Genomic DNA, 70760 nt, shown 5'->3' with positions numbered 1-70760 from the left:
TTTGTAAAATAAAAAGAATGTTTAGTAGACCCTGATTAGCCACACCCCAGAATGGTATTCCATACTGGATATGAGACTCAAACAAACTAAAATAGACCGTCTTTGCCACTTGTGAACCCAGTTCTCTTCCGTAATTGCCCTAACAGCAAAGCATCCAGAAGACAACTTGCCACTTAAGGCCAGAATATGGTCTTCAAATCGCAGATTTCCATCAATAATAATTCCTAGGAATCTAGTCGCAGGAATTCCTGTAACACTCTTTAATGAAGGATAAGTCCTTGCTTATGATTCCCTTAAGATGCTCAATGTCCTTGGCCTGCCATAATATGAAGTGTCATCTGCAAAGAGTGTGAAATGTCCAGAGATGTGCAGTTCTGTCAAATCGTTAATATACAATAAGAATAAAATAGGCACCAAAACAAAATTATCAAAAATACGAGATATTATACCGAGTATTATACGGTATTTTTAAATGTAAAAGGAGATAGGTATTTTGTGGCACCTCCAGGGGCTCGGTACTGGGGCCAACTCTGTGGAATGTCCTATACGACAGTGGAGCTTCCTGTACCAGGTCACCAGGTGGGTAAGAGTTGATCTCTTACGCAGATATAAAATGTAGAATATATGGGAGGGGGTTAATCCCCGCGACCTTATAGATCAGTTGTGTCCCCCTGTCGGGGCTTTGACAAAAGCCAGTATCTGAGACGGTTTTACAGAGGTTAGTTCTCCATCTCCGATATCAGTCGTACCCAACCTCATAGCACAAATGGTTGTCGTCTTGGTGCACTCAGTGATGAGGTGTTCTAGTGTTTCCCCATATTCCCTACAGAATCTGCCTCTTAGCTTCAATCCACAGAGGTGTTAAATATTAAAACGTTTTTCCTCGTTCTTCGAGTGACTTAGGCCGTTGGAAAATTTGCATTCAAGGTTACGGATGGAGTCTTCCAGGTTCTTGAGTTCCGCTTTAAGTTGGTTTCCACATGGAAAGCAGAACGGTTCTGGTCCAGTTTGTAGAGTGTTTTTCTAGCTCCTTTGCTTTCTCATTGCCTTGTATCGCTTTGTGGGCTGGTACCCAAAGTAGTAAGACTTTGTTATCTTTGCCTAACTTGTTCAACTTCTTGAGGCATCCGTTGATCAACTTCGAATTGATGGTTACTGAGCTGATCGCTATTAGCCGTTAATGCTGTGACAAACCAAACCTAACCAAATCATAAAAACTTATACGAGTACGTTTTTAGAACAAATAGGACCTTAAATAGATTACCTAATGACACCGTGCTCTGTATTCCTTTGCAATGTTGCCATTTAAATGATGGAAATGTCCGTCCGAAATTTGTTATTACCTTTAAAGCAGTCATTTCGAATTTTGATTATATAAATTCTAATAGAAACAACATCCTCATGTAAAACTAGACTGATTTTCAAAGTAAACGATACAAACTTCTTCAAAGGCCACTGTGACGCCGTTTCTTATTCAACCGTATGGACTTTTATGTTAACGTTGTAGTTTAAAGATATTTTGAAAGTACTTTTTAAAAAAGTTTTATTTGAAAACAAAATTGTATATTTCTTTTAAACTTTCATACATAGAACTTCATTGACGAACACTCAATTATTGTTTTTTGACCATTTAATGCAGTTTTATATTTTTTAGTAAAATTATTTTTTATTCGGTGATTATTTCGAACTGGAAACACAGAGATTTCGAACTGGAAACACAAGTTTTTATTGTTTATTTGGCATTCTATTTTTCCTGAAACATTGTTATTGGAATTATAGTGATTAAAAATAACATATATACGGTTTGGAAAAAATTAAACATCAGAGTAAAATACATACTGTAAATTGGATTTTAACAAAATACAATAAGGCCTTTCGTTTTTGTAAATGCGGTAAAAAGTGTGCTTTTATATAATTTATTATATCCTATCTATGTTTGTGTTAATTTTAAAGTAGAAAATATGAATTTTTATATTTTATTAACAGCACTCACAGTTTATCTGCAGGTAAATTATTATTAGAATGATTTAAAATTGATTGAAAATTATTATTAATAAAACGTGTTGAACGGCACAATAAATACATGGAATTATTCAACTATATTTAAACTTCGCATTTTATCTAAATAAACCGTATTTTATTTAATAAAATTTAGTTGATTCGTTAAGGGTGGTATAATAAGCAAAATTATCTAAAAAATATTGAACATATTCTTAAAAAAGCGCCTCATTTAGAATATGCTTCCATAAATTAACTTACATACAGGGTGAGTCTTAAATAAGTGCAAATATTTTCAGGGCTGGTAGATCTCGATAAAAGAAACATATTTTCTCTTTACCGTTTTTCAAATAAATCTAAAATAACCGAGATATTTTACTTTGAAAATTTCCGAAAAAAAAATGATTTTTTGCTAAAATTTGAGAACCACTGTATCTTTTCTGGATTGTCTTTCTTGTAAATTTAATCTACTACTTATGTCGCCGTATTAATAACAAATTATATTTTTTAATTAAAAACTAAAAAAAAATCCAAAAATTTTTGAATTCTTTGGCGAAAAAAACTTCATAGTTGTGTTTCCGGGGTCGAAATATACTACCCCTAAAAATATTTGCACTTATTTAAGACTCACCCTGTATATAAACATATTATAATCTTTAATAATAATTTATTGCAATGCATTTTGGCCACTCTCTCCTTTGCACATACAAAAAAAACATTGATATCTATGAACAATTTACGTATTTTAAAAAACTTCCTAGATCCAGGGGTGGATGGGCCATATGGGAAAACGGGAAAATTCCCGGTGGGCCGGTGGGAAGATGAGCTGGTAGGCCGGTCCCGATCAGATCGCAAAGATTTTTAATTTCTTTTTACATTGGCTTAGCAAAAATTAAATGGTTACTCTTCTAACTAAAGTTACGTTAGATTCTTAGTGACATCGAGATCGTTTTGCATCAATATAATGGTCAGTTGCTTTTAAACATAAACACCAATTTGTAAAATAACTATTGTTATAAGTCTTTGAGACACTTATAATTTTAATAAACATCTGTTGTTTGTTGTTCCGTTTGAAATGTTTTATTATACAAGATGAGTCTATAAGTACACCTTAATTGTGCTGCTTTGTGAAAATATTTCCAGTGCTGGTATTCTCTTTACCGTGGGTAATATATTCTCTTTATCGTGTTTCAAATAAGTCCAAAATAAAACAAAGTTTGAATTTTTTTTAAAAAATTGATTTATTTTTAAAAAAATTTGAAAGCTACCGAAATTTTTCTGTATTTGCATCTCTTTTAGTCTCCTAATATCAAAGATTAAGACCGAAGATTAAGAAACTATACCGTGAAAAAAATTGCGATGATCAGGAACTTCTAAAAAGTTTTCTAAAATATACCGGAAAATTTAAAAAAAAATGCACGATTTTCAACATTTTTTTTGCCAAAAAACATCATAAACGTAAAAATTATCAATAATAAACGTATTCCTGGGGTCGAAATATAAGACTCCTAAAAATATTTGCACTTTTTTAAGACTCACCCTGTATAGTTTTACTTTACCACTATTCTTTTATTAATAACTAATAAAGACTCCGGCGGGCGTACAACAGAAAAAAGAATGAATATCATTAGGTAAACCTAAATAATCTCGATGTAAGTGTATACCCAGAATCCAGAATACGGTAGCGTAACAACTGGGGGCCTCGGTGCAATACTTTTCGAGTTCATCTGAGTAAAAAGGTAGGCAAATTTCTCTGCGATTGACAGAGAAAACATAAAGATATCTCTATGCTTGCTTAGAACTGGGGACGGACTTAAAGTCAAGTCAGAAATAAAAGTCAAGTCTAAATTGTTGTTTTACATGTCGCTAAAATAAATTTACTAAAAATTAAAAAAACCGACATCTATGAAAATATGAACCCTTCCTGGACACAAACGGTACATTGTGAGACAGGAAATTGTAGAGAGAAACAAGCCCTATAACATAGGATACAACATTTTAATGAACAGTGCTTTCCATAAAATCAATAAAATGAAAAATATACGAAATAATAATAATAATAATAATAATATGTCTTTATTTTAATAATCCTCGGCGAATTTCAGTAAATAACTGCTTAGTTAACCGAGTACCATTACAGTATAACCTAACAAATAATATCAATATCCACTACCTTATCTTAAATTAATATATCAAATGTATAAATATAATAACAAAAAAAATAATGAAAAATACAAAAAAATATAAAAAATATAAAGCATTAACAAAACTATTAGTGTAACACATAGAGCACACATAGAGAACAATTAATACCTATAAGTACATTATGCAATAACATAAGGCAACAGGCATGTATTGGTGTTGATGAAGAGAGAGCCAAGGAGAGGCATAGTTGGCTGGCTTCAAAAAGTATACTCAACTCACATTATGGAATAATAAATCTCTGAATAATATACATATTCTGATTTCTTTCGAAAATCGACATCTATGAAACTATGAACCCTTCCTGGACACAAACGGTACATTGTGAGACAGGAAATTGTAGAGAGAAACAAGCCCTATAACATAGGATACAACATTTTAATGAACAGTGCTTTCCATAAAATCAATAAAATGAAAAATATACGAAATAATATACATATTCTGATTTCTTTCGAAAATCGACATCTATGAAACTATGAACCCTTCCTGGACACAAACGGTACATTGTGAGACAGGAAATTGTAGAGAGAAACAAGCCCTATAACATAGGATACAACATTTTAATGAACAGTGCTTTCCATAAAATCAATAAAATGAAAAATATACGAAATAATATACATATTCTGATTTCTTTCGAAAATCGACATCTATGAAACTATGAACTCTTCCTGGACACAAACGGTACATTGTGCGACAGGAAATTGTAGAGAGAAACAAGCCCTATCACAAAGGATACAACATTTTAATGAACAGTGCTTTCCATAAAATCAATAAAATGAAAAATATACGAAATAAAATAAATGTACCGATTTCTTCAATAAAGTATTAATATGTCTCGAAAATACAAGTATTCTTATTAGGGACCGTACATAACATCTATCTCAGAACACATTATTTTTTATATCCACTGCCTAGGTATTGCCTAGGTTTTCTTAGTTTGAGTCATGGTATTATCATACAAGATGCCAAATGTAGAAACGATAAATATTGATCTTTATAAAATTTTGATGAAGGCAGTTTCAATTTAAAAAAAACCAGAGGCAAAAGTTTTTTTCACCCAAGCAAAAATCACCCCTTACTTATATATTAATAAATAAAATATGTTTCTTCGTTATGGTCATTTTGTTTTTGTGGATTTGGGCCGGTTGACTGTTATTCCCGGGCCGGTTTCCACTTCCCCATCCACCCCTGCCTAGATCTACAATTTACTGGAATATTGAAACTTCGAAATAACGTTACATTTAGTACACTAGTGAAGGAAACGATAACGTTGTATTAAAAAATAAGTGTTATAACTCCGCTGTGTATTACGAGGGTTAAAGTCAATAAGCAAATACGATCTTGTATCCCCGGATAAGCTATATAAAGAAAAATTAAATGTCTGAACCAATTTATACAATGAATGTTTGTTAATACTAAGAAGCTACATTTTTATTATCTATGACCAAAAATGGCCATTTTTTCTACATTTTTCACACATTCTATTAAAACCGATTTTGTTAAAACTGCAATTTTTGTTATATACTGCGTAGAATAAGAAAATATAAGCTCAGAAAGTTACAAGCATTGTAAATTGATAAAGCTGAGCCTTATCCAGGGTCAGAACTTCAATGTAAGGACATCGAGTTCGCGAGTCATCAACTCGAGGGAGGAGGGTCATGGTCAGGTCCTCACAATAGGAATTAACCTCAATCCAAAGAGGCAATAGAGAAAGAGGGGCATATCCTCTATTATAGATACGGGACAACACCGGTATCAGGTCTAAGGAGAAACCAAGTTAAAGAGATGGAGAAAATGGAGACAGATCCTCCAGCCTCCACCTCACGGGTTCCTCAACCGGAGGCAAACTCCTCGACTGTGAAGGGCGGCACGGAGAGCCAAAGTCCAACCGTGGAAGGGTGTGTACCCTCGGAGGAAGAACTGTTGTCAGAGGAGGACGGGAAATACCCTGTCCCTTCTAGAACAGGGGTATGATGGGTTTGGTTTGGTTATAGACTGTGTGATGACTCAAGGAAGGGGGGCACAATAGATCTTTTAGGTCGCAGTGATTAACCCCCCTCTTACTCATTCTACATCTACAAATTGATAAAAAAGTATCTTGAGAACACAACCTTTCTGAATACATTATTTATAGAATTTTCATTAATTTTTCACCTAAACGCTACAAAAAAATCTAATTGAAATATATTTATTTTTGTAATATAAGTAAATATAGAAATATTTAACAAAAAAACTACTTAAAACCCTGGAAAAATATTTATTAGTTTTGAAAAGTACCGCAAGTAAAGAAATCTCTGGTAAATAAGACTTTTTTCCAATTCGTTCGCTTGTCTAATTATCATTCAGCGAATGTTTTTCGAAATCCTGTTCCAATTAAGATTTTGCACGGAGTGCGTTAAGATTAAGAACTTCCAAACTTAATTCAGAAAAGAACCTACAGTTAGATACCACCATCGAGTTAGGATTGGCTAGAGAAAAAAAAAATATATATATATAAGTTACTTAATACTTTTTCTTTGTTTTAAAGAAAAAAAAACAATCTCGATTTGAAAAATAACAATTCTTTTAGCGTTGAAAATTAAATAAATTAATAATAAATTTCTCTAACATTATTATTAACTAAATCAAGATTATAGATGATAGTATCTTGAGTTAATCGTGTTTGACGACAATGACAAACCCCGTATTGTATTTCTGCCCGTGGCGCAAAATTCGCCAACTGCTGCTAATAAACTGTTTCCTGTTTATTCTTTGTCATACAGAAGGGCTGTAACTCCCTGCGGTATTAAGCGAAGTACCTGAATACAGCGACACAAGACAGAACTTCATTACTAAAAGCTGATTGTGAATGATATACACACACAACATTGTTCAGTAATCCTATTTTGAATTGCATGCATAAATATTTTTCAATATTCCTGACGTTTCCAAAATGAATTATTATTATGAAATTATAGTTTTTAAAATTAATAAAATAAAATAAAAATGTTCTAAATATCTGCAAACTAAATCTTCTAAATATGTAGCTAATGTGTGGCACAAAAAAAAGGAATTTGTTGATTTTTTTAAGACCCAAATAGCCATAAATAATAGCCACAAATATTAGCCATAAAAAAAACCACTTTAAAAAGCATCCGAGCTAGGCGTCGTGTTGTGTTGTGACAATTTTGTTAATAAAATTGCCAAAAAAATGTTAATATGTAAAGAATAACGTAATTAGGGCGTTGTTGGGTGCAATAACATTCAATAACTCAACTTTCCTGGATATTCAACTCTCCCGGAACAACATTTTATATAAAGAATTAAATAGACATTAAAGGATAAAATTATAAAATATAATTTGCAATATTAATAGTATACTTTTTGTAATCAACTAGTGATTAAATGTTTTATGAACATCTTCTAAAATTATAATATGTACCTTAAAAAAATTGCGTTATAGCCGAAATAGCTCCAATTATGACCCCACTAACAAAACCCGTGATTAAAACTATGCTCATTACCGTAGTTGAACCCATCTAAATTTTTTTTAGCTGGAATAATAAATTATAATACAAGGTAGACCTTGTGACGATATTAAAATATTTACTTTTTTATTCTTATTTTTAGAATTTTCACAAATTATACTTCCTAACACTTTTAGAACAATGATATAATAAATTTTTCGTATACTCACTATTTAAACCCGTATATTTGTAAATACCAATTGTTTACGGTATTCTCCGATGGTGGCAGCACCGGGGGAGAATGCACCAAGTATAAATGTTTATAATCACACAGAATCCATTTTTTATTCTAATATCCTAGTTTAAAACTGAACAAAGCACGAAAATTATAAGCATGCTCTTATATTTTTTGTTTTATGCCAGTAGGTATACCCTGCTGGCAAGCAAAACCTTGGATCGGCGTTTACATGTATAGAAGCCAGAAGTGAATCGCTATGGCAATCTAGTAAGTCGGAGAGAGCAAAAATGCGAAGTATGTATTACATAATCACCTAATCTGACGCTAGATTCCATGCGCCTGGGAAAATACTTACCTTCTATCTTTATTCAGTACATCTTATTTTACTAAGCGTGTTGACCGTACTCTTCGTACACACGAAAATCGGCACCTAAGACCAGAAATTCCGACCCTAGTATACCTAGTTATCATAAAACAACTATTATAAATTACACAGAAAGAAGAATACAGAAAATAATATTTATGGTATAAATACGATATACGATTGATTTATTAATTAACCAGGAAGTCCCTGTTTAGGAAATTTCTATGACTTTTGTTTATTATTTGTTTTCTTTTAAGAATACACCACGTGAGTGAGCACGAGACTTATCGAGAAGAATAATTAAATTCGAAAAAGTTAAAACGTATTTCCTCCAACAATAATTAAAAATATACAATCGGAATTAGAAAAGGGAACTTTAACAGCTTCGAAGTATACGTCGAATATTGTAACAGATTGTTTTAATTTTCGAAGGGATATAAATTCGGATTAAATTGAGGTTTCTTTAATTTCAAGTTCAAGACGTAATTCAACCTCCGACTTCTTTTACACTTGCAGGCCCCATTTGCTTAATTTTTCAAATAAAATTAACTTTAATTAAATCTGCTATGATTTTAAGTGTTTCTGTATAATTATGTCAATAGGTAGTAGCCTATAAATAATGTCTACCGAGTGGTGCGAAGGTTCCATCGTCGTTGGAAAGATAGGAAATGGCATACAAATTTTGAACTGTCCAGATATTGGCTCCCCTGTTAACTTTACAGCGAAGTTGCCAAAAGAGTTTTTATAGGTCTACGTATGCTGAATACATATGCCAAATTTGAATAATTTTGGTAAAGCCGATTTTAAATAATTTTATTTAAGAAAAATTGCATCTATTTTTAAATTAAAACTAAACAGGCGACAAGACAAAAATGCCAACGTACCTTAAATTGTCATCCTCTAACCTACTCTGTGCCCTGTGTCCCATGAATGCTGACAAATCTTAGATCTACGGAAATCGCCCTTTTTTAAATAATCTTTATGTTTTTTAACAACATTTAAAACGTTTAACGGTCTAGATGGGGGATTCACCAATATAAAATTTACATGAAAAATAAGAGGTTTTTTTAATACAGGTTTAAAAATTAAATATTCAATAAAATTTAAAAATAAACAAAAAATAATCATATACAGAAAGTTTGAAGCTTTTGGGTTTCACCTCGTTGAGTAATTATTGTTCTCAGATAGTAATTTTTTTATTGTTCTCAGGCAGGAAATTTTTTTTATAAATTGGTCTATGTCGTTTACGTTCATTTTTTTTTCCTCTTAATTGTTACGTGTCTTTTACGACATCAAACTAGCTATGTAATTTTTGAAGCGTTCAAATTAGAGACATCAATGCCCTGGGTTTTAAGATCATAAAACATAAACAAAACTTAAAAGAATACATAGTTGATTCCCAGTACATTTAGTAAAACCCTGGCATTCTAAATTCGCAAACATCCCGAATAAACGGCTGAAATTTACCCCAGGTGTTTGCTAGGAATGCTGAAAACGTTTAAATTACTTTAATTAATTACGACAGCATATACAAAATAATGAATGAGGCTTTATACACATTCAGTATGAACTCATCTATAAGAAATAGACACAGTCGCCTAGAATAAGTCTACATACCTAAGTTGCCTTCTGTGAATATGGTCTTAACAATCTTGAACACATTCAAAAGAAATAATTTGTTTGAAAAGTTACAAACGCTTTTCCCTTTACTGAGAATTGAGAATCTCATTACAGTACCCGTTTCATGATTATCATTATCATTTATTTGATTTATTATAGATTTGGTGCATTCTCCGCCGGTGCTGCCACCATCGGAGAATACCATAAACAGCCGACTAAACAAATACACGGGTTTAAATGGCGAGTACATGAAAACTGTAACTGGCACTAGTAAAAATTAAAATACTTAAATATATGACAAAGCCACGATTTTAATATTATTGCAATGCAATCAACATAAATGGTAACTGGACTGCGTGAAATACTGTAGTCGGGCACTTCCAATTTCTGCCGTATCGAGCGCTGCTTAATATATTTGTTGAATTAACTGTTGGCTTTTGATTTTCGTTCTATTTGATTTTAGTTAGGCCAAGTAGTTTCAACTACAATTCTGAACTGTAATTTTTTGGTGTAAATTTCCAATTTGCCTATGTATCGCATTTACGGAATTAATAAAAAATAAATAAATATACGATATAAAAATATAAAGTAGTTTATAAACCAAAACATTTTGAACACCTTGTACAGAATCGTACTTCTTTAGAAAGCACCAATTTTTTATCTAGAACATCTGTAAATAAATAAAAAAATATTTATATTTTTTTACCGTGAAATTCTGGACCGCGCTTTAAACTACAGTTTTTGTGGGCAATAACGTTATTTATTATTTTAACTTGCGCTTGGGCGTTTGACATTTTGCTATCCAGTTTACAACCAGTGAAGTCAGTTTTAATTGAGTTGAATGCCTATGGTTGACGGTATACAGCCAGATCTATATACTGAACTAGACCCTGTGTGTACAGCATATCCATGAATCCAAACAAGAATCTAGAAGTTGAAAGTATAGATATTAAAATTGAAGACTTGGAGACTGAAATAAACAGCAACGAACATGATAGTTTTTCAGAAGAAACTGTTATATCACCAGTCACTACCAAGGGAGCAAATATAACGTCTGTAACAAAGTTAGATAATAAAAACTAAAAGAGTTTCGGACATTTTTTTGGTTTGGTTTGGTTGGAATTTTTGATAGTTCACACTACTTGATAACGGTCAGTGATACTTCTGACCGAAACATTGTATAAGCAAAATAAATAAAACCAATGGAAGTCCGAAACTCTTTTAGTTTTAATACTGAACCATTGTCTACCACATTCAAAGTAGAGTTAGATAATTTTATAAATATCTCTTCAAGGAATTCCAGTAACTTGGAAGGAATTTCGCAGAATTTGAATTATATCGATAAAAGTATTATTACTTTAAAAGAATTAAGACAAAAAATCGTAAATTCTTACTACTGTGGTGAAAATAGTCAAAATGGACGAAAGAATAAAAGAAATATGGAGAATACATTTTCAAAGAAAGACAAACCAAATAATAAAACTTCATTGACAACTCATATACACGAAAATTGCTTCGAATCACTTAAATATGAACAACTTACTATAAAACCCATTTTAAATTTTCCTAGTTTTAATGAAAAAGTTTTAATTATTCAGGTAGAGCATTTATTATAAATCATTATTACATTATAAATTATTAATTGTTGCTTTATATAGAGGGTGGTCCGAACTGTATTCCGGAAACTTCGGCAACATGTATGTCTTAAAATGCTTACTTTCAGAGATACAGGGTGTAGAAGTTTCATTTTTATTTCAATTTTTTCTAAATAATTTCTGAAGTAACGTCAATATTTGGATGAAAATTGGTGTCTGGGAGTTTTTTGATATGAGAAAGTTGATATTGGTGTCAATATGACTCATACTAGTAGAGGGCGCCACCTACATGTGTTTTAACTGTTTTAAAGCGTAATAACTTTTTGTCCGTACCTGTATAAAAATACCGAGGGAAAAAATATACATCTCTGTGACTTTTTACGTAAAAAATATCGCTTTGTAAAAATCGCTACGAGCAACCGTTCTTAAGATATTTAGAATGGAAATAGAGAATACATGTTATTATTATTGACGAAAAATAAACACGTTGAATAGATAGTTATTTCTTTTATTTTTAACTCTATGGTTATTTCACTGAAATAATAAATTTAGGAAATTTTAATTTTTTTAAATTAATCATAAATTTTTCTGCAAAAAATGATGATAAAACAGTTTCTGTTGAACTTTTGACACAACAACATTTCAAATTTATTATTTCAGTCTAATAATTATTTAGTCAACATGTTAATTTATGTCAATGATGACCGGAATTGATAATTTCGATTCCAAATATCTCAAAAACCATTACCCGTAGCGATTTTTACCAACAGACCTTTTTCACGTAAAAAACGTCTTAAATGTATATTTTTTACTCAGTAGTTTTATACAAGTACGGACGAAAAGTTATTATTCTTCAAACCAGTCAAAAAATATGTAGGTGGCGCCCTCTACTAGTAGGAGTCATATTGACATCAAAATCAAATTTTTCATGTCAAAAAACTCCCAGACACCAATTTTCATCCAAATATTGACGTTACTTCAGAAATTATTTGGAAAAAATCGAAATAAAAATGATGAAATCTCGGAAACTTAGCATTTTAGGACATACATTTATACGAACTTTTTTAATTATTTTTATCTGCAGAATATGCTGCCGAAGTTTCCGGAATACAGTTCGGACCACCCTGTATATATATATGTAAATATTTTTTTCTTATTATTTTTTTTATTTTTGAAGTGAAACTTCTTTACGCGCGCTGTAATGAAAAATTCAAGGCCATGACACACGAGCTAGAGAGACGGCCGTGACACGCGAGAACAAATGGTAACGAAAAGTGGTGAGAACGCGCGCTTGGAGTAAAACACAGCCGTACATTAACGCGTATAAAGCAGACATTTTACTCGTATAAAACTCTTTGTTACACGTAAGAACGTTTAATACGCATATAAAACTATCTGTTATTTTTTACCTGTAAAAAACTATTTGTTACATGTAAAGGACTATATGTTACAGGTACATTTTAGCATAAAAAATATTTTTTTTTTCATTTATTACTTTTTCAACATTTCAAACTACACTTTCAATCATGTACCTACTTCAAATCTTTCAATTTAATAGCTGTTAGTAAGAAGTTACACTTCAAATATGCGCACATAGTGCACACACAAGTTTGTTTTATTTATTTATTTTTTTTAATTTGTTGGAATTCTAATTATCCATATGTTTTCAGCGAGTAAAAAACGAATTGGTACTGGGTACGGACTGTGGAAATATTTACTATATATGCTCGGCCACTGGACAAGTAATTTACAAATTAGCCATAACAACGGTACCATTAACTAGTTTGCTGTTTGATAAAGGATTTAACGAGTTCATATATATGTGTATAGGAAGTTTAGACAAAGTATTCAAAATATACGACTATAATAGAAGAAAATTAGTAAAAGCGTTACCTCTGGATGACCAAGTAAACTGTATGTGCGCTATGTGGGGTTATATTTTTATAGGTTGCAAGAATGGAACCCTAGTTAGATATTCTATAGAAGTAAACATTTTTTTTTGTCATTAGCACACTTCATACAGGGTGAGTCTTAAATAAGTGCAAATATTTTTAGGGTTAGTATATCATGAGGTTTTTTTCACATATTTTTTTAAAATTTGGAATTTTTGAAAAAATAATTTGATTTTTTTTTAGTTTTACTTAAAAAACATAAATTCTTGATAATATGGCAACATAGGTACCTCGTAGATTAAATTTGGAAGAAAGAAAACCCAAAAAAGATTTAGTGGTTCTAAAAATTTTATCAAGTCATTTTTTTGAAAATTTCCAAAGTAAAATAACTCGGTTATTTTGGATTTATTCGAAAAACGGTAAAAAGAAAATATGTTTCTTTTATCGAGATCTACCAGCCCGAAAAGCCAAAAAATTATTTGTACTTATTTAAGACCCACCCTGTATAGTTTTCTAGTGAAACTAAATATCAAAATAAACTATTTACATAAACCGTCATTAATTAATTCTAAAGTTAGGTTGAAGTTATCTTTTTTAGAAAAGTAAATTTGAGTTTGGCGAAAAACACATTGGATTAAGTATTATTGTAATAAAGGCAGTGCAAGAAGGGTCACATAAAATGTTAATAGTAGGTTATAAAGGAGCTTCCATATACATAAGATGTGCAATGTCTAGTGCTTATTTGCGACACTTCAGTAGAGAAGCCATTCCTCGAACTGTGGGTTCGTTGATTTTGGAGAATAATTTATTATATTGTGAAACTGCACAACAGGGTATACTGGTTTTCTCGTTTCATGTAAGTAATTGAATGATAACTAGGAACTATAACAAAAAATTGGGTGATAAAAACGCCAGACTAATTTAGACAGTCTATTGTCGTATATATGTACTTGCAAATTTTTATAAAAATCTAAAATATGTAGTGGCATATTTTAATTTATTTTTTGCTTATGTTTTAGACTGGCAAACTTGTAAAAAAGATTAGCCCTGAAAATCTTAAAGAAATAAGCTCTATTAAGATTGTTAACAGTCATATTTTTACTAGTTGTTATAATGGAAAGGTATATGTATATAATTTGGAAAAGCAAAGTAACGTCGCAATTCTAGAAGGACCTAGGGGAATAATATCAATGGAAATACTCCACAATCAGGTAAATTTTCTTCGAATAATTACACTTCCATGTTTCTTTTTCTTTGTTGTTTGTGTCATATACTTGCAATTTAATATAAGTTTTGTCAAATCGCTTAAAAATTGTTCATATTTCTAGGTTATTCTTGGAACATCTACTAAAAAATTAATTTCCATTCCTATTCCAAATTCAATAAATGTATATAGTAAGTAGATTTATTATGTCTTTTAATAAAGTATTTTAGTTTTGTTTTATACTTGTTTTTTTTAAATTGAAAATAAAAGAATTATTTAGCATCAAATTCTAACTAGCTTAATAACTAACTTAATAAGAGAAAAAGGCGTCAAGTTACCTTAGAAATGACCAACAATGATGTTCGCCATATGATTTGTCATATAAAATGTCATTGATGGTATCACAAAAGTAAATTTAGGCGATTTCTTTTTCGATCCTCCGGTATACGTTTGTATATTATGTTGATAGTGCATACAATACAGCTATGCAAGTCGTGCTTATGTATAAATAAAACATCGGAGCTGACCGTGGTAAATATTTAATTACCAAAGATTACACACGATGATTATCTCACGAAAAAATTAACTTGTTTTAGTACAACTTCGTAACCGGTCGTACTAAATCGTACTATGATCAGAGGCGTAGGTACATATACTCTAATACTGCAAAATTTAATATTGGTCCAAAAATCGAATAAATAAAAAATTTTTATACTCATTTCCTAACATTATATTACAAGTAATAGAGCAATATCTTCTACAGTATTATTTAACTGTTACTTAAATAAACCTGTGATCGAATGAATCAATGTGTAATCAAAATATGTTTGTTAATTAGATTTATGTTATTATAGGTAAATAATTGAGTGAGTTATATTTATTAATATAATTAATTATCGATACAAAACCAAATAATATATTAATAGACATAAATATAAAAAACCTTTATATAAAAAAAGTGTGACAAAAAAATGTCGTTACAAGTTATTAAAATATTATAATCATTATACAGTGTGAGTCTTAAATAGATGCAAATATTTTAGGGTTGGTATATTAAGACCCCAGAAACACGATTATAAGGTTTTTCGCGAAAGAAAAATTTTTGAAAATTTGTAATTTTTTGAAAAAAATTTTAGTTTTTAGTTAAAAACATAATTTCTTGATAATATGGTAACATAGTAGATTAAATTTACAAGAAAGAACACCCAGAAAATTTAAGCAAAAAATTATTTTTTTTTTTGGAAATTTTCAAAGTAAAATAACTTGGTTAATTTAAACTCATTTGAAAAACGGTAAACGGAAAATATGTTTCTTTTATCCAGATCTATCAGCCTTGAAAATATTTGCACTTATTTAAGAGTTACCCTGTATAATAATCATATATTATCTCCGTCAATAAACTTTTTTTAAGAGTCAAAGTCCGAAAAAGCAGCAAAATAAGTGTTCGGCATTTAACGTTTTATATTAAACTGGCTAGGTATTTTTACACAAATGAAGGAGATTAAAGATAAAGGATTATACTATATATCTGTATTGTAGCATATTTTTAGACAATTTCTTTATTTTTAAGATTTTGATGATCAAACATCAACAAAATATTCCTCATGTTTGGGCTAAATTTTCTCGAAAATAAAGACATAATTTAAAATTCCGTTACAATACGGAAATAGATTGAAGATTTGTGATTACAGTGATATATAATTTATATGGTTTTGTAACAAACTGCTCGCTATTTTATGGCAAATGCTGAAGCTCTGCAAACCTTAATCAAGCCTTAATCAAAGCACGTGTGTTTGGAATTTTGGATGTGGCTTCACAACAGGATCGGGCTAAGCCTTAGGGAGATTTCTGAAATATAATAATAAATATTTCTTTCGGCCACACACCCGCTTTACCCGACCCCTCAGAGCGACCCGAACAGTACAACGTAATAAACTCTTAATATATGACAACCTAGCATTTTTCTCTTTTTTAGGTTATTACTATCTAATTTGTAATGGGTACCTTCGTTTTGTGCAGTCAGACTATTCTGTTTATATAGTATTTGTCTGAGACCATCTTTTCTATGTAATCTAAGCTAGTAGCTGAATAGACATCTCACATTCAGATCTTCAGGATCTGGAACCAACTAAAAATTGAATAAAAAAGCGTTAAGTGCGCTACTGCCTCGAAAGAATATACCTGAATAAGACGAGCCAGCTTTAGCAAATTTCAATCATTCCAAAAGTTATATTCGGTGAATATCAGTGAATATGAAATTATTGTTGTTTGTATTTTTGTTTGCGTTTGCTAACGCTTCACCGGGCTATTCAGGTAAATCCATTAGTATAAAATCAACCTGACATTCGTACATATATGCAAATATATTTATTGCAAGAATACTGCGCTGTGTGCTTTATTGTTTATCTCCTAAGTTGCAAAGGTTGTAATTTAATTGCAAACAACGATAAAAGTGCAGTGTGATTCGTTGAAAATTCAAAAAATATCTTCCACGGTATATTTGTTTATTATATATCACCGATTTGTAAGTTCATACACGTTATTTTATTAGAAATATAATCACCACTTTACTTATTGTCTAAAATTATTTAAATATATTTTCTGGTTGTCTCAAAGAATGGAGTCTCAATTATTTATACAAAAATATATTTTTTGTTTGTTAACAAAAATAGCTGTCTTCACAGTATTTTCCATTCATGAATAAAAGATGAGAAAAAGTAAATGACACTATGGTTTCTCTATTTCTATAAATATCAATATGTTATTATAATGAATTAGGAATGTCTTATTGATTTCCTACTTGCATATACTATATTAACATAGAAAATATCAAAAATTTATAACACTATACATGTATACAATGACACCATCAAACCTTGCAATGTAAATATAATAAAAATCTACCAAAACATACTGACACAAATTTAAAATTAATATATTTTACCTAACACGGTTTACTTAGCAATAAATTAAGAAAAATATATAAAACATGGATTTTTGATTCTTTCCACAAAATAATAATTATATCAGAATAGCCATCTCCATCTCAATAGCTTTATTTTTGTTGGAGATATTCGCTAAGACACTAACATTTTTTGGGACCAAAAGCATAGGCAGGTTTTAATGTAAAAATTACAAAAAAATGTCAGCGTTTTCTTCAAAAGCGAATATCTCCAAAACACAATAAAGCCTAATGAGATGAACCAAAAAATAAACCATCGGGAAAAGATGCACCTAGATGCTCAAATTATTTTCAAATTACTTGCATTTTAACATATTCTACAGAATGTTCCAAACTTTCACAACAATAACAAAATTTTTGTTCCCTCGTATAATAGACAGATGGGGACTTTCATTTTTAATTTAGATACTAAAAAGCAAATAATTTAGCTAAAAATTGATTAAAAAATCATCAAAATCGGTCCACTGGAACACAATATACAGTGTGTAGATAAAGTATGGAATAAATAGTGATACCTTATTTTAAAGGTCTCTCGCTCCAGATTATAGTCCTAGAGTTTGAAGTTGCTAGTGTCATCTTTGTTAACATGACAGCTTGTCAAAATTCCTAATTTTCTTAGTTTTGTCAAGCTGCCATATTAACAGAAATTATGATAGCAACTTCAAACTCTAGGGTTATAATCTCTAACGAGAGACCTTTAAAATAAGGTATCGCTCGACCCCCCTTCCCATTACAAAAACTGTGCCAATCACCCCACTCGGTGGGTGAAGCTAGAGGCAAGGTAATATGGTAATATGCCTACTTATATCATAAACAAAGTTTGAAGTTGCTAACGTAATTTCTGTTAATATGGCGGCTTGGCAAAGCTAAGAAAATTAGGAATTTTGACAAGCTGTCATGTTGACAAAGATGACACTAGCAAGTTCAAACTCTAGGACTATAATCTGGAGCGAGAGACCTTTAAAATAAGGTATCACTCGACCCCCCTTCCCATTACAAAAACTAGGGGTGCCACTCACCCCCGCTCAGGGGGTAAAGCTAGAGGCAAGGTAATATGCGTAAAATGTGCCCCTTTTAAAAAATAGATCGACGTGTTCGAGCATTTTTTTTACTAAAATCCCAGTTTGAGAAAATAAATGTATTCCATACTTTATGTACACACTGTATAAAAGTTTAGAATACATCAAAATTTTAAGTTGCCCGTTTTTGGTGCGGGTGAGCGTATTTTCAATCGGCCACGTTACGTACACCACCAAGATGCTTTGTGGTTATAAAAAAGCGCATCTTTTAAATAAACATAGTTGTGTTTATTTCCTTTGAAATGATTGACGCGGAATTCCCAAACAACATATTTAACATAATCGAAAAATATAGAAATATGAATGGGTTCGTGCTTGTTAGCTAATTAACTAATTTAAAAGCCATGTCTGAACTGTGGACATGAGAATCTCTCAATACACATAAGAACCTTGATGGTGTTGAAGAATACCTGGCTGACTTTCGAACGTTTCTTTATTTTGCACTAGCCTTGAAAATTATATCACACGTTATTTTTGAGTTCCGGTTGCTTACAGTATAAGGATTGTACAGGGAGTCCAATTTTCGTGTTTTGCAGGGTTCTTCGTTTATGAGTAGAGATACAAACATGTGGTTTTCACATCACTGTGCTAGTTTTTTTATGAAACTAAAGATGTCCTAGCCCTCCTAGTTCCTGAAATACAAAGCAAATTTGAAAATTTTCTTTTTTTCGACACTCCTCGTATCTCATACTTATTTTCATAAATCAGGTAAAAAACGCGTTACTTAACTTTTTAACATAAATCTACCTAATTTAAAAGAGTATTATTGTTTTATTTAATACAATTTAACCAGATAATTTTGCAGCTTTTATCTAACACCCTATCAATCAGAGTTATTGATATTTTTAATGCACTTGTGCACTAATTCTACAAATAGAAACTAGCGTAGAATAGTCAGTAACAAAAATTTGATATAAAAAAAATAAATTGAAAACAACAGCTCCCAACAAAAACCCAATTAAGCCACCAGTTTCTAACTAAAATACTCTGGATCAGTTTTTACCTTTTTGATAGAGTTTTATAATATAACCGAGATATGAAGGGGGTGGAAAAATTCAACATTTTTAATTTTGCCCTACATTTCAGGAGCTAGCACAAATCTGTGTGTAACATCTTTAGTTTCATAAAAAGTAACACAGTGATGTGAAAACCGCATGTTTGTATCTCTACACATGCACGAGAATATAAAACCCATAAAACCCACGAAAATTGGACACTCTGTACACATTGACGCGAATGATTCAGTTTGTAATCCTTTAAGTTAAGAATCTACACACTATAGTTAAACAAAAATAGAACAGAATGCCATATTTTATTTAAAAATACGATATTATTATTATTATATATGATATTACAAAATTTCATTGTAATAACGAATGAAAAAAAATATATTTTCAAATTTTGCAAAAACTCGTCAGAAATCATAAGGTTTGGGTTGATTTGTTTTGTAAGGAGTGTTTTTCATATAAAAATTTCAAATTTAACGTTTCCCTACATTGATATTTGCATATTATAGGGTGAACTAAAGTCAAAATTTGCATCTCAATTGCAATTTGCATCGACACATACACCAGGCAAATGTCATAATATGTCATTACTAAATAAATTACAATGATGATGGACGCTTACTGTTGAGTATCTTTAGAAATCTAATATTCCTACAATTCATATAAAGCCACTAATACTGAATATTATTTTATTCTTTGTGATGTTCTATGTGGAAAAAAATGTATAGAAAATAAAAACCTTTCTAAATTACCTATCAGTTATATGATATTTTCTTTATTTCAAAATTAGACGGGCATTGGTGTAACTACAGGGGGGCCAGGGGTTGCCGGGCCCCCCAGGTACTGCTGGACACCCCCCAGAGAAGTCCTGAATTATGACTCTTGGCTACGTATTAATTTTTATTTGCTTGTGATGCAGTAAAAATGACGTTTTCTAATTTTGTTTAGTTAACATTATTTTGTTGTGCTCAAAAAATGTGTTAATTTTTATTTTTTTAGAAAATTTGTAGGTATTTAAGTAATCTATGGGAACACGGTTTGATAACCAAGTCTATGAAATTTATTGATAGAGAAATTCATGTAAACGTTTTTTCAAAAAATGTGTTTTTTTAAATTATTTTTCATTTTTAAAAAAACAAAAGCCCAAGGCCCCCCCTGGGCCCAACCCCAGGCCCCCCACAGGCCCACCCCACGATAAATTTCTAGTTACGCTAATGTAGACGGGGATAAAAAAAATAGAAGAACATTACAAATGAAATAGGTGTTTGAACAACCTGTATATAACATAGATACCCAAATAAATATATACATACTTACTCAATTGCAATTTTTTGTCTTAAATAAGTGTAAATATTTCAACTTCGCTGTAAAATAGAAAAAAAAACAGAGCAGCCAATATCTAGAGAGTTCAAAATTTGCATGCGATTTCCTATGTTTCCAACGACATGCGCCACCCGGTATAATAACACTAGTGGTAGAATATTTTTTCTCAAAATTTCTCCAACAAAATAATAATTTCTACGAGATCTAGTATCCCTGAAAATATCTGCACATATTAAAGACTCACCCTGTATATCCAAATAGATTTTAAGGTACTGCCAAATCGAAAAATTATATACGAAAAAACTTATTGAGACAGGGAATAATATCACCTTCAGATTTTTTTCGTACATATTCATTTACAGCCTGATGTGGTAATAATAACATCCCATATTTTCGCTAACTAAGTAGATTATAAGCGCACACTAAAGTTGGTTAATATTAAAAAGGGTGAGACTTAAATAAGTACAAATATTTTTAGGGATAGTATATTTCAACTCACTTGAAAAAAAAATAAAACAACAACTTTGAAAATTTGTGATTTCTCGAAAAAAAATTGGAAACGATTTTTTAAATTTTTTTATCGATATCTACTACCAGCTCTGAAAATATTTGCACTTATTTAAGACTCACCCTGTATATCCGAATATTTAGGCGTATTTTTAAGCAGTTTTATAGAAGTTTAAAAGTCCTCCCCCGTGCTGTCAGATGCATATCACGTCATATTTTGAATACAAGCCGCCTTTCGCTGTAGTTAATGGTAGTTCATCTCGCGTTTGCCCAGCAATCATATCCGCTATACGTTGTTATAGACGGTCCATTTTTCATTAGCCGTCACCATTCGTTAGAAAAACTGATCATTTTCAGTCGGTTGAAGAGCAAATCTGCATGAAAATATACTCAAATAAATTGTTTTCGTCAAATACCATATCAAGAACTTAAGGAAAAAATATTAAAAATAAATATTATTCTTTATAGATACGTGTAGAAATAATTTATTTCAGTGTGAATTTACAGAGGGCTCTCTCACTTGTGTTAAAAATGTACATGTACTGCCAAAATATCATTTTACTACCAAGCGCCTGCCAATGACTGCGAAATGTGTTTATTGTTTTTAATTTAGATCATCTAATGTACAGGGTGCGTCAAATTCGACGCTTTTAAATGGAAACACCCTTTTCTATAGGAGATAGATGAAAACTAATATCGATGTCTGGAGCTCAATTTTCATCAAAAACATGATGGTTAAAACCGCACATCAATATCTGTTACTGTTTCGGAGTTACAAAAACGTGCATTTTTAACAAATCGCTGTAACTTTTTTGCTATGGAAAATTTTGTATTTCTATGAAAACATTTTCAAAGCACCTTTTTACGTAGAATTTAATGGTTTAAGTATAATTATTGTAAAATTAATAATTTAAGAGTTATCAACAGAAAAAATGATTTTTTATTTGGGACACACTCTATATTTTTAATTATCTGAAAAGAATTTAAAATTACCTTTCCAAAAATATAGCACACTTGATATTTTGTTATAATCCCCTTCGAAATACAGAATTTTTAAAAGTTCGCAACTTTTAACTAGTAGGCTTTGGACCCCTTATTGATATGCCCTTAATGGAACTCGAAAACATATTTTTCGAGCAAGACAACAGCACCGCCTCTGAAAGCTGAAGTTAGCAGCAAATTTTTGCAGCCAATTTCAAGAATAATTGGATAGCTAACCAAGATCCCAGCCGTTGGCCGTCGAGGCCGCCTGACTTAGTGCCCATAGATCTAATCTTATGTTTGCTGTTATATATTTGCGGAAGAATAAAGGTTCCTTATTCTTCCGTATAATCTAGACAAGAATTAAAAATACTTAGCAGTTATGAGAGGGTATCTTTCACCCCCACTGAGTTAATGAATTCCGCGAGAAATTTTCAAAAACTGTCCCGTCTGTCCATCACAGAAGAGGGTCGATATGTCGAACACCTGTAGCAAAATCTGATGTCTTGGTTTGCTATTTATTTTTATTGTTAATAGATATAGTTTAAATATGTTGATGTTGGTTAAATATATTTTAAATTGTTATAAAATTCTGCATCTCTCATAGCAAATATTATTTTCGTTTTAATTGATGCTCACAGCTAGATTTTTTTTTGCATTACAGCCGGTGCCGTTCAAAGCCTACTTATTTAAAGCGGGCGAATTTTTATATACTCTATATCTCGAAGAGGAATTGAGCAAAATATCAAGTGTGTTATATTTTTGGAAAGGTAATTTTAAATTATTTTCAATAAATTAAAAATATACAGGGTGTCCCATATAAAAAATCAAATTTTCTGTTGATAATTCTTAAATTATTAATTTTAAAAAACTTATAGTTAAACCATTAAATTTCACGTAAAAAGGTGCTTTGAAAATGTTTTCCTAAAAATACAAAATTTTCCATAGCAAAAAAGTTACAGCGATTTGTTAAAAATGCATATTTTTGAAAAACACCCCGTAACTCCGAAACGGTAACAGATATCGATATGTGGTTTTCACCATCATGTTTTTGACAAAAATTGAGCTCCAGACACCGATATTATTTTGTCTATCTCCTATAGAAAAGGGTGTTTCCATTTAAAAGCGCCGAATTTGACCCACCCTGTACAAACGAAGCACTTTTATATAGAGGTAAATTGTGTCCGATGAACTTATTTTGATTCCAAAAATACGTAGTAGTTCTATGTTCATGGAATATTGGGACCCCCTGTATATCATGGTAAACCAACTTTTCCAGATTCTTCGCCTAGTGGAAATGATATCAGTGAAGGAAATGCCCAAGGAAGCTCCTTCGGATATTCAGGTAGTTTTGCAGGTGCCGGTGTACCAGGAGGAAATTTTCCTGCCTTCCCTGCCTTTCCGCAGTTTGACTTTTCCGGATTCTTCACCAACTACTTAGAAGCCTTGAACAAGCAACATCAAGAATTCATTAACCAGTAAGTTCACAAATGCCTGGACAAATAAACGAATATAGGTGTTATTTTTCTAGAGGTGGTGGTATTTCTTACGCTTATGCTTTCTCTAGCCCTGGTAGCTCTGCTATGTCTCAATCCTCTATTAGTTTTTCTAATAATAACGCTGAAGGGTGAGTAAACGCTCAACTCGAAACAAATTATTAATTTGCCTTTACTTAAAGACTACAAAAGTTGGCTCAAACTCAAGGTCAAACGGGAGGAAGCTACGCTCCCAATTACCAAGGTGGAGGAGGTGTGGACTTAGGAAACAGAGGAGGATTCGTTGGAGGTTATGGAGGAGGGTTTTCCGGACCCGATGGTCAAAGTTTCAGCTTTTCCGGGCCTATTGGGGCAGACAGTGGGGCAGCTTTCGCTAGTGGATCTATAGGACCAGGAGGTGGTTTCCAAACAGCAGCAGTTTATCCAGAAAATCCAGTAAGGCTCTATTATTTATTTTTATGACAAAAATCTTAGGGTCAAGTGGTGTAAAAATGAAACACGTCATATTTAGGTAAAAAAATGAGACATTCATGGAAAACTACTGAAAACTTATATTCACTCATGTATATTTTTAAATTTTAGTCACAATGTCACAATTAAAAAAAAAACAAAAAATATGTAAAGAAACCAAAACAGAAAAAGTTCTTAAAGAGGCTGCAAAGTTAGTCAGCGGCGGAGATGTAACCTTAATATACGCAGACAAAGCTTTTCATATTGATCAATACTGTAGTTACTGAGATAAATATGTTATTAAAGAAAGTCATTGTTTTAAAATTACCACCATCAAATTTGCAAGGCGGCACTTCTAGAACTGCGGAGATGTTTGCTCATTCAATAGATTTTGAGAAATATTTAGATCGTTAATTGGTATATTTGTTTTTTTTTGTTTGCTTTTTAAGTGACACTTTAGATTAATATTTTAGTGTCACTTATTAACTACATATTTTTCTTCATTTTTAATTTAATATAGTTATTATACACTGTCAGTTTATAAATGTTTTGCGACGGTGTAACTTTACTGTATTTTGATTTGAAATATATGTAGGTGTCCTTTATTAGTTTGGATTTTTTATTTGAGTTCTACTAATAAAAAAGATAAATTTCTATGTCTAATTTCTATCCTTCTAGTTTCATCTTTACTTCAGATTTTAATATAAATGTTAGCAGGTCCTTTAAACGTACGTTTTGTGACTGTCTCATATTTCACCCAGCATATCTCATTTTTAGACTTTTTATGGTTTAACTATGAGACACTCTTTTCTGCATTCTGTCTTTTTTAGAGGTACTTTTGGTATATATTTCATACCATCATTTTCGTTACCACCAAGTGCCTTTTATAGAAGAAATATTTTTGAATTTAAACGGTTGTAACTAAAAAAATGAAAGTTTTGTAAATGGCTCATTTTTACACCACTTGTCCCTACGTAGAGTTAACAAAAAAAAAGATTATCTATATATTTAAGAAAAAAGTCTCACTTTAAATAGATACATAAGTCTAATACAATAGACACAACTTTAAATAGATACATAAGTCTAATACAATAGACACAAAAGTCTAAATTTAAATTGAATTAACTGTATCACAATTTAACTCAGGCTTCCCCCAATGTTAACACCCGATTTGGAGCTAGCGGAGGTGGACCTGGAGGTGGAGATTTCAAGAGTGTATTCACATCTAGCAAGAGTGTGACCTCTAATGTAGATGGAAAACCACAGACATTCCGTCAAGCTTCAACCACTGTCAATGACAATGGAAAAGTGACTACTTATACAGCTCAAAACCCATAATCTTTTTTTACTATTTTTAAATACATAAATACTCAAAATATACATTTCTATACTTAAATCTAATGTGTTTTGTTTTTGAAAATATCCTAATCTCAAGTATAATATCAAAAATTAACTATTGTGAGAAAGCAATTAAGAAATTCTTACTAATTTTCCTAATTGCTCAAACTATAAAATATTTTTATTAATAATCAGATATTTGTAAGTAGATATATTAATAATTAAAAGATAAGTACCAAAAATATATAAGTTTCTTTTCTAGACATAAATATATTTTTTATTGTATTGTTTAACTTATATATTTCTCTAAACATAAAAAAAACACAAAAATATAGGTTTTAATCAAAATATTTACTTGTTCTATAACTACCTGTCTGTTATTTTATACCTTAAATATTTCACAGTTTATTTACTTAATAGTTTCAAGTATTCAACATAGTTTATTGCAATGGAGCAAGTTTATCGTCAATAAAAGATCTAGATTGGGACAGTGTTGATCTATCTTCACAAGTACATTTGGAACTATCATGGGGACTGAAATAATAATAGTGGTTAGTACTATCATAATAATCAATAGTTCTAAATGTATTTTGCAACTAAAGCTCTGATGAATTTAGCTACTGTTAAAGATAAACAAAATACTACTACTGAAAGCTTTAAAAAAAGTAAATAGCTTACGTCAAATGGGTACTATAGTCATACTTATTAGGTCTATATACCGGTTTCCACTCGTTTCTAGATATGCCTCTAAAAGCTACAGGATTAGGCGTAGGTATCCTAGGATACAACAGAGAATGTGGTGGTGGAGCTTCACCAAAATTATGCCTGTGGTATGTATGATCAAAATGTGGAAATGGTTGTTCCAATACATCTCCATAGCTCTGACTAATTGGTCTTTGTTGTCCATAATCCCGATTCTATATTAATAATTAAATTACGTTTGATTCTAATTAGTACTGAAATTTTATTTACCAAAATATTGTCATTATTTCTGCTGAAAATGTTTTGATAGTTATGGTTCTAAAACAACATTAATTGTATATAAGATTTTAATGCAAAATTTAATTTTAAATTACCAAATTGTCATTGTATCTGTTAAATGTACTGTGGGAAAGATGGTAATTCTGGTTCTGAAATAAAATTAATATAAAAAAGTTGTAATATTATGTAATTCAAAATATTAATTACCAAATTATTGTCGCTATTTCTGTCAAAAGCTCCTTGAGGTAGATAATTATGTCCCTAGAAGAATATAATATATCTTAAGGACTTAAAATTAAATGTTTTTATATTTACCAAAAATTGGCCATGGCTTCTATCAAACGACCCAGGTGGTATATAGTTGTAGTTCTAAAATTATATTACAAATTTTAAACTTGTGCAAAAACGTTAAAGTGTGCATAATACTTGAGTAATTTAGATATGTTTTTTTTTTAATTTATGTTTAACTATAGTTATAAAAATATTTACCAAAGGCCTTGAGGGTGGACGATAAAGATTGGAAAAATAATGATTTTCATTTCCACTATTTCCTATTAGATTTGGGGAATTCCTAAAGGATCTATCGTCACCTGTAACATCTAAATCTGACCCTAAATACAACTAAATGTGAACAAACAACATTATAATATAAGGTCTGTTGATTTACCTCTATAACCAACATAAATGGGTACCTCAGACGCATTTTTTAGTGAATGATTGGTTTTATTGAAGCTTACTTTTGTTTTCACATGAACTAAGACCTCCGTCTGTATAGAATCGGAGCTATTAGTCACATTACAACCCCTCTCGCCACAAGTAAAACTGTATTCTGTACCATTCGGACTGTTTTCTGTAGTAGACGTTTTATTATCTTCAAAATCCAATTTATCCGATATTGGTAACTGTTTAGCTGAAATGTGCCTATTAAAAATAATAAAAAAAATTATAAAACTTACTGGTTCTCCACAAACAAAATAAAATTATCACAATTCGAAATAAACGATAAGCCATGATGGATTTGAAATAGAGTGTTAAGGTGAACAAGATGAAATGGTAAAAATGACGCCAAAACAAGAGGAATAGCGTGCTTTTCGTTTCCTGAGATTATTTTTTGCCTATAGATGATCTCCTTCATCAGAATCAAGGTTTTTCTAGTTATAATTGGGCAATTTTAGCAATTTGCCCGCAAGACTTTTTTCATCTTAAAAACCGCGTGTCAAATATTATAAAAGAAATCAAGAATACACGCAAAGTTTTGGATGTCAGGTAGATATTCCAATATTGCTTTAGACAACGTCTAACAGCAACTTTACCATAAAACGTTTTGATTATACTCTAATACTACATTTTTCTACTCTATCACTGCATGACCTCTTCTCGTACCAAATAAAAGTTAAATATTTTTAATACCAAAAAACTGAAAAATCGTTAATGAAATATTAATGTACAGAAATTATGTAAATTATTTAAAAATACAGGTAAAAAGCCTACTGGGCTAATTTTAAAGCAAAGTATAAAATAGAAATTAGTAATGTGATAGATAAAATACTGAGATATACAACCAACAAACTTTATTTAAATCTTAAAATACATCAAACAACTCAATATCTTGGCACACAATTACAATATTGTCTCATTTTTATAGTTTTATATAGATATTTATTAAAAATAGTTTTCTTATGCATATACAAATTATAAAAAAAAATTAAAAAAATTCTATATTTGAGTTAAATATTTGAGTCAAAATTATATATAAATAAAATACTCGAGAATATATGTGGGAGAATGCCTATTAAGCTAGCAGCTATAGCATACTTGAAGCATTTTCACCTCCTTTGGCTTTTTCAAAGAACATAGCATCCTAGAAAACATTACTATATTCAACGGTACTAACAATATTTTAATAACTTACAATAAGAAAACAGGCCCCTAGCATCACCGCCTTCATTCTCACATCCAAATCCATAGGAAATGTAATTCCAAAATAATCTGTATCTGTGAACATTTCCCTAATAACTCCAGACCATTGTTTTGAGATTTTCCCAACTTGTACACTCCCATCTCCAGACATGATTTTAAACTCAACATCCCCACAAATGCTCATTGTGCAAAAAGGACCCTCAATACGAAGTACTGTATCACCACTGGCATTTTTCACAGCAAAACTTGGACAAAATATACTCCATTCTTGTTCAACAGTTCCTACTATTGTCCCTGGGGGAGATGATACCTCCATACTCTAATAGATATTATAGAAAAAACTAAGCAATTTATTTAATGTACACAAAAAAAATATATACCTGAAGACAACAAGGAAAACAGCAACTATCACAGGCTAGAGGGCGATGTAAATGTATAATTTCATTTTTAAAATTATCTAAAATTTGCATATCAAAAGGTCTCAAAGGGCCACAGCAATTTCTAGTTAAACAGTCAGACTCTTCAGCAGCATAATAAACCTTTTGACCTAAACTATTTTTAACAGTAAATTTGTTCTTGGTTTCAAAGCCAGTAAGAGCTAAAAAATAAATGGTTATAAATAAAATTGAATAATAAAGTCTTAAGTAGTACCTTCCAATACTTCAACTTTTTGGTGAACTAGCAACTGATCAATCATAGTAAGATACTCCAATCCTGGTGGACAATTGGGAATACCTTGCGGCATATTCATCCATCCACCTGTAAAAGAAGTTACATATTTTATTAGATAGCATTCCAAAATAGTCAAACTATACCTTTGCTCTTCTTCAGTAAAAAATCTAATATAGCCTTTCTTTTTAGGAGACCTTTTAATCTTAAAAAACTTTTTAAAATTACGAAATACAGCACTTTTTTTTGAACGAAACCAAAGTTCCTTTAACTCAGGCATTACAAGAAATACAACAGATTGTTTCAACTGCTAATAAACAACATATATATTTAATATTCTTCGACGAGTATTGAGTAGAAATTTTTTAAAACAGAAATCACAACAATCCTGATTACAAGAGAAAACAAAGCCATTGCCCTAATTAAAAATAATAAAAGCTTTTTTTAAAATAATAACTTTTGAATTGATTGTACAGGAAAAATAGCTGTAGCAGAAGGAAGACAGTCATTAAAATAATTGAAAGATAGTGAGTGCCCAAGGCTCATAGTCAGAGTAAACATATTAAATTATTTTGAAGTTCTAAATATTAAATAAATAATTTCTATTGTACCAATTTGTAAATAATGAAGTCTTAAAATTTATCTGTGATAACAATGACATTATCTTCACTTTATCAGTTTCATCAATATTTACATTATATCAAAATAAAAACAATACTCTACATAACCACTGTTTTTATAAACCTCCAGAAAGTAAGTCTTAAATTGTTATGAACTATGATCTCACATTATTTTCTCAAGTAATATAATTAAAAACAAGGCCACCTGAATGAATTAGTTCACGAGTCAAGTCATATATAAGTATAAAATTATATACTTGCTGCTGATCCCGGAATGGGTTGATTAATGACGGGTCCCATCGTGTGCGGTCCGTTATAAGGAGCTGGTGGTCCATTGTATGGATTTTGGGGTACATAAGGTGGAGGAGCAGCATATCCTCCTTGTCCTGGCATGAACCCTTGTGGAGGACCATAACCGGGTGCATTAGGTGTAGGAAAACCAGGATGTGGTGCTGGAGGATACTGAGCTAAAAACCAAATATAATTACCAGTGCTAATAATTTCTATATTATGTGAATCAACTTACAATTATATGGAGTTGGATAGGCTGGAGGTTGAGAATTAGGCGGTGGATAAGACATTATGGAAAATTAAAAACAAATTAGGTTTTTTTTTCTTATGAAGAAGCTAAAAATAAGGATGTTATTAAAAGAGAATACACTATACAGATTCATTGCTATTATGAGTAACACCCCCACTTCTTGATTACCATGAAATATTTGCTTAGCTAACATCTATATATAGACCCCCAAGTAGTATAATTGCGTAATTATATTTAAGTGTTCATAAACATGACATAAATATTAATTACCTACCTGTATAAAATTAAGCTTTCCCAATTTTTTTATTAAGTATTGTCATCAATCAAGTATTGATCTTCTGTGCCTTCTGTGTTTACATTATACCACACATTATACATAAACACTAGTCAGAGAGAGAAAAAAAATATTAACAGATATAGGGGTGGGGAAAATGAGCAAGAATTGAGCAAATGCGCACCAAAGATATATAGGATGCGCAAGAACTGGCAAGAACACACACCAAAATAATCTCAAAAAAACCTTAAATATTTTCAAATAAATTATAAGGAAGAAGTTAGTCCTTGTGGTTAGTCCGTCAACAGCTGTTATTACTTATTGATCACCCCTGTAGATCTAAGTTAGAATAGGCGGCTGCGGCATCATGGCAAAAGATTGGCAAATGGTTACATTTTTTACGTGTAACCAATGTATTTGCTACATACAAATTAAATAACTTTATAACACAAAAGATATTGAAACATTGAAAAATTTAAGTGACAAATCTCTGTATATTATACAATTATACAGGTAATACCATTATACAAAAATACATTTAATGTTTAGGAATACAATAAAGAAAAATAATATTCTGTTCGATTATAAACTCAATTTCGGTCACAGAATATACTACGATTTCGGTGTTTAAAATTGCATGTTAAATGTTTGGCATAATGTCGGATCTGTGGTCAATATGCAATCTAATAGTTTCCATGCCTATTGCCAGATGGCAGCACAGTATGAAAACAATTTATAATCGAATTGCTAAGAATTTGAGGTTGAATGGTGGAGTGTCGCCGTTGTTCTTAACATGTTTAAATTTGTAGTATCTTGTGAATAGTTATATATGTGAGAATAGCTTTATATTAAAATTAAAAGTGTTGTAGGTAAGTAGGAAACAAATCAAAACAAACAATAATGCGCAAACTCGTGTAATATGGCTCCGAATCAAAATCCAACGCCAAGTTCGATCAATATAATATGCGATGTGACGTAAATGGAACGCCATGGCGTTCACTAAATATTTACTTATGTAAAAAATGTTTTGTATAGTGGTCTAAAAGTGTTAAGTGGTATATTTTGTGAAAATTTTCAAAATCTGCGCTATGAATTATTATTTTCCATTAAATCACTCCGATTCACGCAGGTGCGTACGCAGACGTAGTATAAATTTTAACTGAGCCTGCTCCATTATTGTTTTCAAGAAATGGATACGTTTTTTAAAATGTGTTATTCTGCTACAAATATGTATTTCATATTGTTAAAATAATCTTAAATCCGTGAAGGACTATTTCTTCGCCAAATGTGCATGTTTTTGCTAAACCTACCACATGGTTTTACATTTGAAAAGGATTTAAAACCTGGTCTTACAATCTTCCATTATGACTGGCGCCAAACCATCTTTCGTGCGCACATACTTGTGTCTGTTGCATGTGCATGCGTTAAAAAATTCAATTTAAAAACAAGATTAATGTTTCATCCACAATAAATATACCCTTTAATTTTATACCCCAAATAAATATCCAAGAGATCCCTTAATAGTTCTACACTCATTCGGGAAGTATCGATTTTTATGACAGCATAGCATTTGAATGAAATAAATTCCAATGTTTTAATCTTAATACAGGGTGACTCATTTACTGAAATTTACTTGTATTGCGTTAATATATATTTAAATTATAAATCACTGTGTTTTAAATATTATAAGTAGAGCACCCCAATATGATTAAAGTTTCCTTAATAAATACAATATACCTATCAATTATAATTTGGGGGTTATACCATATTACTGAAAACAATATTGCTAAAACAAAATACAAGCCAGCATTTCGCGGATGACCTGGTAATACCTCCTAAGTAATGGCAGATAGGGGGTATTGCCAGTTCACCCCCGATTTATAATTTAGATAATACAAACTAAGATCACAACATTCTTTTAGGAAATCCTTTCAATGATTAGATTAAAGTCTTGGTGAATCTAATATGAACACAAATGGAAGTTCGAGCAATGGAGCTGACCAGATTACCATGGTGGTGGGTTCTCCAACGGCATTGTCCGTACAATCAGATGATGATGATGACCAGTGTTCTTCATCCCCGGGCTCTACTTATGAAAGTAACACAGACCTCATGGCTGCAGCTATGGGTGATGAGGTTACAGCACAGTTGGCCGCAGCTGGTATGAGAGGTTTTATTTTAAAGTTACATTTCATAGAAAAATACTATTTATTATTAGGTCCAGTTGGAGTCGCGGCAGCAGCAGCCATTGTGTCATCCAAAAAGCGAAAGAGACCACATTCATTTGAAACAAATCCATCTATTAGAAAACGCCAACAAAACCGTTTACTCCGAAAATTAAGGGTAAAAATTATCTTCTTTCTATGGATTATACTATAAAAATCTGTTTTTGTGTTTATTTTCTTTCTCTAGCAAACTATCGATGAGTTTGCCACGAGAGTAGGCCAACAAGCAGTCGTTTTAGTAGCAACTCCAGGAAAACCAAATACCAGTTACAAAGTGTTTGGAGCAAAACCACTGGAGGATGTAATAAAGAATTTAAAATCCACTATTATGGAGGAGTTAGAAAATGCTCTTGCAAATCAAGCTCCCCCGCCAATTCAAGATGACCCTACTCTGTTTGAGCTGCCTCCTTTGATCATAGACGGTATTCCAACACCAGTCGAAAAGATGACTCAAGCTCAATTGAGAGCATTTATTCCACTTATGTTGAAATATTCGACAGGCAGAGGTAAACCAGGGTGGGGCAAGGAGTCAACTAGGCCTCCTTGGTGGCCAAAGGAACTTCCTTGGGCCAATGTCAGGATGGACGCTAGAAGCGAGGATGAGAAACAAAAGGTATAACCGTATGTAACCAAACAAAAACCACATTAATAATTTTTTTTAAGATTTCATGGACTCATGCTCTCAGGCAAATAGTAATCAACTGTTACAAATTTCATGGGCGCGAAGACCTTTTACCAGCGTTCACTGAAGAAGATGAAAAGGCCAATGCCGCGGCGACGTCGAACGCTAATGTACGTATATTCTTGATATGAACAAGTTTGAAAAATAATCTCAAACATCATTGGCGCTGTTTTTACAATTTTACTAATTCTAAAGTAGATCTTGTATAAATATATTAAAGGGTACAAGAACTACTAATACATCACTAATAATTATTTAGGAGATATTTATAAAAATTATAATACTAGAACAATGAAAAAAACGCTTCAAAAAAAACAACAAAAAGTTGATTTTTTATTTGCATGATTTATTTAAATTTAAAATATTAGAATTTTAATAAGTAAGCAGTCTATTTTTGTCGTTCTCTTTTCATATATGTGTGTGTTGTGTTCAAAAAAGGGCATTTTAAAAAACATTGTAAATAATAACAATCTTATAAAATAAACATGTAAGTATGAAGAAAATTAATCATGAAAATCGACCTTGAAATAATATTTATTATTAATCGGCAAAAAGTTTATAATTGTAGTTTATTTGATTCTTATTTATTAAAAATGCAGTCTTCAAATAAAACTTTTCTTTTTATTTCTCATTTAATATTTGTCAATAATTTCAAATAAATGACACTTAGTTGTTCTGTAGTTATAAAAGCTCAACGAGAATTTACATTCCATGGTTAACTTTCAGTATAATCCTTGTTTATACACGGACAAAAGTAAAATAAACATTAAATTTCAGAGGCTTTGATATTCTAAATTGAACTACCACAAATTAACATTTGGCTAAAAAAAGTATAAATCAAAATAATAAATCCCTTTACTCATTCTATTATTTTTTGAAAGTTTGTTGAATGCGTTATTGTCTTAAGAAATAGTAGTGTTCGAAATGAAAATTATATGTTTGTATATATAATATATATATAAACGACATTAATAACAATTCTTTATATTAAAAGAAATCCATAAAAGTGACTGTAGGGCCAAGTTTAACTTATAACTATATACTCTACCACTTAGTAGGGTATTAATAATTTTTGTCTACTAGTTGTAGTTTTTTTTTGGTTGTGACTCCAAATAATTTCAACAGTCTTCATTTATTTCAATAATTGAAAACTAATATTTTTCTATGGTCTCATTGCCATAAACAATAAGAATGGTATCATTTGTACCTTCTAGTAATTGAACTTCGTTTTTGATGGCTACATTTCTCAAAACGATAGCCCTCAGAAAAGATTATTAAATAAGTATGACTGCAAAATCTAAAATTGAATAAATTATGTTAGATCAAAAACGTTCTTACCATACAGTAGCCATGATACCACAAGAACTGATGCAGAAATTCATGAGGAAAAAACGTTACTTTTCAACTGTTAACAAAAACATTCTCCATACCGCTCAAAAATGTGATATCGCTCAAAAAACCTTTAAGTTCAAATAATTTCTTGAAAAAATCCTGGGTAGTTTTTCGTGAAATGAACCCGTTGTTTAATATTTGTCACTTGACTGTCACTGGTGAATGATTAAACATAAAGAACTAATATCAGCCCACTTTTAATATCTGTATACAGGGTGTCCCAGAAATAAGTGCAAATATTTTAAGGGGTGGTAGATCTGGTCAAAAGAAACATTTTTTCTCTTTACTGTTTTTCAAATAAGTCCAAAATAACCGAGTTATTTTACTTTGAAAATTTCCAAAAAAATAATTTTTTGTTAAAATTTTGAGAACCACTGGATCTTCTCTGGATTTTCTTTCATGTAAATTTAAGCTACTACCTACGTTGCCATATTATCAAGAAATTATGGTTTTAAACTTAAAATTCAAAAAAATTCCAAAATTTTTTCAAAAAATTCCAAATTTTCAAATTTTTTTTTTGCAAAAAATACCTCATGGGCGTGTTTCTGAGGCCGAAATATACTACCAGTTAAAATATTTGCACTTATTTTTGAGACACCCTGTATATTCGTTAATGGGGGTTGGTACTTAGAATTAGGTGTTCCAATTAAAAAAGGTTGCACTGTAGTTTAGGTGTAAGAGTTTTATAAGTGCCTGGGCATCCTTAACAGTGCGTTTACTAGTGCCGTTAATATTTTTTCAGTGCAATTCGGTGGGAGTATTAAAAATGCACTCGTCAGGTGTGCCCACCCACAAGATACAGATCCAAGCTAACGGGTCGCCTCAGATTATTGCCGCCTCTCCCGAAGGCATGTCTGGATCGTCCACTCAGGTCTGCCTCGACCCCGGAGGCTATAGCTCGGACGTGGACGTGTGTAACTTTAAATACACTTTTCAGTGTTGCCTGCATTTTTTAGTTGCACCGCGTGTTTCCAAAAGACATGTCACTTTTTAGTAACCACACCTTAGATCTTATAAACTTAATAAGTTGATAAGTAAAATTTGCTTCATCTTTGTTGAAGACACTTTATCGACAATCGTCTGTCAGTCTGTCTTTTTTTGTGTATATGTAATTGTAATTATTACAAAATAAACTAAAATTTTAGCCCGGGAAATATCTAAAATTAACTTTATTTTTCTTTCAATGTAGGCAAAATTACAGTTCTGTTGTAAATCTGAATGATCTCGTCAATTTTCTAGACGACCTTGCGTTTTAATTTTGCTCAAGTAAAACGGGCTGTTTTATCGTCTACACGCATCGTTTTACTGGATACTTTGACTGACAGGTAAAATGTTATGTGTAGACGGAGCCTTACACCTGCTTATGATTTATTCCAGTCCGTGTCGGACTTAAAAACTACTTTTTTTATTTTACAAAGTGATATGTCTTTTATTGTCTGGATGATTTTTTAAAATCATCTTTCCGCAGTATACATATAATTTCGTTTTGTTTAAGTGAAGTAGTCCACATTATGGTTTCGTTCAATAGCATTTTATTATTGTAGTGCCCAAATAGCTTGGTTTTGTTTCTATATTCTCTATTTTCTTTTATTTGTGTATTTCTTATGTATAACACTGAAATTTTACTTTTTATCGTTTTTATTTCAAAAAAATCTTAATTGTTTTATAGATCACAACGCAATATGCCCCTACAGTATTGCATACAATTACAAATCCTGATGGTACTGTCAGTATTGTACAAGTAGATCCTAATAATCCCATAATTACCTTACCAGACGGGACAACCGCTCATGTGCAAGGAATGGCGACGGTATTGGTGCTAAGTCAACTTAATTTCCTTTGAAAATAATTAATTTACATTTTAGTTGCAGTCTGGGAATGGCGATGGTACACCGGTACATACCATTCAAGCTATTAGCGATGGTGGTTCTCAGGAAGTTGTTGACTTAAACTCAGTCACTGAAGCAACCCTCAATTCTGATGGTCAGATCATCTTAACAGCAGAAGACGGTCATGGTAATACATATCTTTTTGTTTATTGACTTGGCAGTGTTTAACAACCGATATTATAAAAAATAATAGTTTTTAAATTGATTTAAACAATTGATCTGATGAAATTAAGATTTAGAAACTACTATTTTTATGTCACAATAATGGAACTTTAATAATTTGTTGAATATCGATATTATACAATTCTGTTGGTGTTTTTGGTTGTTTTTGAAATGTGTGATATTTGTTTACTACATTATTTAGTTTAGTTTTATTCTTTTTTAAATGCAAACAAGAATAACTACAGCTGAACTTAAAATCTTATACAACTGAAAACGACAATAAGACGTATACATATACATCCTATTACATCATCTCTATCTGTATAAGCAAACTTTGGCCACATGCTACTCTTTTTTGCGTTAGAAAACAGTTAAGTACTTTATTTTTTAATATTTTGACATTGGTATAGCTTTTTAATTTTGGTATTAACATCTTAAAATATATACTATGGCTTTGTTAATGTAAATTTATGTAGAAAATGGTTTGGTTAATAAAAGTGTTAATTTGATTTAAATTTATCGCGTTTAAATGTCCTTTGACTTGAATAATTTATTTATTGAACCACATTCTAATCCTAAATATTTTCATGGTCTATCTGTTGATGTATAAAACTAGTTATTTTTATATAATCTTGGATATTCAGTAATTTTTAGTTATATCAGATTGTTAAAGTTCTGTTTCCTTGACAGTTTACGCATATGTTGTTTTAGAGGTTGCATACTTAGTACAAAATTATTTTACTTATAAAATTATACAATTAACAATATTTTTCTTAACATTTTAAGTTCTCATTGTATGATTATAATTATTATTACAATTTAAAAATAATATCCAGAACTACTGCATTTACTATTGCTTTGCTTTGGTTTTCTATTTTTGAGTTAAATATGAATAGACAATAAATTGGTTAAGACTTGCACCTCAAATGCCACGCATGTATAAGCCTACTTTATTAATTCAATACTAATGAATAATGAACTGAATTTCTTTGCTGATGATATTTGGAGAAACTCATTTTTTCTATGTCTTGTAAAATTTTAAAACTTATATTGAATTTTCTTACGGAAGCCACCCTGAATACTGAGGGTCAAATCATATTGACTGGTGAGGATGGACAGGGTATGTATACTTTTATTTCAAGTTGAACGTTGATAAGTAGAAGTGTTTACTTTCTTTAATTTTTGACATGTTTTTATGACACACCTAGACATATTTCTTAATAACGTGGCATGTCAAGTTTGCATATGATCGGAAAAACGGTGTCACAGCGACCCTTGAAATTAAATCGATGATAATTTCAATCACGCAATTATTCGCTCAGCGAAAAAACTCCATATCAGGTTTATTAGGTGTATTATTTGAGTGTTTCATTTCAATCTTTTTTGTCTCTAAAGTTGTGTATTTTTAAGGGGATGTCATATATTTTTTAGCTTAGTGGACTTGCAGTTGTTATATATTATATACTGAATGACTTTTAAAATATTGCCATTTTTAGACTAAATTTTCTACACTTATGCTTAGTAGTAGGCAAACGCCTACTACTAAAAGAAGAAACGCTGAAAACGTTTTCATAAAACAGCAGTTTTTTTGAAAATGTAACAGTAAATATCCATTTTAGTGTGTTTAATAAATAAAAATATTAAACGACTCTTAATTTTTGATTTTATTGATAATTTTATCATCGTTTGAGAGAACAGTGTGACGCTGATTTTTCTAATCGTACAGTATGCACTGCACATTCTGGAATATTTATTTTTCTTATTTTAATACCCTAAGTATACAGGAGGACTTGCCTGATTATTGTGTTATAAGAATTTATTGTGATAATTTTTATTCAACAATTTCAAAATATGTTTTAGTGAGCGGTGTGATAACGGTTCCTGTATCAGCCTCGATGTACCAAACCATGGTGGCAAACATCCAACAATTACACACAAATAGTGATGGTACTGTTTGTGTAACGCCGGTTGTACAAGTACCAAAGGTAAAGGTAAATTATCATTTTGTTTTTTTTTATTTTGCTTTTTGTTTAGATGGCTTTGTTATCTCAATTTCAAGTAAAAACGGACTATTTCACGTTGGAATATTTGATTTTTAGATTGAGCCGAACAACGGTGATAATATAGAGACATTAACCGTTACGCCTAGTGGCATAAATACACATACAATGATGATTCAGGGTTCTGGAGGTGAAGCTCCTCAAGTACTACAAGTTTTATCGTTAAAAGACGCAACAGTGCTAACAAAAGCGATGCAAGGTATTACAGATGTTAAAACAGAAGAAACGATAATAAGTGAATAATTCTGACCATAATGTTTGTGTTGCACATAATTGTACATAAACTAAATTCTTACAGTTCATTTTTAATGGGTAGAATACATACGGGATAGTTTATTTTATATATGTAATTTAATCGAAAATTAAACCTAACTGATGAGAAATATGGAGTGTCCCAGAAAAATATGAACAGAATTCTACCAGATAATCCTAGTTAGTCATCAAATCTTTTAGTTCTTAGAAAATGAATGTTTTTATTTATCATTAAAAGTTGGGTTGAAGTGTCGCTAATAAATTCTGCATCATATAGATTTTTTTTATAAATTGACTTAGGTGAAGCTTGACGTTAATAGAATTTAAACTGTTTCTTGCTTGCACCTGTAAAATGTATCCTTTTTTTTTGTATTAAAGGTCTAAAAAATATTTTGAAAAACGTAAATATGGTTTGACCAACATATGAACTACCTTCAGTTATTTTTGGTTCCACCTGAAATGGCTAATAAATATTTTTCCTAGATGGTTAAAAATTATAATAATATACTGATATAAAAATCTAATATAATGCGAACTTATCTGTTATCACTGTAGTTTTTTTCGGGAAGCTCTATATAATTAATTGTAGTTAGTGGTTATGTACTTAGTTACAGGAAATAATTCAGCATTAGTTAACATAAACTACCCTGTACGAAAAAGAAAGTTTTAATTTTTATTTGTATAAATCATATTTAGTACTGATCTATTGGTGTAAATGTTCAACATTTTTATGATGCTTACTTTCGATCTGATACTTTGCTGTATAAGATGAAATTGAAGTAAGGCAAATATAATAATAATGTAAGAATCTATTTTTACACTTGTATGGTATTTAAATGTAATATCAGTTAATTTTCAAATTCATCTTATAAGCAAGGTTATTATTAACTGCTAAATTAAAAGGATATAGGGACTAAACGATTTTATTATTTTTTTTTTTACGCGAGTAACCTTATAGGCGGGAGAATTTATTATTTTAATTATTTCTTTTTATTTTTTCAATTATCTTGTGGTCCATTTATCCTCCTAAGTATTTTTAGCCAAAACAAGTTGAATTTTAGTTTTTAAGCTTTAATTTTTAGTAGTCACGTAGGATAAGTCACAACAACTGTTTAAAGGATTGCAGGTTTGATACATTTTTTTTCTTTATACATATATTTGCTCTAGTAGAGAGTGACCCTTATTCATTATTTATTAGCTTCTTTCATACCAGAGTGATTACATGATTTTTTATATCTAATTTGTAATTCTGCAAAAATTCCCTTATATATACAAAAAACAATAAATCTTTAGAGAGGTGTATTATTACAAGTTAAAATTAAATATTTTTGAAATCAATGTTGATTTTATGTCAGTACCCACCTTAACAAGTTTTATCAGTTATATTTTTAATGAAAATATGTGTATATAATAGGTTTTAACAGATAATCATTGAAACTAAATGGAGAATTAGTGTATATTCCTCAATCACAGCTGCTATAAGATAAAGAGAACTGTATGGCTATACTACTATTAGGTCATAGGATAGTAATAAGAAAAAACAACTGGGATATATCAAAATAAAAAAAAACTTCCTATATGATTTTATTGCATTGTAAATTCATTTTATATCTTATTATAAGATTCCTTGATAATATAAAGGGCACATATTTTTCTTAGTTTTCACCTAGTACTCATGTGAGTATATTTTATTTTAACATTTGGTACACTATATAAAGTCAGTTGTTTCATCGTATTACATCTTGTATAAATAAACGCAAGTCTCAGAAGTACTGTTTAGTTGTCAATGAACTTCACTTTTTTACGATACACGATTCCTATTATGGTTTTCTTAAAGATAAAATAGAAAATTTTCACCTCAAAGCCTAATTTATCTGTTTTACAATGGTTAACTGGTAAATAGTTGTTGGAATATACCTTGTATTGTTAAATTAATAAAATATTAGGACTTGATTAAATGAATTGACAAACAAAATCAGCAAAGTTATTGTTACATAAAACTGATATACTAACCGGATTATAAGTCTTGTCTTGAGAAGTTATTGGTATGGTTCATATAGTATCTTTACCTAAAAGAATAAACTTATGTTAGTTTTATTAGATTATTAATCAAATTGATTTTATATTATGATTTTCTGTATTTTTGGTTATCTATTTTTTGTTATTGCTGATAGGTGAAGTAATTATATTATTATTAGAAACACTAATAAAAGTGGAGGTCGTTATTCAAGGGTATCATAGTACAGTACCAATAAAAAGTTATATAAATTCCTTTTGAATATGTTACGTTGTAAGTATCCCTATTTAAGCAAAAAAAATACCATAAATTAATTCTTTTTCATACAGTCAAGATGGGTTAATTTTACAAAAAAAAAATATAAATGTCTGTATATTAAGTTATTTTGAAATCTTTTTGTAAATATTGAGTGATTAGTGGAGTAAATTGTAGTAGAGAAAATACACTAGAATTTTTTTACACTAGAATTTTTTTACATTGTAATTATTTTGAAAGAAATCTTGGAAAGCAACTTAATTCTCACATCTGTCCTAATAGAAGAGAGGAATGCCAAAGATTAGAACTACTTGTATATTTCAAGTAATCATGATTTTTGTATTATAATTTAGACTGCCAAACGCAGTTTTGTTAGGTATGTGTTGTCATGTTGATGTTTATTGTGGTTAAAACAAAACTGCCAGTTTGCCCAAAAAAAAACAAATCGAGCCGAACCTAACAGTTCAACAGGAATGTAATTTTTTATCTTACACAATAAATCGGGTATATCGAATTATCTTTATTTGCACCGGACAAAATTTCACGATGTCCTAAATGTTATCATTTGTGTAAAAACTATTATCTAAGATTAGATTGTAGTTATTGAAATGTATATCAAATTATATCCAAATGGTCAGTGGAATAATAATTGTTTTAATATTTTTTTTATTGTGACATTTAGGATGTAAATAAATGTGTACGAATTTGTCTATTTTGTACATTTTTTAAATCTCCCTTCTATATTATTAGCTAAGGTACAATAATTGGAATCTAGAAAAATAAGAAAGTCTTCTGGATATTTCACCATTGTAAAATAATCTTCAAAATAAAATAGTTATTTTTTGTAAACACCGCTGGCGTTGATCCAACGGAGACCCATTTGTCAGCGGTTTTTTCTTAATAAAACAAATTTGCCTAACGGACAAAAATGCTTCACGTTTCAGGAGGTATCTTCTCCCATAGTCAGAAAAAAGCAGAAAACACAAAGATTATTGAAAATATCTAAATACAACTATTCAAGAATGCTTTAGTTTTTTTGAACAGATACGTCTGTTAAAGTCCTGTTAAAATGACATTATATCAAGTTAAACTTCAAAATTAACAATTAACTTAACTACTTGAGGCAAAACCAAAAAACCTCAAACTTTCTGTATATCAACATATATGTAACCTCTACATATGCCCGAGCAATGCATTTATTTATATTAGATTAGACTGTATTAAAAAATCCTCTTATTTTCCGTTTAGAGGTTATCGGTTCTTTTATCATAATTTTTGCGCTGTTAAAATCTATCTTATGTCCTGTGTGCCATGAATGCTGACAAATCTTCGATTTGCGAAAAGCGCCCTTTTTGAAATAATCTCTATGTTCTTTATTTCGAACATTTAACGGTCTAGATGTTTCATCAAGGGTGGATGGGCCATATGGGAAAACGGGAAAATTGTGCCGGTGGGCCGGTGGGCCGGTCCCGATCAGAGCTCGAAAAAGATTGGATTAGCAAAAATTAAATGGTTAATCTTCTAACTAAAGTGACGTAAGATCCTCAGTGACTCCATAACTAACTAATCAATTTTCATCAGTATAATCGTCAGTTGCTTTTAAACACAAACACCAATTTGTAAAATAACTATTGTAAAATGTCTTTCTCTGGGACACATAATTTTAATAATCATCTGTTGTTTGTTCGGTATGAAAATTTTTATTATACAAAGTGAGTCTATAGGGAACAAATATTTTCAGGGCTGGTAGATAAAATAACATAATATATTTTCTTTATCGAGTTTCAAATAAGTCCAATCGAGTTATTAAAGTTTGTAAATTAAAAAAAAATATTTTTTTTTTAAATTTGAGCCACCTCAATTTTTCGGTATTTGCATCTCTTTTAGTGCCGTAATATCAGAGATTAAGAAACTATACCGTGGGGAAATTTGCGGTGAACAGGAGTTCTAAAAAGTTTTCTAAAATATACAGAAGAATTTAAAAGAAAATGCTCGATTTTTAACATCTTTCTTTGCAAAAAAAACTCATAGACGTGTTCCTGGGATCGAAATATACCATCCCTGAAAATATTTGCACTTATTTTTCACTCTGTATAGTTTTACCCAATATTCTTTTATTAATAATTAATAAATATGACTGACTGGCAGCAAAAAAAAAGAATGAATATCATTAGGTAAATTTAAATAGTCTCGATCTAAATGTATACTAAAAATACGGTGGCGTAGATTGAGACAACTGGAGGCTTCGGTGCAATATTTTTCGAGCTCCCCTTTGTAAAAAGGTGGAACAATTTGACGCGAATTCTGCAGTTGACGGACAAAACATCTATGCTTGGCTTGAATTGGGGACGGAACTAAAAGCCAAATCTAAATTGTTGTTTAAAATGTTGCTAAAATGAGTTTGCTAAAAATTACTGAGACAGCGGAGAAGAGTTAAATAAAGTGTAAACTAGATTAGATAATAAAATATTAATATGTCTCGAAAATCCAAATATTCTTATTATGGACTGTAACATAACATTACATCAGAACACATTTATGTCCACTGTCTAGGTATTGCCTAGGTTCTTCTCGTTTGAGTCATGGCTCTGGTCATGGCATTGTCATACAAGATGCCAAATGTACAAAAGTATAGAGGAAAAGTTTCATGATAAGAACTATATAATAACCTAAAAAATGCTGCAGTTTCAACGGCGACCGCGGTTCATTCAGTTCACAGATTCAGTTAATAACACGTGTACACGAGGAGGCTGCTGCTGTAGCAGAAAAGAGAGAATTTCTTTCTAGAATGTGTAAGAAAGTATATACCCGTAAAGTAATGTATTTCACAGGGGATTGGGTCAGCTGAACTGAATGAATCAGGAAAGTTTCTCAAAATCGTGACTCGTAGCCTATTCAAGATCCAATTACCGTTATCGATAATGCAAATAAAGCAGTAGAACCCTGTAAAACTGAGCTATTTTGTAGTAAAAATAACAGATGTCCGACCCAATATTGGTCTTTACGAAAATTTTGATCAAGACAATTTAATTTTTTTTAAAACCTTTATACTATACTAAAACACCCTTACTTATATACAGGTTGTCCCAGAAATAAGTGCAAGTATTTTAAGAAGTGGTAGATCTCGATACATTAAACATAAATATTTTCTCTTCATCGTTTTTCAAATAAGTCCAAAATAACACAGTTATTTTACTTTGAAAATTTCCAATTTTTTGCTCAAATTTTGAGAATGGATCACTGGATCTTTTCTGGATTTTCTTTCTTGTAAATTTAATCTACTACCTATGTTGCCATATTATCAAGAAATTATGTTTTTTAACTAAAAGCTAAAAAAAATCCAAAACATTTTTCAAAAAATTCCGAATTTTCAAAAGTTCTTTTTGCGAAAAAACATCATAGGCCTGTTTCTAGGCTTCAACTATACTACCAGTTAAAATACTTGCACTTATTTCTGGGACACCTTGTAGTAATAAATAAAATATGTTTCTTCGTTATGGTCATTCTGTTTTTGTGGATTTGCGCCGGTTGTCTGTTTTTCCCGGGCCGGTTTCCACTTCCCCATCCACCCCTGTGTTTCACCAATATAAAATCTATCATATTCACATGGTATATGGTATTTTATATATTATATTTTTTGTTTGTTGTTCGGTGTTCATATTGGTTTAGTGTGGGTTAAAATGGATCCTTCCTGTTTTTTGCTGAAACGTCCCGTATTGATGGAATTGTGTATTGTTACCATTGTGTGTGTTCTGCCCATTGGTGTAACTACAGGGGGGCCCGGGGTTGCCGGGCCCCCCCTAGGTACTGCTGGGCACTCCCAGAGGTATCTTGAATTATGACTCTTGGCTACGTATTAATTTTTATTTGCTTGTGATGTACTAAAAATGACGTTTTCTAGTTTTGTTTAGTTAATATTATTTTGTTGAGTTCAAAAAATGTGTTAATTTTTATTTTTTTAGAAAATTTGTAGGTATTTAAGTAATCTACGGGAACACGGTTTGACAACCAAGTCTATGAAATTTACTGATAGATAAATTCATGTAAACGTTTTATTCAAAAAACGCGTTTTTTAAATTATTCTTCATTTTTTAAAAACCAAAAGACCTAGGCCCCCCTAGGATGAATTGCTAGTTACGCTAATGGTTCTGCCTATGGTTTGGGGTTTGTATTTCGTTTAATCTTTTGTCAATAAAAGATGGTGGATAGTCGTTTTTACATACAATTTTTAAAAGCAAATATATTTTATATAAGTATGTTCCTAATTGTACTTTAAATAAAGTTTGTACAAGTCAGGGAAGATTTCGACAGAGGACATGCAAAAAATAACAGAAAGTGCATGTGAGAACTACATTTTTTGCTCTTATTACATTACGCTTGATATACAGTCATTACAGACCAATTCACAGACAGTCATTTACTTGTGAACAAAATAGTGAATGCAATGCCATTTAATCTGTATCGCTGGTTGAATACGTATATTTTTAACTGACAATTTTGACCGGGAAAGTTGAGTTATTGAATGTTATTGTACCTTTTTATTGTTAATCTAAGATCGTACCCAACAACCACGTAATTACGGCCTCCTTTACTTGTTAATATTTTTTCGACAATTTTATTAACATTTGAATTTGTCACAACACAAAGCGACGCCCAGTTTCGTGTTCTTTTTCAATTAATTTTTACTCCTGAAACAGCGTTACAACACACAAACCTCGTACCTGAGTATTTTATAGTTTCAATAACCGCACTAATAAAAACTAAAATACTTAAATATTATAACAAAGCTACGATTTTAACATTATTTCAATGCGACCAACATCGGAACTGCGTGAAATACAGAGCCGAAAACTCCTGATTTCTGCCGTACCGAGCGCTGCGATCGGAATTTTTAAAATCAACTGAAATGCACCAAGTCTATAGCACAGATTGCCTATAGTTATACGTACAATTTGAAATAATATTCGTTAAAATACAGACAATAAATTCTGGAAAATAACATTCTTAAACAAAAACAAATTCTATGAGAGCATTATCATTTTTACAATTGCATGTTTTGCATTATTTGGAAGTAATTTTGGACTTGATACTTATGGATTAACATTGCCAAATATAGTATGTAACACATTAGAAATACTTGATAATAAATAATTAATTTTTATAAGGTCCAGAAACTAATAATATTTACAAGTTTTTTTATATAATAAGAGATTAAAAGATATGAAAACCCTATTTTTATTTGAAGGGTCTGAATAATATGTCTAGATTTGTGATGTCTAGGTTTTTTGAGGTTTTTAATCTTTTTATATTTATACTTATAAAGTGTCAACAGTGTTATCAAAAACTGATCTTATCTATACCTAATAAGGCTAATACTTAAATTTTCTATTATAAAATAAACATGACGCAATTCAGAAATCGTGTTTCTGTAATTAATTATAGGACGATTTATTATGCAAAGTTAAACTGCATTGATATTATAACTTTTCAATTTTGTGCATTATCATTTATATTATTCTATGGTAAAGTCGTACTTACTAATGTTAAATTGATCATATAAACAAATATTTTTATTAAATTGTAACAAAGTTTTTTCTCCTGTTATATCTTTTGTTGTAATTACATTAATTAGCACTCATTCGTCGATATTATAATAGTCTCTTCGTATTCGTGGCTATAATTAGCAATTTTTCGACAGGCTATTAAATTGAGGTTCTCGAAATAAAATCTATACATGTATAGATATAGCTATTTTATTTCCAGGATATACTATATAAATATTTGCTATCGTTATGTTGGAAATAATATATTTAATCTTAAAATCTCTACAGGTGGTATAATTACTCTGCAGTGTTTTTGTAATCCTTGTTAATTTGTAATCTTTTAACACTTTTTTTCAAATTATTCGAAATTTAAGGCCTTTTTTGTAGACATTCTAATAAAATACTTACATTTTATTTTTGTCAAAGAAAAACTTATTTAAAAGATATTTTATAATTATAGGAGTTAAGTTTATATGTATAATAATAAAATAATTATTATAAAAAAAAAGAAACACGATGTTTATGGCGAATTTTGGATTGTCATCCACCCGGAAGCTTTCTAGATGTGCCAATTTCGAATAGAAGGTGAGACAAGAATCCTACAACGCAATTTAAAATTTATAATATACTTCAAGTCTGGAAAGTATCCCAAAAAACTGAAATAAGGACATCGGAGATCGGAGTAGTTGCTAAACCTTGAAATATATGTATAGTATGTTAGCCAACATCATAATGAAATCACAAGTGAACTAGATAAAAAAAAACGATTTTTCTTATACACAGTGGTCAATTTTTTTTCGGAAAAGTTTATATACACGTATGTCTAATATAAAGTAATAAACTTGTGATATAAGTATTATTTAAAGATAAGTATTTTGCATTACATAATATCTTTAAATTATAATTATATGTATATTGATCTAGATTCTGAATATAGTCCACTGGTGTTATATTTTTTTAAATTTGTTCCATAATGTACATTGGACTTGTCGGCTCCTATTCTGTTATTATACAGAGCGAGTCTTAAATAAGTGTACATATTTTCAGGGCTGGTACATATAAAAGACAAATATTTTCTCTTTACTAATTTTTAAATAAATTCAAAATACCTCATTTTACTCGAAAAATTTAACAAAATATATTTTTTGCTGTAATTTTCAGGGCCAGCGGATATTGTCTACATTTTCGTTTCTCTAAATTTAATCTACTACATAAATATTGCCATATTATCAAAATATTATGTTTTATAAATGAAAATTAAAAAAATTACACAAAACAAAGTTATCATCATTTTTTTTTACAAAAAAACTCATATATGTGTTCCTGAGATCGAAATATACCACCCTTGAAAATATGCGTACTTTTATTTAAAGACTCACTCTGTATGTACATATTGATGACAAAATAAATCAAAGAAATAGACTATTTAAATTTAAATATTGCTGCAGTAAATATTTGGATTGAATACATTTTTATTTTTTTTTTATTGAGTGATAAATAATAAAGTACGGTACCTATAAAAAGTTAAATAATTTATGGAAACGTATCAATGCAATTTAAATATCTTTTGAGACAAAATAAATAAAAAAATAAGGTGCAAATATGTTTTATCTGATGTTCCAATCGTACATCAGTTAACCTAAATACAAAGATTATGGAGCTCGCCAAAACGTTCGAAGTATCTATAAGTAAACAAAAAATATTACCAAAATTGTGTGAAAAAAACACAAATTTTGGCCGAACAATCAGCAATCAATCGTGGATCGGGATTTCTACCGTGCTCGGCCGGAGAAGTGGAAGTTTTTACCGACAAGTTCATTGAAACGCGTATACTATACTTCAGTAACAGTTGCGTCAGAATATCACTCGGTCTCAAATCAGCTAAGTAAGGCGGACAGTACAACTCATGGATCGTATGGCGGAACCCGCGGTTTTAGAAAATCAAGTTTTCGAAAACGAAACGAAATGTTTGTGGGTATTCGCGTACGGGTCCCTGTGTTGGAAACCTGGATTCTCATTTAGCAAGGCAGTTCCAGGATGTGTCAGTGGATACCAAAGGAGATTTTGGCAGGGAAACACGACCCATCGAGGAACCGAAGAACAGGTAAAATGTTTATATTTTATTTTATGTTATTACTAAAAATAAAACAAGGAAGTAACAACACCGGGATATTGTTTCGAGAAATAAACATCAATAAAACACGAAAACAAGTGATTCTTGATTTAAATTTCATTTGCGATCAAGAAGTTATTATTTCGATAGATTTTTAAACTTTCACTGTATTAATCAAGGCCCATTGTAACGAAAATTTATAAAAATGACCTCGGCCCTCTTATTACCTTCCCATAAATGGACCATGTCAAGTAAAATCCTAGATAGTTGATAAGAAAGCGCGGTTATGACGAATTAAAAATTAATTTTAAATTAACCGTTTTTATTTCAACCAAACAGAATATCTTTAAATTTTATTATTTTTAAATTATTCAATAAAATATGGTCAGTTTTTAAATAAACGATACCACGAATGAGGTTATATTATATCCAATGCGCTCATATTGATACATACATAGTTTTAAACATACGGTCAACGGTTGCCAAGCGTACAATTGTTATTGTTTATACAAATCTAATGATGCGAATTCTTCGAATATGCCATCTGGATGCCAGTCACAAATTTTGAAAAAATTTCATACTCTATTTTAAAATTAATTCTATAACAAATTAATTATACAGGGTGTCCCAGAATAAGTGCAGGTATTTTAACTGGTAATATATTTCGGCCTCAGAAACACACCTATGAGGTCTTTTTTGCGAATTTTTTTTTTTAATTTGGATTTTTTTGAAAAAATTTTGGAAATTTTTTTAGTTTTAAGTTAAAAACATAGTTTCTTGATAATATGGCAACATAGGTAGTAGATTAAATTTACATGAAAGAAAATCCAGAAAAAATCCAGTGGTTCTCGAAATTTAAGCAAAAAAGCATGTTTTCTTTAAATTTTCAAAGTAAAATAACTCGATTATTTTAGACTTACTTGAAAAACGGTAAAGAGAAAGAATGTTTCTTTTGACCAGATCGACCACCCCTTAAAATACTTGCACTTATTTCTGGGACACCCTGTATAGTGTCGCACATCCTGATAAATCGTTAAAAAAATTATAAAAATGTGAACTTTGTGTCATATAATTAATAAAAAATTTCACAAAAATAGTTTAAATACTAATAATATAAAAATCAATTTAATTATAAAATATTAAAAAAATCTGCTGTTTTCTTTGAAGCTCTGCTGAAGGTGGGTAACCAAAACAAGTGCCTTCTTCCTCTACTTAAAATCGAATTTATACAGGGTGAGTTACTTTAAATAAGTGCAAATAATTTTTGGGGGTAGTATATATTTTCAGTTAAAAAACATAATAGTTTGATAATATGACAACGTTAGGAAGTAGATTAAATTTACAAGAAAGAAAGCCCAGAAGAGATCCAGTGGTTCTAAAAATTTAAGCAAAGATCATTTAATTTTCTATGGTGGTTTTTTGGTCGAGATGTACCAGCCCTGAAAATATTTGGACTTATTCACTCATCATGTATAGGTACCAAAAATTTCTAAGGAAGTAGACAAAACAAAAATTTGTTTATCGATGATCTTATATATAGGAATAACATTTATTTTATCCAGATGGTTCCACAAAGACTAATTATTGATATCTAAATAGTTATTTGTTACTGTATAAAGATTTTGTAAAATAACCCTTGACCAGAGAAATTAGCCATCTTATCTTTAACAGAAGAAATGTATTGAATAATAATGAACTATATTGTTCATAATAAAAGAAGGAATGTCTAAAATATTGTGTTTATCTTTGTTTCAGCCAGGCAGAGTCGCTACATTAGTTGAAGACAGTGAAGTAAGTTATTATAACAATAAAATTTATCAGTCTGATATAATTGAAAGAAATGAAGAAAAGAGATACAAACTCATAGAAGTATAAAATACAAATATTTTCGGACCAAAAAACCGAATATACTTACAATTTTTTTTCTAGAAAATAATATATATAAAGTAAAAATATTTGTGATTATCCTATATGAAAATGGGATTATATTACTAGTAATTACATTACATGCAAAATGGAATAAGTGTATTAGTTAGTATATCTTGATTAGAATTTATATCAATTGTTTGCTAACAAGTCGCAATTGATGGTTAGCACTCATCCTGATTTATATGACGACTAATCCTAGTAATTACTACTTCATTAATATGGTATTTTTTGAGCAATGTGTGAATGTTTTGTTTCAGAACATGCGTATTGCTTATTGTCTTTGCTATCTAGTGCTTTTGTAAAATTTCTATGCATATTTGTCATAGGTAAAATCGCAAATATTTTCTACTTTACTTACTATGCCATACCAAATAATTTTTTAAAAAGAAAAATAGTTAAAAGAATTATGACTAACACGGCACAAATTTTAGATTTATTGAAATATCCGGTAAATGTGTTACTACATATATGAAGACCTATTTAATTTTATCCGTATTGTCTTTGCTCTAGGGTCAAGTATACGGAGTTGCATTTTCAGTCCATGGTGAAACAGCCCTGTCATACCTATCTCAGCGAGAATGTGAACAAGGAGGGTACATTTCAAAGTTCACAGATTTCCACCCAAGCGATGGTGAGTAGGATCCGATACCTTCCTGGAATTTATTCTAACTTCAAAACATCTTTTCTACCTCGGAGAATAATAATAAAATAGCTTTGTAAGAATAAGGAAACGCTCTGTCGTCTCAAAACAAGTGTTCAAAAGATTAAATTTCTTTTAAAAATAATGTATCGAAGCGAATTTAATATGGTGTATATATTCTGAATCTACATAAAATTTCCTACGAAAGCCGAATTTTTCATAATTTTACGACTATGTTTGCTATCCTTCCAAGGCCTTTAAAAATGTGTGAAAAAATAAGCTAAATAAAATGGTAGTTTTTTGACATTTGTCCGTGTCATGAAAATTGGCGATTTTGGTCATGTCACCGATTTTGGTAAAAATCATGTTATTTGGTAATTAAAAGGTGTAAAATAAGAAACTATAAACCAATGTAGTCTTACAGGAGCAGTAATGGATGTAGGACACGTTTCAAAAATCATCAAAATAGCTGAAAAATAAAGATACAAAAAATAAATTTTCTCACAAAGCCGAGGTACCTAAGTCTTTAAAGGTGAAAGTATTCTGAATCTACATAAAATTTCCTACAAATGCTGAAATTTTCATTATTTTGCGGCTATATTTACTATTTTTCTAAGATTTTTAAAAATGTGTAAAAAACAGCCAAAATTGGCATTTTTTCGACTTTTTTTCATACATATAGTCATGAAAATTGGCGATTTTTGTCATGTCTCCAATTTTGTTAAAATTGCTGCTATTTTCTAATTAAAAAGCGTAGAATAAGAAAATATACCAAGGTACCTAAGCCTGTATGGTGGTATGTATTTTGAATCTACATAAAATTTTCTACAAATACTGAAATTTATCACTACGTTTACTAAATTTCTAAGGCCTTTGAAAATATGTAAAAATACCCAAAAATTTGAATTTTTCGACTTTTTTCCAAACATAGTCATGAAAATTGTCAATTTTCGTCTTGACGCCGATTTTTTGCTGTTAAACTTATTAATTAAAAGGCGTAGAATAAGAAAATAAAACCATTGTGGTTCTACGTGTACAGTAGTAGTAGGGAAAGTTAAAACCATCTTCAAAAATAGCTCAAAAACAAGGTTTCAAAAAATTAATTTTCTCACAAAATCGAAGTATCTAAGCCTTCAAAAAGGTGTATATTCCGAATCAAACCCTGAGGTCATTCTTGATCAAAGATTTTCGTTGAGCAGTGTTTATTTATTGCTCTGAGTTGTCTACCTTTTTGTAGGTGCCCCTTTTACGGTACTATTGTACGTCGCTACACCACTGAATCCTTTATGGCTTGGAGATGCCGATACGGAGGAAATAGCCCATCAAATAATTAACTGCCGAGGACCAAGCGGGCACAACGTAGAATATCTAATTCGGTTGGCGAATTTTATGAGGAATTTTTTTCCTGATAAGCATGACCCGCATCTATACAATTTAGAAGAAAAAGTAGGTAGTTTATGTTTACTCGAACTGTAAAAAAATTATTTAGGGTCGATTTTATGGGTTCCGAACAAGTACAATTTGCATATAATTTAAGAAAGCGCTCCTTTCATTTTTGTTAATAATGTTTAGGTCTATTTATTTTTTTAATATCACTACAAACCTTTCTAAAACAATTTAAGTACCTACCTATTAATTATACTTTTACAGTTCTGCTTAAAACTCGTGGCATTAATTACTATAACGTTTATCCATTATCTTCTGTTGATATATTTTGTGTAATAATCTAAGGTTTTCTCTTAAGAGTCTATTACGCTGTACTGTTCGGGTCGCTCTCAAGGGTCGGGTAAAGCGGGTGTGTGGCCGAAGGAAATATATATTATATTTCAGAAATCTGCCTAAAGCCCCGTTCTCAGAACGACGTCGTGTCGCTGGCGACACAGTTTGACATTTCAAACAACCAATGGGAGCTGTACTAATTTTAAAATTGACAGCTGTTTGAATTTTGTACAAATCTCATTGGTCCTCTTGACGTGTAGCTGGCGACAGTCGCTGTTCTGAGAACGGGGCTTAAAGCTTAGCCCGATCCTGTCGTGTTAAGCCACACCCAAAATTCCAAACACACGTGCTTTGATTAAGGCTTGATTAAGGTTTGCAGAGCTTTTAGCATTTGCCATAAAATAGCAAGCAATTTATTACAAAACCATATAAATTATATATCACTGTAATCACAAAACTTCAATCTATTTCCGTATTGTAACAGAATTTTAAATTATGTCTTTATTTTCGAGAAAATTTAGGCCAAACATAAGGAATATTTTGTTGATGATTGACCATCAAAATCTTAAAAATAAAGAAGTTGCATAAAAATATGCTACAATACGGATATAGTATAATTCTATATATATTATAATTTACTTTTTTTTACTATTTATAATATTTTTATATTTAATTTCCTTCTTCATTAGTGTAAAAATACCTAGCCAGTTTTACATAAAACGTTAAATGCCGAACGCTTATTTTGCTATTTTTCGGATTGGTGAAATGGACTCTTAATGGTTCCAAACGATTTTAACAGCTCTATCTGCCTATAAATGATTAATTTACGACTGGGGACAAAATTAAATAAAATAAATTTACATACATAACACATTACACAATAGTATAATGCAAATTTAAATTCAAAAGCTATGTATATACCCTATCATGACGTATAATATACAGGGTCCGGCACTAATTAATAAAAAATTTGGGAATTTTGTTTAAGTGCAAACCTAAATTATGTACTAGGATGTATTTCCGGAAAATATTTGAACTTCTATAGAGTGGCTCAAAAAAGTGTGAGTGGATCTGTAACACCCTGTATATTCTTGCATTTTTGGCTTCCTTTCAGATCACTTTACATAATCCCAAGATATGAGTAAATCTATTTCGATAGTTTCAGAGATATTAAAAAATAAATCAAAGGTTTGACCAGCGGATCTGAAGCTACGGAATGAATGCGAGAAAAAAAAATCGATATTGCCACGTTTATCTATAAAATTGCAAAATTGCCAGACATGAACTATAAATTTAATATATTTTTATTATATATAATGTGTTTAGCATATATTCTGACGTATATTACTAAGGAATTTTAACGTAGTTCATATTGTTGGATATGTTTTATTTAATAACTTATTTCTTTCATTCTGTATAATCTGCTTATTACGAAAGGTGAAGATATTTCAACGATATCATTGGCAAACCGGCATCGCCGCGCACGGCCGCCTATTCATCGAACATGATTGGCGAGAGTACGTCACAGGATTTGTTACTACGCGGTTGCCATGGCTTTTACGCCTTTCCTATTCGCTAGCCTTATCCCCAACTTCACGGTTACTTCTGAAAAGAGTAGAAATATTGAATACTATTGAAATATCCAGTGGCGGTGTCATTGTTTTGATCATTATTACTTTCTCTCATTATTTTATACCGGTTATCCTAAACTTTATTCCTATATTTTTCGTATATTTAATAGTTAAAATGTGTTTTATTGTTTTGTTATATTGTTATAATGTTTTTCGTTCGTAGTTTTTAATTATTAATATTAAGTTTGATCGTATATTTGTGTTTTAAAATGAATAAATTTGTTAAGGGTAAGATGCTACATAGCCAGGACAAGAGAAATAATAGCTAATTTATATAGGTAAGTAGAATAATAATAATGTAATTATTAGAATACTAAAATTAAATATTGGCTAAAATGAAAAGCACCCACATTTTACCTAAATATTTTAGCTAAACTAACATATTTTAGCTAAACTAACATTTGGTTTATTTCCTTGTGTTCATAACAGGGTTTGCGACGAAGAAGCTACAGAGAGTTCGCTTAAGTTGCCGCTTAAACGTAAACTTGAGCGGATATCTCTTTATACCGGAGTTCGTATCGGCAATAAAAATATTCACACAGAAGATAAAAAAGACTGGAAACTAACCCCGATAAAATGATATCCAGCCCTGGAAAGAAACGGCTACGTGAGCTCGACGACTTTGATTTCCAAGTGGTCAGGAATTTGATAAATAGATTTTATCTCGAATTCAAAGTCGTCCCCACAATTAGAAAGCTTTTGCAAAAATTGTAGGAAGAATCGAATTTTCCTTTGGCAGGGACACGCTTAGGGGGTTATTAAAATCAAATGGATTTTTTTGGCGTAAATGTTAAAATAACAGATAAATATTAATGGAGCGGCTCATTATATTGCAGAGAGAGATATAAATATATACGCGAAATTCGAAAATTCGCCAAGTATTATCTATTTGGATGAAAACATGGGTAGACAATGACCTAACCTTTAAAAGTGCTGGCGGAGCGATACCATATCTGGTGTAATAGGCAATATTGGATCTACTGGTGAGTAAAATTATGTTTTGTTTGCGCTTCCAAAGTTAACTATTTTCAAGATTTTTTTTTGCTGGAAATAGTTATATCTAAAATTATGTATTGTAGAAAAAAAATATAGTTAGTACAGATATATAAATAAATATACCTCAAGACTCAGTCTTGATCATCTACTGATGATGTGCGGTTAGCGAATGTGATGGTTAGCGAAACGTGCGCCCAGTGTAAAAGTAAAAGTGTTTTGGTGTATTGTGCTGATTTAGTGTTTTATTTTGCTGTGTAACACCAAAGGTTCCAACCCCCAGCTGTACTGTTCTGAAATCAAAACTATATTAGGCATTTACTTTAGATGGTCTGTATTTCCTTTGCTATAAAGATGGAAATCATAAATCATACAGAATGTTCAAAATTCTACGCTAAACTTTCTAAAATATAAAATAATTTTTCTTCGTTTTTTTAAATGGAACACCCTGTATATTATTTTTTCAGTAGATGGAGAATTAAAAAATGAACATTTTTTGTGTTTAGAGTATTTCAAAATTTTTAACGGTTTCGCAGATATTCCCAGTTTTGTATTTCATATGGCATTTTCCACAGTAAATTTTCATCAAAGCCACCTAATGATTTTTCTCTCGTATTTTACCATTGAAAGTGCCATATGAAATAATACTGCGTGTAACCGGAAAACTATTAAAAATTTTGAAATACTTTAAATACAAAAAATGTTCATTTCTTAAGAATGTTCAAGTTATCAAGAATATCTGGCTACGCAACTAGGAAATATGGTTACATGTGGCTGGAGGAACAGACAAGGTCATCATCAGGTTTATTGGATATATATTGTTCTATATAGTTCTTTAAGTTCATATCTTATTATATTTTATTCATGTTGTTGACAGCTTAGTATATATCTTATAAGTGAAGTGTTGACAGAAAAGAAGAATAAAGAAAGAAACACATATACGTTACAATAAAAGAATGGGATGTAATTCACGTCTTTTGAATCTTAGCAACTATTGCATGTTTAGAATATAAGGCCGATGACGAGCCGTCGATCCAAAACCAGAAAGTTCAAAATTTCAATTATATTCTGATTATGATATTGTCTAACGCCATCTGGTATTCTATTTGTGCAATTTTAGCTCTTTCATTTCAGTATTTTTTCTGTTGCGTAGCTGAATATTCTAATGATTCTATGCTAAACTTTCTAAAATATAAAATAATTTTTCTTCGTTTTTAAATGGAAACACCCTGTATATTATTTTTCAGTAGATGGAGAATAAAAATGAACATTTTTTGTGTTTAAGAGTATTCAAAATTTTTAACGGTTTCGCAGATATTCCCAGTTTTGTATTTCATATGGCATTTTCCACAGTAAATTTCATCAAACCACCTAATGATTTTTCTCTCGTATTTACCAATGAAAGTGCCATATGATATAATAATACGTGTAACCGGAAAACTATTAAAATTTTGAAATACTTTAAATACAAAAAATGTTCATTTCTTAATTCTCCATCAAATAAAAAAATAATATACAGGGTGTTCCATTTAAAAAAACGAAGAAAAATTATTTTATATTTTTGAAAGTTTGGCGTAAAATATTGAACATACTGTATGATTTACGATTACCATATTTATGGTAAAGTAAAAACAGACCATCTAAAGTAAATATCTAATATAGTTTTGATTTCAGAACAGTTCTTGTATTTTTAATATTTTTTTTAAGAAGGGTTGAAAAATATATATTTTTGATTTATTTTTTAATATCTCTGAAACTATCGAAATATATTTACTCATATCTTGGGATAATGTAAAGTGATATGAAAGGAAGCCAAAAATGCAATAATATACAGGGTGTTCCATTTAAAAAAAATCATCCAGATCCACTGACACTTTTTTGAGCCACCCTATAGAAGTTAAAATATTTTCCGGAAATACATCCTCATACATACTTTAGATTTGCACTTAAACAAAATTCTCAAGTTTTTTATTCTATGAGCTACAGATGCCCGACGCACTATTGCCGGACCCTGTATATATTATTGTATTTTTTACGTTTTCTAATATCTTGGAGGTCTGAAAATACCTCTCATACTTGGAAAACTTGGGCGCACGCAAAAATGGACACTTTAAAATTTTGATGTATTTTACCGATTTTGATGATCCTTTTACTATCTCTCTAAATTGAAAATGAAAGTGTCGATCTGTAAATTATACGAGAGAACACAAAATGTTGTTATCTTGGTGAAAGTTGATGCATCTTTTCTCGATAGTTTATTGTTTGATTTATCTCAATAGCTTCATTTTTTTTTGAAGATCGCATTTAAAAAAACATTAACATTTTTTCGTAATTTTTACATTAAAACCACGCCATTGCTTTTGATCCCAGTCAACAGACCTATGAAATAGTGTTTATGGTTATTATTGTTTATGAGTTTATGATTATATTATTTATCATTTCAAAAAGAAACTTTCACCATAATATCAACATTTTTATTTCCCTCGTATAATGGGAACTTTCATTTTTAATTTAGAAAGATACTAAAAAGTCAAATAATCTAGCTACAAATATGTACAGTACGTCTGCTGGATCTGTGTCTATGAAAGGAATGCGGACAAAAAACATTTAAATAAACAGCAATATATTTTATACGTCGACTTGACGAGTACACCGCAAATCGCTCCGCCCACTCATTTTATTGGCTACTTGCAAATTTGTCGAATTTTTATTGATGGGACGCGTCGTTTAATTTTTTACGAAAAACATGGAGAGAATATCATTTCCCCTCTCACGGATACCCCGTAGCTACAGAACGGACAGATGTACTGTAGCTTACGCTTCGTCCTACGTGGGAGACAAAAGCGCGCGATTCGGGCGGTGCGAGCGACGCGTATTTATCAAATAACGTTTTCTTACGAAGCTGTCGTCCTAGGTAGGAGAGTCGCGCGACTGAAGCGGCATTGCAGGCAATTTAAATATATCGCGCTAGTCGCGTTCATCGCCCTCTGTTGTCGCACGCGTCGCTTGCTCGCTTTTGTGTCCCACGTAGGATAGGCAATTTAAGCAATAGCTTTAAAAAACATCAAAATCGACTCACTAGAAATATTATCAAACTTTAAAAAACAAAAATTTTAAGGTGTCCGTTTTTCGTGCCGGTGAGTGTATAAACAATAAAAATGATTATCTAGTTCTCCAATGAATAAAAGAATACTTTAATTTCAGGTATTAAATCTAGTTGAAATGAGAAAGTTATGTCTGAAAACGCTTATGGGATCTGGAGAGGGATGCATCACCTTTATCAGGAAGTCCAATTCGAGGGAATCCAGCCCTGATGACGAAAGACGGCGAGACGAGAACCGGGTCGAAACGTTCGAACACACTGCTAGAGTTCCGGGGAAAAAACTGCGCTGTCTCAATATCTAAGAGTATTTTACTATTTATTACGTTATTAACTGAACCATTGTGATAAAACTATTTTATATATTATAAATATGAGTTATATTAACTAATTTTTAAGTTATTCCGACGATATTTTTTATAAGTTCCTTGAAATAAAATTATGGCAAATTCCAGCGCAGTGTTCTTAACCCTTGTGTGTAATTTTTTTGGCAAGTCGGCTGCTTCTGACGCCAATTAAGCGGTTTATTTGTTTCAATTTATTTATAGATTTGACGATTTTGAAGAAATTACGATTCCGAGATAGATCACTTTGTTTACGCCTGGACACCCCAAAATAATATGCTAAAAAAATAAAATTACATTGATATTAAAACAACCATCTAGTTTAATATGAGAATACATACATAGAAGAAAATGACAAATATTTAGCTTCTCGTCTCACAAAATCAATAAATCACTCCGAAGTAATTTTCGATTCAACTTTTCATATATTTGGCAACGTTGCCAATAAAGTTTGATTGACTTTATAATTTCACAATATTTGATAATGAAGAAAATTAAAAGCATATTTGAATTCTACTTTGGCGCGATTCTCACTATGACGTACATTTAAACATATTTTATTCTACTAGGCCCATATTGATGAGTTTTTAAGCAATATGTAACTAAATTATTTGTTTGACTTTTTAGTATCTCTTCTAAATTAAAAAAAAAGTTCCCATCTGTCAATTATACGAGGGAAAACAAAATGTAGATATTTTGGTGAAAGTTTTTGATTATAGTGTGGTGAAAACAGCAAGGAATTTAAAAAGCATTTTATCATCAAGGTACATCCTAGTTTGATTTTTGGTCACATAAATCACAATAGCTTTATTTTTCTTGGAGATATTCGTTTTTGAAGAAGACACTAACATATTTTCGTAATTTTTACATTAAAACCATGCCTTTGCTTCTGGTCCTAGTCAAGAACTCTAGTAAGTTGCGGTCCCGAAGCAGACCTTCTTGACATAAGATTTGCTTCGATTAATCTTCTTCTTACAGTCCCTTCACTTACATGTAGATTTAGATTCATGTTTCTGATTCATTATAAAGTTGAAAAGCTACAAACTTTATTTATTTGATTAAGTTATTTTATTTAACTGTTAATTTTAGTAATTAAATAAAAAAAATGATATCACATCATCGAAAAAAAATATATTTCTAATTTTAACAGTAACATAAAAAAATATTTAAAATATTAATAATTATATGTCTTCATTTGCTATAAATATCTGTAAATAAAATAAAGCAACATATATTATTATTTTAAAGACCCTGTATAGAAGCTTAAAATTACGATTAAAAAGTACATCAATTTCTGATTAATAAAATCAAATTCAAGTTTACGTATTGATGCGAATTTTTGACACACATTTAAACATTTTTACCCAACAAACTAAACGTCTGCTATATTTCCTGTTCATCACTTTTATTCCTTCGTATTTCCAGTTCTTGTTGCAATGGATTTTCTATTTTTCCTACAAAGAATACTGTACCTTCCTTGTCTTCTTGTAAGAAAAATAAGAAAGGATGACTTGCGTTAAAAGTGCTGTCAGGTACGCCAATTTTATTACCAACTATCACATCTAAATGATAATGAAAACTAAGAAAATATATTGAATAATTCAATTTTTATAATACAGACCTGTGGCAGCATATGCTATGCTTCCTTCCTCGTCTACTTGTATACCGGTAGTCTGCAATATATCTGATACAACAAGTTTTCTTAGTATACTAGAATGACCTTTGACGATTTGTGTAAAACTTGCGGTATTTTGAAACATTGTTCGAAAACCATACTAAAAATATAAATTTAATAAAGGATTCTGTCACCTGTCATCTCAGTAGTCACTCACGTCTTTCAGTAAGTTATAGTAGCTAGCCTTAAACTTAAATTGGAATTTTGGAATTGACACTTGGATTAGTTTTTTGTTCATTTGGAAAAGCTCTCGGTGAAGATCTACCAAATTTATTTTCCTGATGAGTTCTGGTAAGCCTCCTTTTGATAGTGGTAGCACAATAAACATTGAGATATTACTACTCTAAAAATCAAGTTAACGTATCAACTGAAACTCTAACTCTAATATGTCAACTTATTAAGAACATTTTAAGGGTACATGGGAAAACACTGTTACTGCATAAAAGTTAATTCTGGGAAATATAATAAATTGAAAAATAAAAATGTTCGTCAGACAAATACTCAATTTCACTCAGACAATTTATTTAAAAATAAAACCCTTAAACTTGATTTGCAATAAATTACTAACAGTGCGACATATTTAAAGATATACTATTGAGAAATTGCCTCTAGGAAAAATATACTTAAAAAGGGCTTGCAACAGTCTTGCAGCAAAACCAAGACCAAGACTGGACCTTGCAAAACCAATACTAATACTACTAATTAACTACAAGACCAATACCCAGAGAGTCTTGGTCTTGGTCTCGCATTTGCTCATCACTAAAAATATCTAAATACAACTATTCAAGAGCACCTTAGTTTTTAGCAGATACGTCTATTATATACCGTTGCTGTTCTGTTTAAGTACCCTTCTATTAATTACAGTCTATTTCGTTGTTACCAACCGTTATTGTCTCACAAACCATAGATATACATATCTAAAAAAGCTATGGGTATTTCACCACTGAAACAGAAATCTAAAAAATAAAATGTTATTTTTTGTAAAGCTTAGCGTTTCAGGAACTATTGTATCTTCATCTAACTACTATGAGTACACTTTAGTTTTTTAGCAAAGGCACGTTATGTTCTCAGAGATTGACAAAATTATTTTTTAGTTTCTAGATTCTATTTCAGTGGCGAAATACCCAACCTTTCTTCAAAAAGTTAACCCGCGACGAAGGTACAGACATTATTAATAAAGCTAGTTAAACCATATTATAAATACAAAAAAATATAAATATATTCACCTTATATGGCAAACGTAAAATTTTGGCATCTAACACAGAAGATTCATAATAGAAGAACTGTTCAGTTATAGTCATAAAAGGTATATAAATAGCCTGTTCTGGAGACACATAAAATTTATCTACCTTTGTATTTTCTTTTGGAAATTTATACCTCCAAATACCTTTGAAATATACAGCATTGGCAAGTAACAGTGTCATAGCATCTAAATCCTCTAAAATCGAAAAAAAAAACATATAAAACAGTGGATACAATTTTTTGAAAGACTTTGGAAGAGTGGCCAGAAGCCAACGTTTACATTCAATCAGTTGACTGCTGACATAGGGTCTGAGAGACTCCACCGCCATTTTGGCGCACGATTACTCTCACCATACCATGCGACATACTGCTCGGGATACCCTTCTGATTTTTTATATGTTTTAATCTACTGAAAAGAGTCTGATAGACTCCGTGTCAGCAATAGTGAAATTTTTCAATAACGTTGCCACACAAGACTAGGCTATTATTTATATGTAATTTAAACTCTTACCTGGCTGTGTTAAATGCGACACCAGCCCTAAAGTGGCTTCTTCAACCCATGCGTTAATCTGAGAACTGGCTGATTCGGGATCAGAAAAATTAGATGGCACTAAATCAGTATAATAATACTGTTTAATCGTCTCAGCATATTTCTCTTTTGCTTCCACGGAGCTATCCAAAAATAAGCTAGTGCAAATTTTAAGAACATTTTCGCCGTCTGTACTATTCTAAAATACTGCTGGCTACAGAAACTAAGTAAGGTTACAACAAAATTGCATACTAACTTGAAGTGCATCGAGGGAACTTTTGAACTCTTCGCGCAAAGTGTCTTTTTGTGTGAATCGAAGCACACTTTCGAACTCTCTTTGAGTAGCACCACTGGATCCTTCATACAAAATAGCAAGAACTAGTCTTAAGCTAAGGGGTGAGATCAAAACATTGCTAGATTCATTAGATAAAGTCTAAAAAAAGAAGGCAAGGATTGTGTATAAAAATACAATTAATCAGATAAAAATACCTTTAATAGTTTCCAGTCAAATGCGTCAGACCACTGTATATTTGGATAAAAGTCATCTATATCATCTACGTTAACATTTGTTTCGTTCGTTACATTTTGACACAGAACGGAATTCAACAAGAATCCTAAAAAAGAGTATCCAATTGAAGAGATAGTTTAAAAGGAAGAAACTTAACCTTACCAAGCACAAAATACAGCAACATTCTGTAAACAATTCGCACTAATACTAATTCGTTATTTTTGTGGCTTTTTGATAAGCCGGCTATAAGAGATGAGTGTAAAATCCAGTTAGTCAAGGTCCGGTTTGTACAACGCAAGTACGGGGATCCTCCGAACAGTAAAAACATGGTAAAAACCAGCGATTATCGTTTAGTTCTACTTCCATGTTCAATTGAATGCGGACCACGTTTGCTGCAGAGTCCAACAGCAATAGCAAAATTCGCAGGATTCATTTATAAATCCGTAAAACTATGGAATATATAATTTTGTTATTAGAAGTTAAATCTGTTATGACGTTCCGTCAAAAACTAATATAGATTATAGGAAGAAATTCTTCGATTTTATGTATTTCTATATAAATCATCCTGTACAATACAAATTCATGCGCAATCACTCATATGCACTTAAGTCCAGGGTCCGATACAATAAAAATATTCAAAGAATCTTTTGTGTAATTACTATTACATGTTGTACAAAGAAACTGTTATCTTTTATACATCTTATATTAGAAATACGCTACGAATAACATCAGTGTCTAATTTCAGAATAAATTGATTGATGTCTAAACATTATTAAAAAACGCATTTTTCAAAGTTAAGGTATCTAATGAAATGAGCTATTTTTAAAAAATAATATTAATTAAAAATTATTTATTATTATGGTCAGTGTAAGAGTATTTAATAATGCAAAAACAATTACACGAGATAGTGAGTTTGCAATTTGGTATAATTTTTTCGATAGTATTCAATAAAATGTAAATTCATTACAATCAATTATAAATTAGATGCATTGAAGAGATCCAAATGGCAATTTTAATTAAAATAGGTATTATGAATTTTTAAATATGAAAATTAAGCATAACAAATTATTCTTTTATTTAAAAATGAATCTGAAATTAGAAATTCATGAAAAAATATAAATATTCAAAGAAGCTTTTGTGTTATTAGGTGGAGTACAAAGAAAGTGTTTTCTTTTATACGTGTTATTAGACATGCTATTTTATTCACATTTATAATCGCTAGGAAATATATTTTACATTACAAAGATTATTTGACCACTTATAAAATAAATTATTCTTCGCATTTCTATAATTTTATGTAAACCATTGGGTAAAATACAAATTTATTAATAATAATCAATCAAACGTAATGAACTCAACAAGGTGGGCTTCTATAAAAATATAAACTTCAAAAAATCTTATATGTTATTAGCCGTTTAGTAAAAACTGTTATTATTTAATGAATCTTATTAGAAATACGATACATATAATATATATTAAAATATTTTATTTTGCAGATTCTCTCAATCTGCAAAATAAAATGGACTAAGGGCAAAGTTTACAGCTAAGGGAGAATTTTAAAAATAGTATATTATATTTTTATTAGTTTATTTCTTAACTAATTCCAATTAAATAATAATAATATCTAAAATAAATGACCTGCTTACAATAATAAATAAAAAAGCACATATTTTTTGTAGGGAAAATAGAGGGTGGCACCTCTCATATGACGCGGAGGCTCCAAAAGGAACGGTAGCTTATATCCATAAGAAATTTTGGGAGCATAGGTATGTGGGTTAATTGAAAGAATTTTATAAAAATATATAGAGTTATACAGTGTGTCCCCAAAAAAAGTTACACATCAATGTTGTGAGTTTTGTAATGGAACACCCTATACCGGGTGTGTCTCAAAAGTGGCTCACCCCTATAACTTTTTTATTTTTTCAGTTAAAAATACGAGATTTGGTATGTTAGCATATGACATAAATTAAGATTGATTGACGTATTCAATTGTTTACGGTCACTTCCTGTTTCACCGGAAATGACTACAACTTTTGATTTTTAAATGTCACCCTGGGTATTTTTTTACTTTTTTCGATAGAAAATAACACACTGAAGATAATGACATATATGTCAACTTTTGGCATTTTCGCATATGGTTTATTTGAAATTATTACTTGCGGTTCGTAACGAAAATTTGACTCGAAATACCAAGTGTGTGGTATCAAATTATTAGTAAAGCTTTTTCTCCTAGAATCCGAAAATCTATTACAAAAAAACACAAATTTAATACGTAATTTTTTTGGGGACACCCTGTAGAACTCTCTGTATCTTTAAAAAAGTGCTCTGAATTAACATACATACATATGCTGACAAAATTTCATTCCAATACAAACTGTCGTCTCCTTAGAGCCTCCACGTCATAATATGAGAGGCGCCACCCTGTACATGAATACACGGAACAACATTTAATAAACTAAATATAAAATATTTGCTGCTATGGCCTCTATTAAGCATCGATTAAGTGTCATTATATAATACTGTTTAATAAGACAAAGTCATTTATATAAGATAATTAGTTAGCAATTTAATAGCATTTTTTCCGATTGCATATTGGAATTCAGTATAATATAAATAATGTATTTTAAAGATTTAAAATTGGCATAGAAGACATCCAAATAACAATTTTATTTAAAATACCTGAAATTCTCTTTATATTAAAAAAATTATGAGATATTTGCTTCAGTTTTTCCGTAATATATGTATTTTCTTTTAAATTATCTTACATTTATATTATTATTATTCCATTTCATAACTTTGATCACTTTGATAATAGATTTCTATTAGCAGAAGCCCGACTTAAGTGATTAAGTCAAAGGCAAAAATACAAATAGCGTTAATAAATTCAATAATAATTATTCTTAAACAATATATGTACGTACATATATAATAAAAGGATTGTTTTCCTTAGAATTCTGGAAAATCCATATATTCAGCTGTATAGGTAATAATGAAAATAAATATAAACAAACCAATATTTACAGGACAGGAGTCTTTTTTGACACTATTTTCTATTACATAATTTTTTTTATACAGATTCAGAGTATATTTGGTTTTATGAGAAAATTAATATTTGGGCCGTCGTTTTTGAGTTTATTGATATAGTTAAAACTTCCCCTACAACGAATACTGTAGTCGCAAGACCATAATGGCCTATATTTTCATATTCTACACCTTTTAATTAGTAAATAATTGCAGTTTTAACAAAATCGGTGATATGACCAAAATCGCCATTTTTATGACAAGTATGTATATGGGGAAAAAAGTCGAAAAAATGCTCATTTCTTGCTATTTTTTATACAGTTTCAAAAATCTCAATATATCAATCAATATAGCCATAAAAAGAAAAGCAATTTGAAAGTGTCACAATGTGTAGGAAATTTTATGTAGATTCAGAATATATGAAGGATCCAGAAATAAAACAAGGAATGTTTGTCCTGTCCTATGTTTGTTTGGTTGAAATCGAGATTACTATATATGTAAATAATTATATTTGTTATTTTTCTATATCAAAATAAAATAATATATATATAAGGGTACAGGGTACTGATATAACTATAGAAGCGTCCGCAGAAATTAACACTGAAAATCAGCTGGGCTCATATTAAACCAGGTACATCCATACGCTAAAACCCACTCTAACTAGCGATTATATTTTTATAACATTCCTTTTTTGCCCTTAAAGGCGTATATTATAAGCATAAAACGCCTGTACCCTACATATACACTTTTAAGGGCTTAGATACCTAGGTTTTGTGGCAAAATTTACTTTTAGACAATTGTTTTTGAACTTTTGGATTGTTAAAAAACATCCCCTACAACTAATACTGTACTCGTAAGACCACAACGGCCTATATTTTCATATTCTACAACTTTCAGTTAGATATAGAGAAAATTGTCAAGTTTCATGACTCTATGTATGGAAAAATGCTCATTTTTGGATATTTTTATATATTTTCAAAGGTCTTAGAAAAACAGTAAGCACCGTCCTAAAATTATGAAAATGGCAGCATTTTTTGTAGGGTGTAGGAATTTTAAGTGGATTTTTGGAACCAAAGGTTCCAACGTCCAACAACTAATTGGTATTTATTATCATTCTTAAACAGAGACATGACTATGATGTATTTAGGCAAATAACAGATATATTGTGTATCTACATTTGCTTGTAACTGTGTAGATGACGCTCGACCAATTAAAAAAATACGTTTCGAGTTTTTGAAAATGTGCGTTTTTAAGTGACCTTAGTGTTCAATATATGTCATTGACCAGCGCAACCTTAAATAAATCTTGAGGTGAAAAGCAAAACTAACGACCACTCAAGAATTTATTTCAATATAATGGAGATTAGCATTTATTTATAGAAAAATATTTTCCAATGCACTTAACGATTATTCGTTGCACGATTACGATTTATTTTAGCGCAAAGCCACTGATTCCACGTTACAATTTACATATTTGTTACTTGTTGTTTGTTATTATTTTTAGTGGCGAGAAAATATATGGCGATAACGTGAACGATGTGTGTCGTAAAACGATGCACCAGTTCAACCTGTAGCAGTAGTAAAGTATTTTCTTACTATAATAATTTAGGTCACACTTCTATTGACCCAATAAGATTTATTTCGGATCCATATTCAGTATCAAATGCACGAGCTCTACGCTCCATTCTGATAAATCTAAATTTCGCCTCTTATCATTTTGCCACACGCCTTAAATTAGTGGTTTATAAAACAGAAGATAGTGAACTATGTTTGATTTATGGCTGTCAAATACTCATGAATAATACTCTTTACATTTTCTACTATACCTGACTTTTGAGGGAAATTTTTATTATGACAAACATTAACTGTATTTTATTTTTTAAACGATTTGAAATGCGTGGATGACTAGCATATATGCCAAATACCGGAAAAGAAGAAAATGTTATGATAAGGAGATGTTAAAAGGTTACCAGAATATTTATGTTCCTGATTCTAAAATATCACGCATTAAATAAAAATTTCGATGCCATCTTATTTAACTGATTGCGCGGAACACACGAACCTTATTAATAAAACCAAACAATTAAATTTAACCGAAGATTTCTAAATTTATCATTTATCGGTAATTAGCAGTGTCTGAGTGTGACACGTTGTCAATGCAAATATTTCACAAAATCATGGATATTCTTTTTAAGCGATCACGTCCAATTATCGTGTTACGAATTTCTTCGTGGCTGTTTAGTATCCAGGAATTCGCTAAATTGTGTAAAAACCACGTTTTGTTTGTGCTCTCGAATTATGACTTAATTATTTTTTTAAATCCTAATCGTTGACAAACAATTTTGAAAAAAATACTGAGTAATTTGTCCGAAGATAATGAAGCATTTTAACGATTTCGGTTAATTTAAATAACCACAAAATCGAACCGTACATATCGGAGTGTTAAACAAGTTCGAATTGCAATAACAACTACTTGCAAATAGGTTTTCATTTCAAAGTGTTGGAGTAGAAATAAACATACAACAATATAGCACGTGCCCGTGGCGACATTCCTCGATTTATTATCAAATTTTACCACTATGTTACTCTAGTTCCGATAGAGATATATCAGGTTCAAGGTTCAAGAAATCATTCGAAACAGAAATGCTATAGAGATGGTGGGGTAGAGTTTATGTTTAAGAGAGAAATTCCCAGCATCAATTTAAAACAATTTGTAAACAAGTCGGTGTCTTTCTGAATCTTTTTCAAAATGTTTCGCATCAGACTCTCGCTCGTGCTAATGTTTATTGTGCCAATTTTTGGCGCGATTTTCAAACTGCCCTCGTTCCATCTAACCGATACAGACGATGAACTTCCACCGATTGAGAACAGTGTTGATGAGGATTACGAAGCCGAACCCTTTGCTGCCCTTAGTGAACAGGAATTTACCGCCCTTCGCATAGAATACATCAAGAACCAGATCTTGAAGAAATTGAGGCTCAAGGAAAAGCCGCAAATAACCTTGGCCGATCTTCCAAAGCCGGTCAAGGAATCGGAAAACCTTTTCCCCGACCAGGACAGGAACTTCCTGAGCAACTACGACGACGATTTTTATGGGAAAACTACCCAGGCTGTGGTGCTTCCCTATGAAGGTGAGACATTTCTTGAAGGCGAGTGAAGTGACCATTATAATTAAATTAAATATTATATACATTCTTGTTAATTTTCGATAAATATATCAAATAGAGTGCTAAATTAAAACGTTTTTTTTAATATTCGCCATAGTGTCAAGAATTAATCTTAGTCTCTCATATCAAAGCTAAATATATAAAGTGTATTGGGTTATCTAGTACCATCCATCCACTCTGGCGAAGAACTAAATGGAATCAATTATTTACAATAACAAACAAAACAAGTTATATAGTTAGTGTTTACAACTTAATGGTACAAAGTTTAAATATAGTATCATATATCACATAAAAGATGTAAAACGATGATCCATGTTTTTTTCACCTTGTCCAGTTTGATACAAGTATTCTGTTATTAATTTTGTGTTCAATTATAATACGAAAATATTATAACATAAAGCATGGCAAATAATACTCTTAAATTTATCCTTCTTATTCTGTAACATAATAATTGTGCAATCTTATCGAAACGAAGAATTTTTAAAAGTCCCAGATTGTCTCGAAATTAAACTGATGAAATTTTTATGAAAATAACACAAAAGGACATTCATATAAAATTTACACGTGTTAATTCCAGATGAAGCCCGCTGTTTGAGGAAAGTTATATTTCCATCGTCATGCCTTCCATTTCAAATGCCCAACGACATCCACAGCTCGGATGTAAGCTCTGCAGAACTATGGTTCCACAAGAAATCCGATGTGATGGACTCGCACAATCAGACTTTCATCATTTCCGAAGTTGCTCACTGGGATACGAATAAAAGTTTCCAGAAAACCAAACCCATTGCCATCCAGGAGACAGATTTAGAAGGTATAAAAATATTCTCTTATGATATAAATTCTCCTAAAATTAATTTCTTTAGAGGTTTATTACTGGAAAATAGCTGAAAACGTTTTATGAACTTTATTTTTACTTTTTAGTTTTCTATTTTAGTAACGAAATATCCAAAAGAACCTTGGAAAAGA

General features: G+C 30.6%; 8 protein-coding genes across 20 annotated transcripts in view; 5 read left to right on the top strand and 3 right to left on the bottom strand.

Moving 5' to 3' along the window:
• Positions 1-10777: 10777 nt before the first annotated feature.
• Positions 10778-14758, top strand: LOC115882451. Its single transcript, XM_030900516.1, has 5 exons — positions 10778-10924; positions 13134-13448; positions 13954-14211; positions 14375-14566; positions 14684-14758. The coding sequence occupies exons 1-5, from the start codon at positions 10778-10780 to the stop codon at positions 14756-14758; spliced, it is 987 nt and encodes a 328-aa protein (XP_030756376.1).
• A 1962-nt stretch (positions 14759-16720) lies between these two features.
• Positions 16721-25763, top strand: LOC115882303 (glycine-rich cell wall structural protein 1.8). 2 transcript variants are annotated; one of them, XM_030900286.1, is made up of 5 exons: positions 16721-16872; positions 23698-23896; positions 23950-24045; positions 24097-24349; positions 25511-25763. In XM_030900286.1, exons 1-5 carry the CDS (start codon positions 16812-16814, stop codon positions 25700-25702), a joined length of 801 nt encoding a protein of 266 aa, XP_030756146.1. In that variant the 5' UTR covers positions 16721-16811; the 3' UTR covers positions 25703-25763. The 2 variants fall into 2 exon arrangements, with proteins under 2 accessions (XP_030756146.1, XP_030756147.1); XM_030900287.1 differs by lacking the exon at positions 23950-24045.
• Positions 25764-26024: 261 nt separating this feature from the next.
• LOC115882300 (GATA zinc finger domain-containing protein 14-like) lies at positions 26025-35206 on the bottom strand. 3 transcript variants are annotated; one of them, XM_030900277.1, is made up of 9 exons: positions 34953-35206; positions 27351-27604; positions 27173-27294; positions 26999-27052; positions 26891-26944; positions 26779-26832; positions 26675-26722; positions 26381-26619; positions 26025-26236 (listed from the first exon to the last, which is right to left on the bottom strand). In XM_030900277.1, exons 1-9 carry the CDS (start codon positions 34994-34996, stop codon positions 26143-26145), a joined length of 963 nt encoding a protein of 320 aa, XP_030756137.1. In that variant the 5' UTR covers positions 34997-35206; the 3' UTR covers positions 26025-26142. The 3 variants fall into 3 exon arrangements, with proteins under 3 accessions (XP_030756137.1, XP_030756139.1, XP_030756138.1); XM_030900279.1 differs by having other exon boundaries at positions 26405-26619; XM_030900278.1 differs by lacking the exon at positions 34953-35206 and adding an exon at positions 27640-28131 and having other exon boundaries at positions 27351-27593.
• On the bottom strand, positions 28240-30841 carry LOC115882299 (phospholipid scramblase 2). 2 transcript variants are annotated; one of them, XM_030900275.1, is made up of 7 exons: positions 30708-30841; positions 30419-30519; positions 30150-30359; positions 29255-29362; positions 28984-29201; positions 28596-28922; positions 28240-28544 (listed from the first exon to the last, which is right to left on the bottom strand). In XM_030900275.1, the coding sequence occupies exons 2-7, from the start codon at positions 30471-30473 to the stop codon at positions 28488-28490; spliced, it is 975 nt and encodes a 324-aa protein (XP_030756135.1). In that variant the 5' UTR covers positions 30474-30519; positions 30708-30841; the 3' UTR covers positions 28240-28487. The 2 variants fall into 2 exon arrangements, with proteins under 2 accessions (XP_030756135.1, XP_030756136.1); XM_030900276.1 differs by lacking the exons at positions 30150-30359; positions 30419-30519; positions 30708-30841 and adding an exon at positions 29419-30096.
• LOC115882295 (DNA-binding protein Ewg-like) lies at positions 31399-42350 on the top strand. 9 transcript variants are annotated; one of them, XM_030900263.1, is made up of 11 exons: positions 31399-31576; positions 32630-32868; positions 32926-33050; positions 33120-33545; positions 33596-33724; positions 35749-35916; positions 36676-36816; positions 36872-37022; positions 38127-38177; positions 38918-39048; positions 39157-39612. In XM_030900263.1, exons 2-11 carry the CDS (start codon positions 32673-32675, stop codon positions 39358-39360), a joined length of 1722 nt encoding a protein of 573 aa, XP_030756123.1. In that variant the 5' UTR covers positions 31399-31576; positions 32630-32672; the 3' UTR covers positions 39361-39612. The 9 variants fall into 9 exon arrangements, with proteins under 9 accessions (XP_030756123.1, XP_030756126.1, XP_030756125.1 ...); XM_030900266.1 differs by lacking the exon at positions 31399-31576 and adding an exon at positions 31621-31836 and having other exon boundaries at positions 38918-39042; positions 39157-39513; XM_030900265.1 differs by lacking the exon at positions 31399-31576 and adding an exon at positions 31622-31836 and having other exon boundaries at positions 39157-42350.
• Positions 42351-48898: 6548 nt separating this feature from the next.
• On the top strand, positions 48899-59760 carry LOC115882304 (glutathione-specific gamma-glutamylcyclotransferase 1-like). The gene is made up of 5 exons (XM_030900288.1): positions 48899-49288; positions 51053-51088; positions 51737-51857; positions 53104-53312; positions 59414-59760. Exons 1-5 carry the CDS (start codon positions 49091-49093, stop codon positions 59612-59614), a joined length of 765 nt encoding a protein of 254 aa, XP_030756148.1. The 5' UTR covers positions 48899-49090; the 3' UTR covers positions 59615-59760.
• A 1009-nt stretch (positions 59761-60769) lies between these two features.
• On the bottom strand, positions 60770-64071 carry LOC115882297 (serine protease inhibitor 27A-like). Its single transcript, XM_030900272.1, has 8 exons — positions 63770-64071; positions 63589-63713; positions 63356-63532; positions 63082-63298; positions 62555-62766; positions 61486-61671; positions 61275-61428; positions 60770-61215 (listed from the first exon to the last, which is right to left on the bottom strand). The coding sequence occupies exons 1-8, from the start codon at positions 63933-63935 to the stop codon at positions 61037-61039; spliced, it is 1416 nt and encodes a 471-aa protein (XP_030756132.1). The 5' UTR covers positions 63936-64071; the 3' UTR covers positions 60770-61036.
• A 4983-nt stretch (positions 64072-69054) lies between these two features.
• LOC115882298 (growth/differentiation factor 8-like) overlaps positions 69055-70760 on the top strand; it is a 6982-nt gene continuing 5276 nt past the window's right edge. The window contains exons 1-2 of the mRNA XM_030900274.1: positions 69055-69758; positions 70372-70605. Coding sequence (XP_030756134.1) covers positions 69377-69758; positions 70372-70605 — 616 coding nt within the window. The 5' untranslated portion in view covers positions 69055-69376. The remainder of the gene's footprint in view (positions 69759-70371; positions 70606-70760) is intronic.

This window comes from Sitophilus oryzae, unplaced genomic scaffold (genome assembly GCF_002938485.1).
Source record: "Sitophilus oryzae breed Bouriz unplaced genomic scaffold, Soryzae_2.0 scaffold_177_pilon_pilon, whole genome shotgun sequence".
Classification (NCBI taxonomy): domain Eukaryota; kingdom Metazoa; phylum Arthropoda; class Insecta; order Coleoptera; family Curculionidae; genus Sitophilus; species Sitophilus oryzae.
This window is presented reverse-complemented; position numbering and strand designations above follow the sequence as displayed.

Bases quoted from the DNA above. Each gene is read 5' to 3' on its own strand.
- LOC115882295 (XM_030900265.1), top strand. From the start codon at position 32,673: ATGAACACAAATGGAAGTTCGAGCAATGGAGCTGACCAGATTACCATG. The intron at 33,546-33,595 runs GTATAACCGTAT...ATTTTTTTTAAG, and splicing joins GCGAGGATGAGAAACAAAAG to ATTTCATGGACTCATGCTCT. The intron at 37,023-38,126 runs GTAATACATATC...TTCTTACGGAAG, and splicing joins AACAGCAGAAGACGGTCATG to CCACCCTGAATACTGAGGGT.
- LOC115882297 (XM_030900272.1), bottom strand. From the start codon at position 63,935: ATGTTTTTACTGTTCGGAGGATCCCCGTACTTGCGTTGTACAAACCGG. The intron at 62,767-63,081 runs GTAAGAGTTTAA...TTTCGATTTTAG, and splicing joins GTCGCATTTAACACAGCCAG to AGGATTTAGATGCTATGACA. The intron at 61,216-61,274 runs GTCTGTATTATA...ATTATCATTTAG, and splicing joins CATAGCATATGCTGCCACAG to ATGTGATAGTTGGTAATAAA.
- LOC115882303 (XM_030900286.1), top strand. From the start codon at position 16,812: ATGAAATTATTGTTGTTTGTATTTTTGTTTGCGTTTGCTAACGCTTCA. The intron at 16,873-23,697 runs GTAAATCCATTA...CAACTTTTCCAG, and splicing joins CGCTTCACCGGGCTATTCAG to ATTCTTCGCCTAGTGGAAAT. The intron at 23,897-23,949 runs GTAAGTTCACAA...TTATTTTTCTAG, and splicing joins CATCAAGAATTCATTAACCA to AGGTGGTGGTATTTCTTACG.
- LOC115882299 (XM_030900275.1), bottom strand. From the start codon at position 30,473: ATGTCTTATCCACCGCCTAATTCTCAACCTCCAGCCTATCCAACTCCA. The intron at 30,360-30,418 runs GTAAGTTGATTC...TTTGGTTTTTAG, and splicing joins CTATCCAACTCCATATAATT to CTCAGTATCCTCCAGCACCA. The intron at 29,363-30,149 runs GTATATAATTTT...CTTCTTTTACAG, and splicing joins CATTCCGGGATCAGCAGCAA to GTGGATGGATGAATATGCCG.
- LOC115882304 (XM_030900288.1), top strand. From the start codon at position 49,091: ATGGATCGTATGGCGGAACCCGCGGTTTTAGAAAATCAAGTTTTCGAA. The intron at 49,289-51,052 runs GTAAAATGTTTA...TCTTTGTTTCAG, and splicing joins ATCGAGGAACCGAAGAACAG to CCAGGCAGAGTCGCTACATT. The intron at 51,089-51,736 runs GTAAGTTATTAT...TCTTTGCTCTAG, and splicing joins CATTAGTTGAAGACAGTGAA to GGTCAAGTATACGGAGTTGC.
- LOC115882300 (XM_030900277.1), bottom strand. From the start codon at position 34,996: ATGAATTTCTGCATCAGTTCTTGTGGTATCATGGCTACTGTATG. The intron at 27,295-27,350 runs GTAAATCAACAG...AGTTGTATTTAG, and splicing joins CATTTATGTTGGTTATAGAG to GGTCAGATTTAGATGTTACA. The intron at 26,723-26,778 runs GTAATTTAAAAT...ATGTTGTTTTAG, and splicing joins ACAGATACAATGACAATTTG to AACCATAACTATCAAAACAT.
- LOC115882451 (XM_030900516.1), top strand. From the start codon at position 10,778: ATGAATCCAAACAAGAATCTAGAAGTTGAAAGTATAGATATTAAAATT. The intron at 10,925-13,133 runs GTAACAAAGTTA...ATATGTTTTCAG, and splicing joins AGGGAGCAAATATAACGTCT to CGAGTAAAAAACGAATTGGT. The intron at 14,212-14,374 runs GTAAGTAATTGA...CTTATGTTTTAG, and splicing joins TACTGGTTTTCTCGTTTCAT to ACTGGCAAACTTGTAAAAAA.